The 57,067-nt window shown below is 44.0% G+C and overlaps 2 protein-coding genes across 5 annotated transcripts; one reads left to right on the forward strand and one right to left on the reverse strand.

Annotated features, from left to right (window-relative positions):
• The first annotated feature begins 2,334 nt into the window (after positions 1-2,334).
• On the forward strand, positions 2,335-23,131 carry MKRN1 (makorin ring finger protein 1). 4 transcript variants are annotated; one of them, XM_057732786.1, is made up of 8 exons: positions 2,335-2,716; positions 10,790-10,918; positions 17,474-17,703; positions 18,185-18,411; positions 20,605-20,819; positions 21,566-21,676; positions 22,223-22,361; positions 22,698-23,131. In XM_057732786.1, the coding sequence occupies exons 1-8, from the start codon at positions 2,535-2,537 to the stop codon at positions 22,908-22,910; spliced, it is 1,446 nt and encodes a 481-aa protein (XP_057588769.1). In that variant the 5' UTR covers positions 2,335-2,534; the 3' UTR covers positions 22,911-23,131. The 4 variants fall into 4 exon arrangements, with proteins under 4 accessions (XP_057588769.1, XP_057588770.1, XP_057588771.1 ...); XM_057732788.1 differs by lacking the exon at positions 2,335-2,716 and adding an exon at positions 3,265-3,665; XM_057732787.1 differs by lacking the exon at positions 10,790-10,918.
• A 13,537-nt stretch (positions 23,132-36,668) lies between these two features.
• On the reverse strand, positions 36,669-55,023 carry RAB19 (RAB19, member RAS oncogene family). The gene is made up of 4 exons (XM_057732693.1): positions 54,892-55,023; positions 51,921-52,133; positions 50,239-50,422; positions 36,669-37,957 (listed from the first exon to the last, which is right to left on the reverse strand). Exons 2-4 carry the CDS (start codon positions 52,119-52,121, stop codon positions 37,689-37,691), a joined length of 654 nt encoding a protein of 217 aa, XP_057588676.1. The 5' UTR covers positions 52,122-52,133; positions 54,892-55,023; the 3' UTR covers positions 36,669-37,688.
• Positions 55,024-57,067: the final 2,044 nt, after the last annotated feature.

The following is a 57,067-nucleotide window of genomic DNA, read 5'->3' on the forward strand; positions in this document are numbered from 1 at the left end:
ATAAGAGAGATGACATCTGAGGGAGACGCCTTAGCCTGACTGAAACCCTGCTTGGAGGACTTGGAGCAGAGAAGGTCACTTTGGCTGCAGGGTTGAACAGGAAGATCTAAAACTTGGAGCTCAGCTTGGCTGGGCATGTGGGGCCTCAGGTACAGCTCTGGGTCCCATCCTCCATCCATCTTAAAGTTGAGGCCCAGGGCCTTTCCAGGTGTGTCCCTGTGACTCAGATCTTTTAACATCTTATATGACTGCACTGAGGGCTCTGAGCTGAGCACCACTGCTTCCAGGTGGGGGCAGCAGTGAGGAGACGAGAAGAATTGGTAATTTACAAGAGGATTTTTCTAAAATAGAAGAATTGTTTTAAATGACCCTTTTTCTTAACATCAAAAAAAAAAGTTTAAGTACTTCCTTTCCTATGCCCACATTTTAAGAACACAATTTATTACTTGACTGTGTTGAAAAGGAGACAGAAGGCCCAAAATGGAGTCACATGTGCTAAACCCCACGTCACCAAACCAAGACTTAATACCTAACCTAATTGTAGTCTTAACCCCCCAGGAATGTAACCTTTAACCAGTCAACCTGGAAATACCTGGTCAGCACTAAGTGAGGTGATCTGACCAGTAGGCCCCTTCTGTTCATTTTGGGAGAACAACCTTGTCTGAAACAATGCTTTCTTTGCTAATAATTTCCTTCTTCTGCCTCCCTAGCAGCCTTTAAAAATCTTTCCTTTTCTACAGCTCAATGGAGCTCCTTTCTGTTTTCTAGATGCCCAATTCATGAATTGCTCAATAAAGCCAATTATATCTTAAAATTTACTTGGTCGAAATATTATTATTTAACAACAGATAAACCCGAACTGACGAAAGACTACCAGGAACACGCCTGTAGTCCAACAAAGATTTACTAACTTGCTGCAGCAGGGGAGGCCACATGGGAGAGGAATGTGGGCATCTTGGAAAGGTGAGTAGGGAGGGGCTTTTCACAGGGTTGAAACTCTTTTTGGGTAACAACACAGCAGAAGAGGAGACCAGCTCTGGGTTGAGTGCTGTCATGAGGTGGGACAGTTTAGGAAATGTGTATCTCATATATCTTTGGGAGGTCAGAGGGAGAAATGAAGTGCGGCTGGGGAAGTCATCAGTAAAAAAAGTTGTAATTACTCAAAAGAGGATTGTTAGTTATTTCCCAGCCATGGTGTGGCCTTGGGAGAAACATTGTTTTCTGTTGGCTTTGCCACTGTCCTTGCTTGTGTCTGTTGGGTACATTGTGGTCTGATTATCGGTGGGGGTGGATTTTCACTTTCTCAAGGTAGAGAGACTATAGAAAAGCAAATTTAAGGGCTCATGAAAAACTTCTCAGGATTTAACATGCAACATCTGAGTGGACCATGGGCCTTAATGGGAAAGCAGGATTAAATACTTTTTTTTTTTTGGCACACGGGCTTAGTTGCTCCGCGGCATGTGGGATCCTCCTGGAGCTGGGATCGAACCCATGACCTCTGCATTGGCAGGAGGATTCTTAACCACTGCACCACCTAGGAAGCCCCTAAATACTTTTTAATGTTCCTAGTTTTAGAAGTAACTCTTTAGAAGCTGGGATATTTCAGACAGCTTTTGTTATTCAATATCTATTAAGTTAAAACTGTAGTGAAAGCACGGTGCTAAGGGTTTTACATGGACTTTCATTTAATTTTCATAATCATCTCAGGGGTAGGTATTGTTATTATTTTTAAATTAATTTATTATTTTACAGATGGAAAGCAGGAGCACTAAGAGTTAAGTTAACTTACTCAAAAACACATTGCTAGGAATTGGAGACGCCCGGAGGTAATGGAGACAAGTTGACTACAGAGCCTTTGCTTAGCTACCGTGCTATTCTCTTGGGTTGAGAGATCACACCTCTGATGGGAAGAATAAGAGAGAACATTACGTGTTTAGTCTGTCCAGGCACTAAGCTCAGTGACTGCCTCACATGTAATCCTCACCGCACCCTTATGTGGTAGGGCCTACTATCATCCCCATTTGAGAGATAAGGAAACAGGCTAGAGAGAATGGGTATCCAGCCCAAGTTCCTACAGCTTGTAACTGGTAGAGCCCGGAAAGTCTGGATTCAAACCCAGGAGCCCAATTCCACTCTGCCTTTCCACTGCATCAGCCTCTGCTGGGAAGTACTGCTCGGGGTCAGCGCCCTTGAAACGAGGACTTTGGTTCCCAGGATGTGGAGCGTGGGGGCAGCAGGTGGGGTGGCGGGGGCTCACCTGGGGAGCCCGCCCTCGCTCCGCCCCTGCCGGGCGGAGCTGCCGCGTCCACCAATCAGAGGGCGCTGGGGGCGGGCCGGGGGCGCTCGGGCTGCGGCCCGCAGTTTGAGCGGCGAGAGCGCTCGGAGAGGCGACGCGGGGCCGAGGGGAGCGAGCCGGCGCCTCCGTGTCCTTCCCCTCCCCACCCCTCGCCTCGCCGCCTTCTCCTCCCCGCAGCCGGGCCGGAATGATATGATCCCGGAAGTTCCGGCGCCTCTGCTGTGTGGGATAAACAGTAATGGCGGAGGCTGCAGCTCCCGGGACAACAGCCACAACATCAGGAGCAGGAGCGGCAGCGGCGGCGGCGGCCTCCCCCACCCCTATCCCAGCAGTCACCTCCCCGTCCCCGGGGGCGGGGGGCGGGGGAGGCGGCAGCGACGGCGGCGGCGGCGGCGGCTGGACCAAGCAGGTCACCTGCAGGTGAGACGCAGCGCGGCCGGCGCCGGGTGCGGGGAGGGCACCGGGACCGCGGAGGAAGGGGCGGGCGGCCGGCCGGGGGCGGGCGGAGGTGGGAGGGGAGCCGGCGTCTCGCGGCCGCTGCCGGCGTTGCTGTCCCCGCGGCCGCCGCGGCCTCCCCGCCCGCCCGCCCGCGCGCCGCGTCAACCCCCGCCGACCGCTGAGGCCCGGGCGCGCGCGGCCTCGCTGCGGGGCCTCCGCACCGCCCGCCGCCTGCCCGCACCCGGCCGAGCGGCGCGGCGCGCGCGGGGAGAGGCAGGGGGACTCGTCCCTCCTTATTGTCGCCGGGTCCCCCGCCCCCGGCCTCCGGCTCGCCGGCTCGAGAAGGGGGTTGGCGGCGCCGCTGGGAGCCCGCCTCCGCGCGAGCCTGCCGGGCCGGCGAGCGCCGCCGCGGGCCCCGCCGCCGTGTCGTCCGTGTGTAACGTCTGCCCGGGACGCTCGGCCCCCGCCCCCGCCGCACCCCGAGCGGGCGCTTTTGTTATTTCTTCTTTGTATGTCTCTCGAGGTTGGCGGTTCCGAGCTTTGTCTCAGAACCGAGTGCCGGGCCGGGGCCGTGTCCTCCGCCTTAAATTGTACGAGCTGCCGATCCCGTTCCTCGGCTGAAGGTTTTCTTTTTTGAAATCCACGCATCTTCCTTAAGGGAGTCAAGGAGCTCGTCGGTCCCCAAGGAGAGATTTTGCTTTGGTTTGGGGTGTCAGATGAAGATATTTGGCGGGGAGAGTGATTCGTGGAGCACGGTTATACTGACGTTTGTACGCATGTAAAAAATTAACCGAGCTGCACGTTTAAGATTAGGGCATTTAATTGGATGTCGCTAGTCGTACTTAGAATTTGAAAGTGATCAGTAAGGGACTGGAAGCTTTTGTTTTTCAATGGGTTGAAAAAATCAGTTGAAACGCCGTTTTTCACCTAGGTGGGTAATTTATATGCAAATACTTGAAAATATTCTTCAAATACAGAACTCACTGTCCTGGTATTAACAGAGAAAGTGAAGCGTTCTCAGTGCTCAACATGATACATTTAAAGGCGTGAATGATAAGCTTAAGTTTATTTTCAATAACGGGATGGAGAAAGCATAAAAGCTGTTTTAGGTAGCTGCTTTCATCAGTCATCTGTAGATCCTGAGAATACTTGTGCAGTATCCCAAAGAATGAGATTTAAAAATTCCTATTCAGGGAACCAATTATTTGAGCCTGTTATTTCTCTTCTCTACAATGCTGCAGTTGATTTCTATGTGCTAATTGATTCTTTTAAAAGTAAAGGGACTAGTGTAACCTTTAAATTCCTGAATTTTCTAGCCATTCACCCTGCGGTTCCAATCTGTCTATACACTGAGAATAATCTTCCTTTAATACATGGGTTTTTTAAGAACTCCATGCATTGCCTTGAGTTTACACACGGACTGTGATCTCAATATCCTTGAATACTTATCACTAACTTGACATTACTATGTATTACTGGTCTGGTCTCATTATCCTGTTGTGTCTGTATCTGAGCTTAACTCATTTCTGCACAGAATGCATTGTCACTTCTGCACTTTACTTTCCCCTCTGTTAGGCACTTTTCCCTAATCTACTTCCCCTTTTCTAGTTCTTCACCAGTTTCATCAGAATTCAAAACAACTAACCAGACTTATTCCTCGTTGCCTACCTTTAGGATATATGAGTTTCTGAAATATCTTAGATCGTTCCTGGACCAGTGGGAGTTTCTTGCCCATAAACCAATAAGTTTATATATTTAAGAAATTTACATAGCTGAGTAATCTAATATTTCTAAGAAGCATTATGTATCAGATAATGGCTTAGCTGTGCTATTGTTTTTGTTTTTCCTGTAAAGCTGTCCATAGCTTTTATTTGAGACAGTTATCCAAAAAAAAGTACAAGCTAGTTGATAGGTCTTGAGTTTTAATATTTGAGATTGTTTTCAGTTGTCCTAAGTACTAACTAACATGATCTATTAAAAAAAAAAACTTCCTCCCTTGAATAGGGGAATACCAAATATATCTTCATTTATTTATTGTAAACTGAGCTTTTTGAGAAGCAGGGGCCCTGTTGTATCACTGTATCTGTAGGACTTTACTCAGTGTTTGGTAGACTCAGTAAATGCTTAAATTGATGTTGATAAATCCACATCTAAAATTACCCACTTCAATATGTGCTTATAAGATTCCTCTGCTTTCTTTAAGAAGAATACCCTTGTAAATCAGCAAAGACAAAGGACTTGATAGAACATGTGTGTATCTTTCTGGGACTGCCTTATTCAGTTATTCAGTAAATGAGCATTAGTGCTTACAGCGAGAGACAGAGCTAGATGTTGAAGGAAATGCAGAAATGCACTGTATTATAAATAAATATTTTCATTGTATTTGATAGCAGAGTCTCCCTTGAGGAGAATTGAAGATAATGCTGGGTTCTAGGTTATGCCTCTCTCCCCCTTATATCTTAGGAATTTGACTAAGGCTATTTTCTTCACTAAGGGTATACTCCTCACAGAAGTTGTTTGGATGTTGGAAATTTGTTTTTGATTGCTCAGAACCATCTATTTTCTTGTTGGTTAGTGTTTTCTAACTGTTTCTCTTGAAATTCTATCTCGTGTTTTTGCTGCTTAAGAAAAACCTAAGTATACTTTTCCGAAGGTACTGTGTTATGCTGCCCCCACCAGGCTGTTTTGAGATCTTTTATTAGAATTTAATGCTGTGAAATAGAAATGCTATTGTTTCTTTTAGTTTTCTTGAGTGTTGGGGGGGGAGGTTAAAGTAATAAAGTTGTAATTTGCAGGTTGTAATTTTGAATTTAGGCACTGCTTTAGTAGACTGCTTCTACAGTGGTAGATGAGCATATTGAAATAATACACAAAAACCAAGTGATTTTTCATTTTGATTTTTCAGAAGTTTTAAGTGTAGTTAATATATCTTAAAAATGAAGGGAGGGACTTCCCTGGTGGCGCAGTGGTTAAGAATCCACCTGCCAATGCAGGGGACATGGGTTCGATCCCTGGGCCAGGAAGATCCCACATGCTGAGGAGCCCGTGCTCCGCAAGAGAAGCTACCACAAGGAGAAGCCGCACGCTGAAACAAGAGTAGCCCCCACTCTTCGCAACTAGAGAAAGCCCGTGCGCAGCAATGAAGACCCAAAGCAGCCAGTAAATAAATTTATTAAAAAAAAAAAATGAAGGGAGTTTTTCCAGAAAGTCTTTATCCAAGTGCTGTGATATCCATAGTGAAATTTATTACTTGCAGACTTCAGTGTTTTTTGAAGGGATGGCATTGAAAAAATTATCCAGCCTGGGGAAAGAAAATTAATTTGCTCCTGGCACTATGATTCTCCATGACACTGAGCTGTCTCCTGCAGTTTTTGCTAAACACATATCAAAGTATTATGTGTACAGGTATTATAAAATATAAAAAGCAGAATAAACTATGGTTCTTAAACACCAGGAATTTGCAATCTATTTTGAGAAATAGGGTACATGTACTTAACCAGGAATTAAGCAACAAAGTAAAAAAGTCACAGCAGATTAAGTAATTAAATGCCAAATTAATTAATATTGTGTAGTTTCTGTGAATCCCCAGACAGGTTGTTGTGATGCCCAGGAGTACTTTGAGGGTGTTGTGTGGTTCTCTTACACCCTCACAAGCTACTATTGGGGTTTCTTGTACATATTTTGGTAACAACCATGCTTAGGTTTCCAAGAGGTATAGCAGGCGGGGCTTTCTAGGTAATTGTATTTTTCTCTATTACTGGACAATGTCTGCTTGGAGTCATAGAATCTTCAAGGTGGAAGGAACTGTAGAAATCATATGGCCCAGCTTTTAACTTATGGCAAGGTCAGTTTGGATGATGGCTTTTTGGTGGCATTTAAAAAAGGGGGGGAAAGCACTTATCTTGATTGGTTTTGTAATGGGGAGAAATTCTTGGGAGTTTTTTTTTTCCTCTTTCTGTTATAACTTACACTATCACATCATAAGAGATGGGTTGGCAAGAAGGGATTTCACTCTCAGGACCATTTATAATTATATCAATAGTGTTAGTATCACTGAGCGACAAAGGCCAGTAAGACAAACAAGGAACCCAGACCATATGTACCAAACAACCATGTAAAATAATGCTTAGTATTTGGCAGTAACTAACTAGGGCTTGTATTCTAGTGTTTCTGTTGATCCCACAGTATCAGGTGATTTCGTGTCTGCTTGAGTTCCTTTTGGTGATGCTAGTTCTGGACCTCAGGAACTTATTTCATTGCTGGATAGGTCTAGTTCTCAGTCCTTACGTTGAGCCAGATTTATGATGTAGCTTCCTGCATAGGTTCACTGTGCCAGGAATAGTGCTGGAAAAGGCTATTCCTTTGTCTTCTGGCTAAACTACTCCAGTTACTTAAAGTCTCCTTACAGCATGACATCTAGGTCTCTTGCCCTGTTGGTTGCCTTATTCTTTCTTAACTGATTTGTAACTGTGTACCTCTTACAGTGTGAGGTCAGAAACAAATGAAGTCAAAGTGTGGTCGGGCAGAGGAGAGATGTGCAAGGGGAGATGTGGAAATGAACATAGTGCCAGCAAGGACACTGCAGCTGTTAGTACACACATGCTGTCTTTTTTGTTTAAGTTCTTAAGTCTGAAAGAGTGGTGAAACTAAGACAGAATAGCTTTACTGAGGGTCACAAAGCTGGAATTTAAACAGTTTTCCTAATTCTGAAACTGTGCCTTTTGTTACTACTTAGATCCAAACAATTGGCAACTGATGCAGCCTGATTGTATTAACTGTTCTGCTAGCTGCATCCACTGCTGGCTCTTGAACCTTGGAATGGACTGAAGTCCCTAGACATAAATATAATCAGCTGGCCAAGACAGGTCACCTGGAAGAAGGCAGTTTAATGTAGGACCCTAAAATTTAAATCTAATTCTGACATGTCCTTGTTTCAGATCTTTCAGTGGTTTCTTCCTGCTTTAAGATAACTTGGCTTAAAAGGCCCTGCACATCTGTTCCCTGGCTCTTCAGCCAGTCCTCCTCACTGTTCTTTCCATTCTTGGTCATTGCTGTATTGTGCTCTTGGCCCAAAGGTGCTAATAGGCCATGCCACACTGTCCTAGGCCAGTAACTCTGACTTTTACTCTTTCATTTTGGATTCTCAGGAACAGTTTTTACCATCATGCATCTTGAAAAGCACTAGTGGTGTAGGTGCTGCAAAAGTGCTAAGGAGGAGCACCCAGCTGAACAGTAGAGTGCAGGTGCGAAGGAGTTGAACTCCTTGGAGCAGCTGGTCTGAGATCTCTAGGTAGATATTTCATCAAGCCTTAAAACTGTATCAGTACATGCATGTCTGACTTCAAACTGACCCCAAAGAAATATTGAAGGTATAGATAGACTCCTTTGTCTTGTGTGGAAAATTATGAGAGTGAAAGTTCCCAGTGGGGATGGACAGTGAGCAAAATTGTGAGAGTGAAAGTTCCCAGTGGGGATGGACTATTTAAACAGTGAGACTGTTTCAAATGAATAATGAATTACGAACTGTGGCTACTTTTATAGATACTTTAAAGCATGATTACAATGAAATTATCATTGACTTGTTGGGTTGTTGGGGTTTTTTTAAGTGTTTTTTTAAAAATACTTATTTAGGGCTTCCTAGGTGGCGCAGTGGTTAAGAATCCGCCAACCAGTGCAGGGGACACGGGTTCGATCCCTGCTCCAGGAAGATCCCACATGCCGCGGAGCAACTAAGCCCGTGCGCCACAGCTGTTGAGCCTGTGCTTTAGAGCCCATGAGCCACAACTGTTGAGCCCACGTACTGCAGCTACTGAAGCCCGTGTGCCTAGAGCCCATGCTCCGCAACAAGAGAAGCCACGGCAACGAGGAGCCCACACACCACAACGAAGAGCAACCCTCACTCACCGCAACTAAAAGAAAGCCCGCGCACAGCAAAAAAGACCCAACACAGCCAATAAAATAAATAAATAATTTTAAAAAAAATACTTATTTACTTTTATTTTTGGTCATGTGGGGTCTTAATTATGGCACATGGGATCTTTCATTGTGGTGTGTGGGCTTTTCTCGCTAGTTGTGGCTCAAAGGCTTGTAGATTTGGCATGTGACATGCTCAGGAGTTGTGGAGAGCTGGCTTAGTTGCCACGCAGCATGTGGGATCATAGTTCCCTGACCAGGGATCGAACCCACGTCCCCTGCATTGGCAGGCAGATTCTCAACCACCAGACCACCAGGGAAGTCCCTTTTTTAAGTGTTAATCTCTTCATTTATGCAGCCAGAAAGTACCTATTGGCCCAAGTGGTTTAACTCAAATTTGCGTCATGTGGGGCTCAGACAGCTTCAAAGTTTGCAGAAAGTTGCCCTGTAGTTGAGCAAAACTTCAGACCTAGTTAGATTAAGTTAAACATGATAACAGTTGAAATTAGGTTAATTACAGTTAGAATTCGACTTCCTGCTACTATATTCTTATATATATATATTTTTTTATTCTTATTCTTATATTTTGTTATGGCCTGAAACCCTAGGGCAGTTTAGGGTCTTGAGAATTATAGCTGTTCCCACCAAGATGTTAAATTGTATCTTTCTATGTCCCATAGAAGGTATACTTGCCAGTAATCTGAATAGAACCTTTCACATTTCATTTTGGGGCAGGCTTCTTCAAGGCCCCTTTTGGTAAATATGAATCTCTTTTCTATATATCATTAAATCCGTTAATGGACAAGTGGAGTGTGCTTATTGCTCTTCTACCTTCCATCACTAGATAACTGTGACACTTACACCCAGGAAATAGGCATTCTTTCCTTATTCTGTACCAGTTGTACCTAGATGCATATTTGGGGCAGTTATGGTCTGCCAAAGTTAAACCTTCATAACTCTGCTCAAGAGAAAGACCGGGACTTCCCTGGTGGCGCAGTGGTTAAGAATCCACCTGTCAATGTAGGGGGACACTAGTTCAAGCCCTAGTCTGGGAAGACCCCACTTGGCCGTGGAGTAACTAACTAAGCCCGTGTGCCAAAACTACTGAGCCTGCACTCTAGGGCCCATGAGCCACAACCATTGAGCTCATGTGCCACAACTACTGAAGCCTGAGAGCCTAGAGCTCATGCTCCGCAACAAGAGAAGCCACTGCAATGAGAAGGCAGTGCGCTGCAACTAGAGAAAAGTGCATGTGCGGCAACGAAGGCCCCCCCAAAAAACCACAAACAAATAAATACATTTATTTATTTTTAAAAAAGAGAGACCAACGTCGGGGATGGAGGGGATGGTGGTGATTCTACCCACTTTACAAGATCAGGATTATCTACAAAAAATAAGACCCTTGTTATTTCCTTGATCTGCATAGTTACTTACAGATTGCTGCTTGGCCTCCGCCCCATTTCCAATTTAGTGGGTCTGAGGTAAGGTCTCAAAAATTGCGTTTCTGGCAAATTCCCAGGTGCTCTTAGAAACTGAGTCATTCTCTTGATACTTGGTTTTTGGAAACTTCTGGTTAGGTGCACTGTTCCTTTAAGGCAGAGGAACCAGGAATCTGGTAAATGAAGGACAGAAAGTGATTTCCCTTTGCCTCTACCTTTGCAACAGCTTTTACTTGTATTTTCACATGTGACTTTTAAAGAATCAAAATGGTGTCTTGAAGAATTGAAACATATACAGTAGTCTGACCTGTTCCGGTTTGCATTGTTTCTTGCTTCTTATCTTTGATTTTTTTTGCAGATAGAGCTGCCGTTATGGCTAAAGTTAGTGGAAAACAAGAAGCTACCTCTGTAGGACTGTAAATGAGAGCAGTGATCAGACTTAGCCTGCAGAGCAAAAGACTAATGATGACCTCAAAGTTTAAAGCTAAATTGGCACCTGTGTCTATAGGCGGTCTTCCTGTGGTTCCATCATAATTTTATGGTCATACGGTCTAGTTCTATCTTCTTTGTGTTCATTTCTCATGTTTGTATAGATAGAATATATTACTAGTATATAGTGCTCGTGTGTTACCAGTAGAATATATTGGTCATGAATTCTTTGAGTACTGGCTTATAATCCAACTTGTGGTTCTTTGTCTCACAGGTATTTCATGCATGGGGTTTGTAAGGAAGGAGATAACTGTCGCTACTCACATGACCTCTCTGACAGTCCATATGGTGTAGTGTGCAAGTATTTTCAGCGAGGGTACTGTATTTACGGAGACCGCTGCAGGTAAGAATTTGTTTCCAGTTCAGTTTTCAGTTTTGTTCAGGGGTGGATGGAGAGGTTGGCAGAAAAAAATGAGAGTACAATACGTAATTCCAACAGCTTTGTAAATAATAGATTCAGAATAATACCCGCCCCCCTCACTGCAGTGCCGTGTGGCTTGTGGGGTCTTAATTCCCCAACCAGGGATTGAACCTAGGCCGCAGCAGTGAAATTGCCAAGTCGTAACCACTGAACTGCCAGGGAATTCCCTAAAATAGTACTTTAAAAAGTGCTCCTTAGGAATGTAAGCACACTGATAGATCTCTCACTTGGAGGGAGTGTATTATTACATTTAAAAAGTGAATTTATAATACAGTCCTAAGTTTTTAAGCAGTGCCTGAGGAGCAACTTCAGCAAACCTAGGGATGGGGTGTGGTGAAGGCATGTTTGTTAATGGCATTTCCTCTTCAAGACCAAGAATAAGGTGCATATTTGATCAGTTGGGATTGGTTTCCGTTGTTCTCTATTAGTATGAATTATGGAGAGAAAAATGGGATCATAAGCATTTGGAACAATGTATTAGGGTACTAGTTAAGAGGGCTTGTCATTCCAACTAAACTTTCCTAAACCACCTGAGCTCACAAGTTGTAAGCTAAGATTTACAGAAAATGCTTCAGAAATGTCTCTAGTATCTATCTCAGAATGGTGAAGAGCCAAGAGGGATTAGGTATTCAGTAATCTCTGTCATTGTTCATTGCCTTGGTACCATAATCCTATTAAATTGCATTTCAGCAGTAGTGGGTTCTGCTAGCAACTGGGTAGAGCTTTTCTTTATCTACCCAGTTTAGAAAATATCTAGGTGTGTCATCTATTGATGTTAAACAAATTACTGGCAGGGTGGGGTGTGGGAGGAATTGGGAGATTGGGGTTGACCTATATACACTATTGATACTATGTATAAAATAGACAGCTAATGAAAACATACCCTGTAGCACAGGGAATTCTACTTAAGGCACTGTGGTGACCTAAATGGGAAGGAAATCCAAAAAAGGGGGGATATATGTATACAGCTGATTCATTTTGCTCTACAAAAGAAGCTAACACAACATTGTAAAGCATCTATACTACAATAAAACTTAATTAGAGGAAAATAAAGTATGGTGGTGACTTTGCAAAAAACAAATTACCCTGAAATTTAACAGCTTGAAAACAGTAAAGATTTGTTATCTCATAGTTTCTGGGGGCTGGACTCTGGGAGTGGCTTAGCTGGGTGTGTGGTTCTAGCTCAGAGACTCTCAAGATATTGCGGCCAAGCTTTCAGCCAGGGCTGCCATCATCTGAAGTCTTGATGGGGCTGGAGGACCAGTTTCAAGGTGGCTCACTCACACATCTGTTGGTGGGAGGCCTGAGTTCCTCGTCTCATGGATACTCCCCTAGGGCTGCTTTAGTGTCCTCACACTAACTTGTCCCCAGAGTAAGCAATTCAAGAGAGAAGACGAGGGTGAAGCCACAGTGCCTTTTTATGACCTAGTCTTAGAAGTCACACACTGTCACTTCCACTGTATTCTGTTTATTACAATCGAGTCACTAAGTCCAGCCCATGTTCAAGTGGAAAGAAATTGGGCTCCACCTGTTGTGAAGGCAGGGATGTCAAAGAATCTTGAACATATTTTAAACCATCACACTAGGGTAAGATATTCTGGCAGTGTCGTAGCCAATTTCAGTGTCCTGTTATCAGAAAAGAATTGTGTCAACTCTTGGGTTCAAATACATAGAGTTCAAAAGATGGGTAGGATATTGATGTTAGGTTATCTCACATCTACCTTGCCAGGAATTCTAGTAAGGGTAGAGAAAAAAGGAAAAAGTTCTTTCCATGTGACTATAGGAAGGAGCCCAGAAAGGGAACCCCTGGTACCTGAGTTTAGTGGCCAGTCATTTTGCCCTTTGATAATTTTTTCATTGCAATATTGCTAGAAAGGAAAAAATGATACCATGACACTTCTCAAAAAAACAAAAACTAAAAAAACCCAGATATGTCTTTTGTAGTCACACTATTAAAGAGGGCAAAAGGTGTTAGGAATCCATCTTGCTGTAAATGAACGATTCGTAGGAGAATGGTTGCTGCAGGTTTTTTAGGTCAACTTAATTGTAGGGGAGCTGGGTTCCTGGACTAGGCAGTCAGCTGAGAATCCTTGTAAACTGTAGGGACAGAGGAATTGAATGTGGGTGAAAGTGGAGATGGGGCTCCAAGGTGCGCAGCAGAGAGTCGTCGAGAATAACATACTATGTGATAGAAGGTGGAAAAGTATGGCTGTTAACAGATGAACCTCTTATTTCAGAGGAGGTACTCATCTGATTGGACCACAGAGGTGAAATGAATGGGAAAGAAGGGGGTAAATTGAAGAAATCCAAGCTGAGGCATAGGCTCCATGTGTTAATCAGCTTATTTTTCAGGTAGCTTTGCCAGCCCCACATGGCATTCCGTGTTCTCCTTGGGAGTAAGTATAGAAGCCCATCTTCCGCATATCCCTGTATTCAGAGTGGGCTTCCTTGTGGGAGACCGAGGTTGAAGGCCAGGGAGTAAGGTAGGTGCCCTGCTTTGGTGAGGCTCTAATACTTAGGCGGCTACAAGTCACCTAATGAACTGTATTTTTCTTTTTAGTTTTCTTTTTAGTAAGGGTATACAGCTCCCTTTTGGGGGGAATGATCCTGATTTGATCTGGGTTTAGGGGTCTTAGGAGGTGTTAGGATAGAGTGAAAGGAGTTAGGGAGACCTGCATCCTAATAGTCTGCCTGAAAGGAAAGTTTGGTGATGATTATTAAGAGTTTGATTATAGACTAGCTAAGGAAGGAATCTTATGGAGGGGCTTGTTCCAAGACAGTGTCTTTCCTTGTTAAAATTGTACTTTTTATACAACTTGGCCAATGCCCAGGAATTTTGAATAATTTAACTCCTCATGTAGGGAATCGTTTATGATGAAAGATGATATCCTAGTTCCAGCAGTTCAGAAGCTGTGTCCATATTGCGTAGCAGGGGCACTGTTCAGTGATGTTGGTTCTTGTTGCTCAGGACTGTTGTACATGTCGCAGGACGTCTAACATCCTTTGCCCCCACTGAGTAAGTGCCATTGGAACTCCTAGGCATTGTTTCTGAACACCCACTTAGGAAAGGGGCAGGATTGCCTTAGTTGACAGGTAGATCTTGTTTCCTTTGGAGGGTTTTTTTGTTTTGTTTTGTTTTGTTTTTTGTTTTTGTTTTGGCTGCATGGCATGTGGGATCTTAGTTCCCTGACCAGGGATCGAACCCGTGTCCCTGCAGTGGAAGCTCGGAGTCCTAACCACTGGACCACCAGGGAATTGCTCTTTGGAGGGGTTTTGCCCTATAGACCTACTGAATCCCATAAATTAAAACCTTTAAAAGCAGATATCAAACCTCAGAATTATTGGGGGTGGGGAGTTGCAAGGCAACCAGAGGGAGAAGTGTCTATATTTTGTGTAGAGGTGGTATAAAAATGGATTAAACGTCCATAGATAGAAACAGATACTGTATCAAAGTATTCTTTGCAAGATGTGAAAGAAAAACTCAATATTAGTTTGTGTTGCCTTGGCTTTAACTCACCAGTTTAACACTCTGGCTAAAAGAATCAACGATTCTGTGATAATTCATTAAAGAATTAATAATTTTAACACAGCCACTGTCACGACTGTGAATCCAGTAGCTGGCAAAATCCTCTTTAGCAGGGGCTGGCAGACTTAGCACAGAGCGAGAGAATTAATATTTTTGGCTTGGCAGGCCATACGTTTTCTTGTAGTACAAAAATAGCCCTAGGTAATACATAAGCTAATAGATGTGGCTGTGTTCTGATAACACTTTATTTTGGGACACAGAGATTTTGATTTCATTTAATTTTCGTGTCATAAAATGATCTTTTTTTCCAGCCACTTAAAAATGCCAAACCATTCCTAGCTCCTGTTAGGTTTGGCCTGAGGGCCATAGTTGGCCAATCCCTCTTCTACGAAGAGCTCCATGCTTCACTGAACCATTAGTTTTTATTTAGTAACTCCTTTCACAATGGGAGGCTTGCTTCTGCTTTATCTTTTTCTTTCTTGCTTTATTAGTTCTTATTTGTACTCTTACCTTTCCTAGTGCTTACTCACAAATTTTTACTCAAAAGTATATTTCTATAGATCTATTCTGCACTTTGCAAAAGTGAAGTTTCTTGCTAATATTCTGTGCCTTCAAAATTTTATTATACCTTGTTGACTCCCTGATAAATTTACTTTAAAACCAAAATGCACTCCTTTCAAAAACTTCATTGTATTTGCAATTTGCTAGATGGCAATAAGCATTCCAGTGCTGTCTTTTTAAGTGGTTTTTTGAGTCATTTACCCTGAAATTCTTAAAATGAATATGGCAAAGGAGAAAGAAAGAAAATTAAAATATGGGTTGCCGTATCTATTTCTTCGGCCCTTTATGCATCTTGGCATTTAGTTTTTATTTATTTATTTATTTATTTATTGGCTGTGTTGGGTCTTCATTGCTGCACGCAGGCTTTCTCTAGTTGTGATAAGTAGGGGCTACTCTTCATTGTGGTGTGTGGGCTCCTCATTGCCGTGACGTCTCTTGTTGGGGAGCACGGGCTCTAGGCGTGTGGGCTTCAGTAGTTGCAGCACATGGGCTCAATAGTTGTGGCTCACGGGCTTACTTGCTCCGCGGCATGTGGGATCTTCCTGGAGCAGGGATCAAACCCGTGTCCTCTGCATTGGCAGGCGGATTCGTAACCACTGCGCCACCTAGGAAGCCCCTGGCATTTAGTTTTATTTAATTCTTTACAACTTTCCCAGAGCCTTGAAGGCTTTCTCTGTTGGTGAAGCTGGCATTTTAAATTCAAGCCTATCTTAATTCTGAAACCTGGGTTCTTTTCTAACGTAAAGGCTATGAAAGTAATTAAAATGTGAGGATTTGAGGCTAGATTTCTAAGGTTCCCTAAATCTCTGAAACAAACTTCAGAGCGTTTCTGTTCAGTAGAACTTTGTGCAATGGTGTGAATGCTCTCAATCTTCTGCCAAAAAAGGTGACTGCTAGCTCCATGTGACTGAACACTTGAAAATGTAGCAGGGACCTTGGGGCAAGGACCAAGGAATTGAGTTTTAAATTATACTTAAGTATAAATAGCCAGATATGGCTCATGGCTGCTGTCTTGTACAGGGTGGCTTTAGAGTCTTTAGAAGACTGCTTACACGCCATCTCTAAAATGAAAGAATATTTTCTCATAATTTTTTGATAATGAAGTGACATGGTACAAGTGAAAGAGCACATTCCTGATCTTCAGCTGCGTAACTGCAGTCTGTGGAATAAATGCACTGGGTTTTTGTAGCTGATATCAGGATACTCAAACTACTTGTACTACAAAGCCAGGTAGGTTACCTAATGCTTAAGAGTAGGGGTAGGAAGGTTTGAGATAATATAATGGTAACGACTAGCTCAGCAAATGTTTGCCATAAGCTAAAGTACAGTCTTTAGTTAGATTTTACCTCTTTTTTAGATATAAACACAATCACCTATAACACACATGACTCATGGTTAATATTGCCCAATTAATTACAAGACCTGCTAGATAGACACTGTACATTATAACACAGTTTGTGTACTGCATTCATCACTAATTTATTGTGTCTGGGTGAGTCTCTCAGCATAAAATGCTCAAAGAATTCTGAGGATTTTCTCAAGCAGCAGGGTACTTCTTGAAGGAAATAGTTTTTTTCTGTATTTGGAGATAAGGTTCAATGATAATTTCACAGATGAAAAGGAATCAGGAAATGCATAGGGTAAGAATTTAGAAAAGAAAACTAGGTGGATGGACATAGGAAAAGAAAACACATATTGTATATTTCGTAAATACTGTCTCTCCCTTTTAATATTGGGAACATTTTAATTTGTGTGTTGGTAAAATGTTTCACATATTTACTTGCTGACTTTCAGTGTCAGCCTTGCTTTGCCTAATCAGTCAGTCAGTTTTGGCTGCACAGTCTCTTTAGCAGAGTTGCGGTGGGACGGTAGATTGTCAGCTATCTGAAACTCCTAATTTGAGTGGAATTTGAAGGTAGTAGACGGTCTGCAGCATGGGTGGGCAAACTATGGCCTGTAGGGCAAACCTCAGCGAAGGCTGTTTTTGTAAAGTTTTATCAGAACACAGCTATGCATGGTCACTTAGCTAATGCCTATGGCTGCTTTTGGGCCAGTTGAAGAGTTGTCATTATCGGTAGTATGACCTGCAAAGCCCCAAATCTGTATGTATCTGACCCGGAAGTTTGCTGACCCCTAGCCAGTGGCCTTGCTGCTCAAACTGGTTCCTAGGCATCAAGTGGGGGCTTGTTAGACATGCAGAATTCTGGGCTGCCCTCCAGACCTAGAAATTAGGTATCTGCCTTTTAACAGTTTTCCACACGATTCATATGCACAGTAGTTTGGAAAGAACCCACGGACAGGATCGGGAATATATATATATATTCCATCTAGAAGCTTCTGGTTAGACAGTGACTGCTGACTTTTAAGTTTTATTTTATTTTATTTTTAAGATATGAACATAGCAAGCCATTGAAACAGGAGGAAGCAACTGCTACAGATCTAACTGCAAAATCATCCCTTGCTGCTTCCTCGAGTCTCTCATCAGTAGTTGGACCCATTGTTGAAATGAATCTGGGTGAAGCCGAGTCAAGAAATTCACACTTTGCAGCTGTGGGAGCAGGTTCAGAAGACTGGGTGAATGCCATCGAGTTTGTTCCTGGGCAGCCCTACTGTGGCCGTAGTGAGTATTTTGAAGAGTAAAAAAACAAGTTAGAGGGCTAGAGAGTAGTTCATCAGTTTAGCTGAGTTTCCACAACCTTCCTGCTTCCAATCTTCATATTTAGTGTAATCTTAATACTCTTAAATTAGGTTACCTAAGACTTAACAGATGGAGTGAAAGAAACTTTTTGAATCCGAGTAGTATTGGATGTAGAAGGTGTTGAAAAACTGAAGCCTCTCTCCTTTAATCACTTTAGTTGCACAAGAAATACATAAAAAGCTTTTTTTTTTTAAAGTTTTTAAAATATGCCTAGTCTTGGAAATGTCAGTATCAGAATAAATTCATTTCTTTCAAGAGTAAGGGAATTAGTTCACTAGACTCTTTTGGAGTTTGAGGTTTTTATTTTTTTTTTTCTTTTCAGTTAGAGTCTCAGTTACCTTATATAGTTCATGTATCTGCCTTATCTGTTTTGGACCTTTACCACCCTCTTAAATGTTTTCAGCTGCCCCTTCCTCCACTGAAGCACCCCTGCAGGGCTCAGTGACCAAGGAAGAATCCGAGAAGGAGCAAACTGCGGTGGAAACGAAGAAGCAGCTCTGTCCCTACGCGGCAGTGGGAGAGTGCCGATACGGGGAGAACTGTGTGTACCTCCACGGAGACGTGTGTGATATGTGTGGGCTGCAGGTGCTCCACCCAATGGATGCTGCCCAGAGATCACAGCACATAAAAGTAAGTCTTAAGGAGAGTATTGTGTTAATAGGTGCGAGAACTATAGTGTCCCTTTCACAACATTGTCGGTTCATTTAAAAGAAACGTGGTAAACTGAATGGTTATCATTAAGTAGGGATGTTTTCCTTCCTGGGCTTCTTGACTGTTTTAAGAAATTGTGCTTTCAGAACCTCAGACTATGGGCTCTCCCCCCCTTTTTCTTTCCTACTTCTTTTTAAAATAACAGCTTTTCTGAGATTCACACTCCATACACCTTATTCTTGTAAAATGCACATTTCATTGGTTTTTAATATATTTGCAGAGTTGTGCAACCATCACCACTATTCTCTAATGTAGGACAGTTTCATTATCCCAAAAAAGAAACCTCATACTCCTTAGCTCCATTACTTTCCATTCTACCCTTCCTCCAGCTCCTGGCAACAACTAATTTACTTTCTGTCTGTGTGGATTTGCCTGTTCTGGACATCTCATGAATGGAATCATATGTGTGGCCTCTTGTGACTGCCTCACACATTAGCGTAATGTTTTCAGGACTCATTCGTGTTATAGTGTACGTCAGTGCTTCTTTCCTTTCCATGGCTGAGCAGTAATCCTCTGTCTGCCTGTACAACATTTTGTTTTTCCATTTGAGTTGTTCCACCTTTTGGCTATTATGAATAATGCCAGGAACGTTAATGTGTAAATGTTGTGGACATATGTTTTAATTACCTTGGTATAGAGTTGCTGGGTCATGGTAACTCTGGGCTTAATATTTTGAGTGACTACCAAACTTTTTCCATAGTGACTGCGCCTTTTTACCTTTTCGTTAGCAACGGATGGAGGTTTCAGACTACCATTTTAAGCCCATTTGCAGCATGAATTTTTTTGGTTGAGAAGATGCTGTATTACAAACCTTACATTCATTGGAACAAATTTTGCTTCTAATCATGATCATCTCTGTATAATAAAAATTAATTTGCTTGTCAAAGGGGTGGGGGGGGTGAAGCATGGTGTAAGATGGCTTGAATCCTACCTTCATAGCATATTGACTGTGAATTTAAGCAGGTTAAATCCCTGTAAGTCTTTCATCTATATATTGGGGATAGTGCTTCAGGGGATTGTTTAAAAGATAAAAATATGTACTAAAATATTGTGGCTATTTGGGATTATGGGTGGCTTTTCTGTTGCTTTGTTGTATTTCCTATAATTAGCGTGTTTTTTATAGATTAAAATATGTGTGATATAATGTTATGTCAACTATACCCCATTTAAAATAAAAAGTATGTGATGTCAACACAAAAGCTTGTACATGAGTGTTCATAGCATTATTCATAATAGCCCCAAAGTGGAAACAACCAAAATGTCCATCACCTGATATATGAAAAAACGAACTGGTCTCTCCATAGGATGGGATATTACTCAGCAATAAAAAGAAATGAAACAGTCATATATTCTACAACATAGATAACCTTGAGAATGTGCTAAGTGAACAAAGCCAGTCATAAAAGGCCACGTATTTATATGAAGTGTCCTGAATAAGCATATCCACAGATAAGTTGTTGCCTAGGACTGGGGGTGTTGAGGGGGAAATGAGTGACTACTGTGGGTTTGGGGTTTCTCTTTGGGATAATGAAAATGTCCTAATATTAATGTTGGTGATGGGTATTCAACTCTGCATATACCAAAAACTATTTCATTGTACACTTTGAATAAATGCATTATATGGTATGTAAATTATATCTCAATAAAAAAAAAAGCTGTTTTATTTTGAATGTGAAACTTATATATGCCTGGCACATAACTGTCGCCTAATAGATGTTAGTTTCCTTCACGCTTATTCTCTGACAGGTTATTAAATTAGAGCCTTAATACTAATTACATTTTCCACCTAGAAACCAGTAAATCAACAAACTTGGTGTGAAAAACTATCTGTAATGTGGATAGCAGAAGGGGTTGAGTTGCAGGATAGAGAAAATTAGGTAATTTCTTAGTTCCTGAAGTTGAGTCCTCAGAGTTTGACTTTATGGTATTGTGAAGTCCACAAATGTCAGTGCACCTGTTCTCATGGTGAAGAAAGCTGTTTTCAGTGTCGTATTGGGAACACTATCTTTTCCATTGACCTGTTTGATTCTCTGAACAGGAGTCCGTAACTGTCAAGTTGAAGTCTGTCACGATTCCACGGCCTGACTGCACCCCTCTCTCCACTTTTTCTAGTCTTGCATCGAGGCCCATGAGAAGGACATGGAGCTCTCGTTCGCGGTGCAGCGCAGCAAGGACATGGTGTGTGGGATCTGCATGGAGGTGGTCTACGAGAAAGCCAACCCCAGCGAGCGCCGCTTCGGGATCCTCTCCAACTGCAACCACACCTACTGTCTCAAGTGTATTCGCAAGTGGAGGAGTGCTAAGCAATTTGAGAGCAAGATCATAAAGTGAGACTCCTCCCCAACCTTCGTTTGTGCTTTCTATTTTGGGGAAGAATTTAGTATCTTGTGCCAACTTTCAACCAGATGGACCGCATTTAAATGCATGCATTTTATCTTGAAACTGGGGTATTCTTCTAATTGGGATTTCTTCTTTGTACTTCAGCTAGCTTCTAGAGTAGTTGGTATACCTGCTTTTATTTGAATGAGGAAACCCTGTGTATCAGTTAGTAGAATCTTCGTGCTTTTTTCCCGAGGAGATTGTGTTTGATGGATTAGCCAGTTTAGGCTCAGAGAACAAACTTATCAAGCTCTGAATGTATGTTTCCTGACATTTGACGTTTTCCACTTTCCTATTCCATCCATTAAGCTAGCCAATAATCCACCATCCTTTAAAGGTTGTTCTCATAACTGAACAGAAACTACATAATCTAAACAGAGCAAAGTTACAAGAAATAAATTTATTTAAACGAAAGAAAAAGGAGTCTGTGTGAAATGTCTTCTTTTGTTTTTTTTTTAACCTATTATTTTTTTTAATGAACTGGCTAGCCATTGAGTTGAATTTATAAAGGAGTTTGTCTTGCCTCAGAAGAAATGGTCAGTTGTGGAACAGTGTGTGGAACCCTTTCAGGAAATGCCCATTTTGCCTTTCAGTTGAGTCTTTAAATCTGGAGGTGACACACCAGGGTGTGTCCTTGAAGGAGAGTGGGCCTGTAAAGGGGAACTTGCACTGCAGCCTGTTCATTGTTTCCCAGGTCCTGCCCCGAATGCCGGATCACATCTAACTTTGTCATTCCAAGTGAGTACTGGGTGGAGGAGAAAGAAGAGAAGCAGAAACTCATTCAGAAATACAAGGAGGCAATGAGGTATGAGCACTGCAGCCTTTCCTCAGGCTAAGATCCCAACGTAGCTTGGGTTCACTTTGAAAAGGACAGTGCTGCATTATATACTCCTACCTCCTTCCTACCCTTTCTTATCCTTCCCAGCACAGTTTATTTTGTCACCCCTGGTAACACTTAACCCGTTGGGTATCTTGCTATAACACAGTCCTTGGGGAGCACGCCAAGGGACTGTGTTATAACAACGTCTGCACTGCTGATATAGCTAAAGCCCCAGGAATGGGGGTCTGCCTTATCCTGAGTCCTATGTTCTTGTGTGTGGGCTTTCTCAAAGGTTTTTCTCTCTGCTGGGTCTTTGGTACTAGGGCTGTTAAACAGCTAGACTTGAATGGTTTCTGTTTCTAGTCAGCGTTTCATGCAGTGGCGCACACACGTTTAAGTACACACCTTGGGGAGGGCTGTAAACAGACAAGGACTGGTTCTATCCCTCCCTGTTTAAAGACACCCTGGATGATAGTCAAATACAGACCTGAAATCCACTGTGAATAAGGGTTGCGATATTTTCCTTTCCAGCAACAAGGCGTGCAGGTATTTTGATGAAGGACGTGGGAGCTGCCCATTTGGAGGGAACTGTTTTTACAAGCATGCGTACCCTGATGGCCGTAGAGAGGAGCCACAGAGACAGAAAGTGGGAACATCAAGCAGATACCGGGTAACTCTCACTGTTTTTTTAAAGGAGGGGAAATAGCGCACTCTCAGTTGAGTCCCGCACAGATTGGGGTAGGGGAGCGAGACTAGAGCATTAAAGGAGGAAACCAACCTCAGCAAACTGGGAGGGCTGTGAGAGGAAAAAACTAGAATGCTTAAAGCTCTAGACTAAACTGTTGGCATCAAGTAACCGGAGGGGAGGAATTGGTAAAGTCGAAACCCTAAATGAGAAGTCTGGTTCGTCATGCCCTCTGGTGTGCTGGACGTTTTGCCTTAGAAACAACAGAATAGAAGATGCTACCCGGCAGTGCCATCCCTATCACGGCCTTGTTTTTTACAGGCCCAACGAAGGAACCACTTCTGGGAGCTCATCGAGGAAAGAGAGAACGGCAACCCCTTTGACAACGATGAAGAAGAGGTTGTCACCTTTGAGCTGGGCGAGATGTTGCTTATGCTTTTGGCTGCTGGTGGGGACGACGACCTGACAGACTCTGAAGACGAGTGGGACTTGTTTCATGATGAGCTGGAAGATTTTTATGACTTGGATCTATAGCAGCTTAGCGGGGCGTGTGAACTGGTCTGCTGAGCCTCAGAGAGCCCCTGTCCCCGGTGGTGGCGGCAGTGCCCGTGGTTCTCGCCTAGGCAGGCCTCTCAACTCCAGGTGCTGTCGTAATAACTTTTACCCAGGGCCTGTCTTCTCAATCCCGCACCTTTCCCCAAGGAGTATGTTGTTTTCTCTGTTTAAAAAAGTTACAAAAATAAATCTTAAAGTTAGTTTTTTTGTAACATGAATTTAACCGTCAGTTAGTATAGGTTTGTTGCGTTGCGTCTCTTTTCAATGAGATTCATACAGTTCGAGGGTAGCGTTTCTGGATTTCCAGTACTCATTTTTGAGGACCCCAGGTTCAAAAGTAACAGCGTTGGCCCTGCTTTGGGTCCAAGAATCAGGGCGATGGGTGAAGGATCTGAACTGTGGCGTGTAGCCTTCTGCTGTAGACCTAGGAGGTGGATGCTTGAGGTTGTTGGTGAAATCCGCACATTTGTGTTTTTATCTCTGTTATTCCCTGCCCGGTAATCCCCACCCTGTGCACTTGTCCTGTGGTTTTGGTCTCTTGTTTAATTGCACACAAGTAATACTACTGGGTAACCAGAACCAGGTGCGAATGTGTTGAGAGTTTTACTGTGTTTAGCTCGATAGAAAAATTGTGAAAGAACACATATGAAAGATACAGTGGAATAAAATAAATGCAGTGTTGGCATTGACTCCCAAGGGCCAATAGACTTGGTGTGTGTGAGTGTGTAACAAGCTTCTCATCCCTGCATAGGTGCAGCATTTGTAGCCTTAGTGGAACAACTCGGTTTAGTGGTTTCAGCCTTGTGTGGCAAATAGATCTTAAAGGACAAAGCAGTCTATTGGTAGCTTTTAATAGAGCCGTGCTAGCGCTGTCTATGTAAGTAAGAGAAATGGGCTTAGCCATAAAGTTCTAACTATCTGGTTATCCCATGTATTAACACAAGCTGGGTCTCAGATACACAGTTGTATTGTTGTATGATCTCCTAGACTTTCCAGTCCAGGCACTTTTTGACAAACCTTTGTCCTCATGTGAGAGGTTTTGTTGTCAGGTTTTTGTGTTTGTTTTTATGGGTATTTGCCTCATTCCATCCCCGAGCTTTGCAGCCAGACAGATGTGATTCAGAGCTGTGTTCTAAGGTGTTTTCTGTAGCAGAGCAATTGGTTTGCAATAATAAGTCACACTTTTCCACTAAAGAGGGGCTGGGGTGGGGGGATGGGCGGGCAGGTTGGTAATCTGTGAGATGAGCTAAAGTTAAATTCTTAGAGGAATTCCTTGATTGGAAATTACAGCTTTACGTGTTGTTGCTCTATGTCCCGAAAACAACTGGGAGATGCCCCTAGTTTGTCCATCTACTGCTGCTTCCTTGGATACCACTCATTCTTTCACTTTAAGCAAAAACAAGTAATTGTTGCAGAGGTCTCTGTATTTTGCAGCTGCCCTTTTGTAAGATGCACTTTTCCCAAATAAAACAATTTAAAAACCCCATCATTTGGCTTTCCGTTTTGTGTGATGAGCCATTTTAAAATGCGCAGATGTCAAAGCATAATATTTGTTTCTTTCATCGCCTCTTGGGTCAGGTCATGAATTAGTCAAATTTCTGTGGATACAGGTTCGTTGAGAAAAGTTGACACCTTTCCTAAGAAATCTAGCCTGCTGAGAAATGATTCCGAGATAAAGAGGAAAACCATACTAGCTGGGATTATCAAATTATTTTGCACTTTAGAATTTGCAAGACTAAGCTGACAAGCACCAGTAGTTGAACCTGCTTCAGACCTGCAAATAACGGTGTTTTTGTTCCTAATTCTATAATACAGAACTTATAACTTTTAAAAATTATTTTATTATTAATTAATTTATTTATTTTTGGTTGTACTGCAAGGCTTGCAGGATCTTAGTTCCCCAACCGGGATTGAACCCGAGTCCTAATCACTGGACTGCCAGGGAATTCCCTATATGGATTTTTTATTAATAAAATAAAAACCCTTCCACCACTCTGAGGGAAGACCTTCAGTAACCTTTTTACAGTACCTATTTGTAAAATAATTTGGTATCTATAATTAAGAATTAATAGTTGTAATACTGTATTAAGAACTCATGCTATTGAAAATGTTTCCACATCTAGGATTGTGCGTATTATGACTTAGTGTAGTCATGGTCATAGCTGAAGGTGCACTGAGGAGGCTGTTTCTGTAAGCTCCCTTCTGGTGAATCTTTAGCTGAAGCCGCTCCCATCCAGAAGTGCCCAAAGTTCACCCAAGTGCTGCTGCTGCTGGGGCCTTGCTGGGGACCACATGTACTCCCAGAGGGATGCAGGAGGCGAGGCGGAAGTGTTGGGTGTGAGGAGGAGAGAGACTTAAGCCTGTTTTTTGGTGTTCAGAAAGGAGGAAGAAGTTCTTCAGTAGCTGCCCTGTTGGCATGCAGTGGTGGGGAGAACGGTCTAGGCAGGACCCAGCTGGTGGTGGTAGGTCACTGCTGGAGTGTAGGTGGGTTGATGTTTGGAGCAGCTTTCTTTGTGTCTTGGAGAAAGCAGTGGAGGTTTACATGTAAGCCAGTCCTTAACGCGTGTTGCTGCCTGGTCACTGCCTGCATGGAGAGGGAGCTCTTTCTGTGTGCTTGCCGACTGCAGAAAGTTGGGGGGCCACCGGTGATGGCTGAAACTTGTTTTCTCATTTGCACAAAACTACAACCTCAACGTCTTTCCCGCCACCACTCACAATAAGTGATGTTTACCTCTGTGACTAACTCCTCTGGACATTCACAGGAGATTAGTTTTTAAAAAGGATGGGGGGGAAGTGAAGCAAATCCTGCCAAAGATTTGGGGGAGGGAGGAGGTACGCTCTCAAAGGTGTTTGTCGTTGTTCATGCTCTTGGAATGTCCAGGTCTGCTTTCTGGCTGCACAGTATAATAGCAAAGCCCATCTCACTTTTGTGAGCTGATGTCAATGTGAACAGAAGTGACCTGTATCACTTGCAGATGAAAGTCTTAAGAGTCGGTCCATGGTTTTCCTCATTCCCCCACTCTCCTATCTCAATGGATAATTTCTGAGGAGGTGGCGGTTGTACTGGCCTGGGTCACGGTGTGACGAGAGATGCAGTGGAACACTCAGCTGACCTCTGAGGGACCTGGGACGCCAGCTGTGGGGTGAAAAGCCACAGGGATTTTGGGTCTTCGTGTTGTCACGGTGTAACAGCCAGTCCTGTGTTGAAATTATCTGTTTAAAGGAATTGACTGTCATTTTATAAGGAAAACTAAGTAAAAGACTTTCAGTATTTGAGATATTCATTTATTTTTACAATACGTTTTAGGTACCTCTATTCAGGGTAATCAAGTAAGAAAGTAAATTGTGGGACTTTCCTGGTGGCGCAGTGGTTAAGAATCTGCCTGCCATTGCAGGGGACACGGGTTTGATCTTTGGTCCGGGAAGATCCCATATGCTGTGGAGCAGCTAAGCTGTGCGCCACAGCTACTGAGCCTGTGCTCTAGAGCCCGAGAGCCACAACCACTGAGCATGCATGCCACAACTACTGAAGCCCGCGTGCCTAGAGCCTGTGCTCCGCCACCTCAGTGAGAAGCCTGCACACCACAATGAAGAGTAGCTGCTGCTTGCTGCAACTAGAGAAAGCCCACGATCAGCAACAAAGACCCAACACAGTCAAAATAAGTAATAAATAAATAAATCTATTAAAAAAATAAATTGTAAGGTGATCAAATAAATTGTACTGATAAACATAAATAAACTTTATCTTTTAAAATTGATATATGGTATACAGACATTATTAGGAAAAGCATTATTACAAACTTGCTTTTTTGCCTGCTCTGGTAAGTATTACTAATGAAAATATGTAATTGTATTAGAATGAGATTTTGTACTGTAGTTTTTTTTTTGTTTGTTTTGTTTTTACTGTAGTTTTTAAATATGTCAGAAGCACTTTAGTTGTGAATTGAATAGCTAGATGATAAGTTTTTAAAGATCTCTCAAGCACTGGAAGCCATTTCTAAGGATTGCATAGGTTTGTACAGGAAAGGGATTTAACCTCTAAGTAGGAAAAGAATCTTTAAAATTTTAAAAATTTAATAAGCCAATGCTTATTTCTTTGTATTGACTGGCAGGAAGAGATACATTGCTGATAATAGAAAATACTTAAGATCTTCCTTCACCAGAACTAACCAGGTCTTAATGTAGCTCTCTTATCAGTGCACAGAAGAAATATGCCCTATAGTACCTAAACAAATAAGTTCAAGTGACATGCTTTCTTTCCTTTTAGTTCCCCTCAAATACTTCAAAATTGACTTCCAGAAAGCTTGTCCCTGCTCTGTCTTTGCCAACAGTGATCATAATCTAAAATGTAAAATTATGAATTTCTAAGAAAAAAAGATTTGTTTAAAGGAAGATGCTGATGATATATTTGCTCTCTTGTAAATGGCTTATTTTGTTTTTCTTATGTAGATGCAGGTGTAAGAACTCACTTTCTTCCCCTACCCTTGCCTTCTGTGTTAAAATTGTGTTAATGGATAATGTTTTTAATAAGATGAGGTAACCATTTGTTTTACAGATATTTGAGTCCCTGCCAGCACTGTACTAGCACCGAGGTGCTGTGAGCACAGATGTGGCGGAAACAGTGCTCACCAAAGTAGTTCACACGATCTCCTCCATTTCCAAACTTCTTTACGGTGAAGTTGGGTCCATGTGACTCAGACCCCTGCTGCACTCCTCCTCTATCCCTTCTCCTGTGATGGAGATGTTGGAAGACACATGCTGAATTGGCAGTTACAAGATGGAGGGATCTTGGGTCCCCAAGTCACTGGAGAGGAGAGCCCCTTCACCCCAAATCAAATTTTGCATGAAGAAGAGATTCATTGAGATTTTCGAGTCTTTTTTTGTTTTGCTTTTTGCCGATGTAGCCTGGCATGAAATATCCTAATACAATAGTGGTAGTCCTTTTCTTTATGGAGTTAGAGATATTTGTGTGATTTCCCCCCCCCCCCCGACCGAGAAATGGCATGCAGTATCTTAGTTCCCTGACCAGGGATTGAGCCTGCGCCCCCTGCAATGGAAGTTCGGAGTCCTAGCTACTGGACCACGAGGGAAGTCCCTCATTGTGAAAGCTCTTGAACAGGGGATCTCTGCTAATGACTTCATTGAATGCATGGTGTGCCAGGCCCCGTGCTTAGCACTTCATTCATTTCTCCTTTACTCCTTAGAGCAATCTGAGGTGACGGGTAATCTCTGTTTTACAATGGTGGAAACTGAAACTTTACTTTAAATCATTTGCCTGTGGTTTCACAGTTGATAAGCTGTGGAGCATGCTTCAAACTTAGCACCTTCTGATTAAAGGCTGGACTCAGGTAGACTGTGCCACCTGTAGTGGACCTGCCCCATCCTACCAAAAGTGCATTGCCAGGGTCTGCCGGTGACAGTCCTGCCACACTCAGGAACTGCAGGGGACTTTACTCCCATGTCCTTGGCCTTTCGTGGCAATAGGTGGAATTGATCATTGTTCCCCTCAATCTTGAACGTTATTTTACACTGGTGTTTCTCAAATCATTCACGGTAAAAAGATTAGTTGTCTTAAAAAAAGAAAAAAATCCAATTCATCACGGGCCTTCTGTGAGAGGCACAACTTCCCGGGTGGTCCAGTGGGTAAGACTTCTCACTCCCAATGCAAGGAGCCAGGTCAGGGAACTAGATCCCACATGCACAATGCAACTAGGAGTCTATACCACAACAACAAGATCCTGCGTGCTGCGACTAAGACCGGCACAGCCAAAATAAACAAACATTAAAAAAAAAAGAAAAATGGCACGGAAAACAGTCTTCAAAGTACAATCCCAAAGTTGTTATTGGTTTTGACAGGCATAGGATTGGATGTTGTGGCAATGCCTAATTGATACAAAGGTTTCTAAATGCTCTGGTTTCTGTACTTCCTTGGCCTGGGACCAGGGATGGTGTGCAGACCCCTCCTTAGCAGCATTGGTTGACACCAACTTAGTTATGATTTCTTCTGACTTGGTACTCCTTCCTTTTCCTCCCTCTAATTATGGGCATTCCTTAAGGCATCTAGGAATTCCTTTGGCATTTCCACTTCTGCTTTAGATCTCTGTGGTCACCCGCTACTAAGGCTTTGGGTGATGAAGCTTGAAGAGATGGTGGGAACAACAGATCGGTTCTAGTCTATGATGCTTAAGTGTCAGTCTGTGGATTGATGTGTGAGAATCTCCTTATGCTTTGAAGAGATTTCTAACAAGTACAAATTATGGGTCCTGTTCCAGACAGACCTATTGAAGCAGAGCTCAGTAGGTTCCCAGGACCTGGGAACCTGTGTGTTTAGCAGGTGTTGTGGCCCAACCCATGCACAGCCAGGATGCAGACACATTGCCTAGTCCAGCCTTCTCTTTTCCCAGTTGAGAATACTAAAGCCTCCACCCCCAAGTTGAAATGACTTGCCAGGTTCATATTGTCAATGGTCAGGGCAGGACTTAAACCCCTCAAGGGGCTACCTGAGTAATAGCCACATCCCTGCATGTGTTGAAATGTTATGGAAAGTCAGTGTATAGGGACTTCCCTGGTGGCGCAGTGGTTAAGAATCTGCCTGCCAGTGCAGGGGACACAGGTTCAATCTCTGGGCAGGGAAGATCCCACATGCCCCTGAGCAACTAAGCCAATGTGCCACAACTACTGAGGCCGAGTGCTGCAACTACTGAAGCCCACGTGCCCATGCTCCGCAACAAGAGAAACCACCACAATGAGAAGACCGCACACTACAACGAAGAGTAGCCCCCCACTCACAGCAACGAAAACCCTACGCGGCCAAAAAAAAAAAAAAAGACAATATGTACAAGATCATGTTGAGAGAGTCACTTTGCATGGGATAGCAAGTGATTTTAATAGTCAAGCTTCTCTGTAATTTAATTTTTTCTTCAGTGTGCAGCAGAAGAAAGAATTATTAAAAATGCTACATTGGGGAAAGAATCAGCTTTTCTAAAGCCAGTGTTTCTCACTGGGTTTTTTTGTTTGTTTTGTTTTTTCTTGCTTTTTGCAAGTGACAAATCCCTTTCTCAGTTGTTTCTGAGTAATACATAATTTTAGTAATTCAGGGATTTAAAAAAAGTGTTTCAGTGTTTTTGTACAGTATACATACAATGGTTAAAGTTAAAAAGCGATACTCAGGGCTGATAAAGTATTAAAGATTGTATTATGAAATTTGCTTAAAATGCAATTATGTTCTCCTTAGGCCCTTTTGAGCTCATTTTAAAACACTTTTTAACAGCTTTAGTGAGATATAATTCACGTACCATACAATTCACACATTTAAGTACACAATCAATGGGTTTTGCTATAATACATTATTAATTTTTCAAAAAATTGTGGTAAAATATATATAATGTAAAATTGGCCATCAACCATCTTTAAGTGTACAATTCAGTGGCATTAGTTACATTCACAATACTGTGCACCTGGCACCAAGAGTGAAATTCTTTATTTATGTTCAGATATACTGATTTTTCCCCCACTACAATGAAATTATTATTTATGTTAAAATGTTGCTGAATTTTAAAATAACCTATGTTTTGCTTTGGAAACATATAGACAGTAAAATACTGACAGGCAATTGCCACACACACAAGCTCTTATATGGGGAATGCCTATTTCTTGTACTTTTGGAAAAAATAACTGGTTTGGTGTTTCTACAAATGTCATAAATTTTATTTTTGTAATTGAAATTTCATTTCTACATTAGATGAGGTTTCAGGCTGCTATTTGCAAGTGACTTTCTGAAAAGTAACGTGTTACGTGTGGATAATTCTATTTCCCCCCAAATGAAAAACTAATTGAATATAATTCTCTCTTTTAAATGTTGGTCTTCCAAGTCCTAGAGACATCTTGATACACTGTGTAAGAATAAGTAAATGCAAGTCTAAATGATAGGTAAAAGCAACTTCTATTCAGGTGAAGAACAAACTTTGGATGATTTTGCAGAATTACCACCTATTTTTTTTTTAACAACATTAAAAAAAATTATTTATTGGTTGCGATAGGTCTTCGTTGCCACAAGCGGGCCTTCTCTAGTTGTGAGCGAGTCTACTCTTCATTGTGGTGCATGGGCTTCTCATTGTGGTGGCTTCTCTTGCTGTGGAGCACGGGCTCTAGGTGCTTGGGCTTCAGCAGTTGTGGCACACGGGCTTAGTTGTTCCATTCCCGGACCAGGGATGGAACCCGAGTCCCCTGCACTGGCAGGAGGATTCTTAACTGCTGCACCACCAGGGACGTTCCCAGAATTACCACCTATTCTGTGCTACTTATTAACTCGTACTTTACTTTCAGCATTCCTGGTACTCCCAGTCTTTGGCAATTATTTGGGGGTATAAATTAAACAATGTATGGTTAAGAATAAACACAAAAGCAACTGTATGATGTCAAAAACACTTTAGGACTTCCCTGGTGGTGCAGTGGTTAAGAATCCGCCTGCCAATACAGGGGACACGGGTTTGATCTCTGGTCTGGGAAGATCCTACGTCTGCTGTGGAGCAACTAAGCCCGTGCGCCACAGCTACTGAAGCCTGTGTGCCATAGAGCCCGTACTCTGCAACAAGAGAAGCCACTGCAATGAGAAGCCCACTCACCGCCGCGAAGAGTAGCCCCCTCTTGCCACAACTAGAGAAAAGCCCACACGCAGCAACCCAAACGCAGCCAAAAATAAAAATAATTAAAATTAAAAAAAAAAAAAACCACTTTAGCAGCTCTCCTTCTGCTGATGGTAAACCAACTAGTAAATCATTTGTGAATTGTAAAATCTACACATGTTCATTCAAGAATCGGTCATAGGCTCTTGAAGAGATTATACTGATATTGTTGAAAATGAAAAAAATTAAGCAGGTGCTGTTATTGCCTTTGGTGATATGAATCCTCAGAACCTCTTCTCAGTCACCTGGAGGTTTGCAACGTACCGGCAGGGAGCACAGATGCGTGCTGCTGGCCAAGTTCTTTCCCATCCTCTCAATCTAAATCTTGGGCTGCGATGGCTCAACATCAGGCTGGTAGAAGCCAGCCTGGTTTGCCCTGGATCAGCCACGTCACCTTACATATGAGGGAAATGGAGTTTCTACATCATCATCCCAGAGCATTCATCTGGACCGGTCGTATTTCAGGCACAGCTCCTCCGTAATCCCCTGCAGTTAGATAGGACTCGCCCAATCCACCCAACCTGCTACCTTTTCTCCACCCTGCCCCTTCCCCACTGCCTTCTCTACCCTTCAGCTTCTTTTATAGAGCTGCACAACTTTACTTTGAAGGATATTGAAATGTTTGTAGGTGAGTTTATTTTTTGGCTGTGCTGGGTCTCCTTCGTTGCAGTGTGCAGGCTTCTCTAGCTGTGGCGTGAGGGCTCCAGAGTGCATGGACTCTGTAGCTGAGGTGCGTGGGCTTAGTTGATCCATGGCATGTGGGATCTTAGTTCCTCGACCAGGGATCAAACCTGCGTCCTCTCTTTTAAAGGCAGATTCTTAACCACTGGACCACCAGGGAAGTCCCTATGTGAGTTTATCTTGCGGTGAGTGTGTTTTGTGTGTGTGTGTTTAGAGCATGACGAGGGGTTAATACGATGGAGCCCAATTCTAGTACTGGTCATTATCTGAGAGCGAGTACAGCATAATTGCTAAGAGTGGGCTCTGGGGCCAGATGAATTGGGTTTGAATCCTGGTCCTGCCACTTACTAGCTGTGTGACCTGAATCTCAGTGTCTCATAGTCTCATTAAAAAAAAAAAAAAAAAATTTGTTTATTTATTGGCTGTGTTGGGTCTTTGTTGCTGCACACAGGCTTTCTCTAGTTTCAGAGAGTGGGGGCTACTCTTTGTTGCAGTGGTCAGGCTTCTCATTGCAGTGGCTTCTCTTGCTGTGGAGCACAGGCTCCAGGTGCACGGGCTTCAGTAGTTGTGGCACATGGGCTCAGTAGTTGTGGCTCTCAGGCTCTAGAGCTCAGGCTCAGTAGTTGTGGCACATGGGCTTCATTGCTCCTCGGCATGTGGGATCTTCCTGGACGTCCCAGAGCAGGGCTCGAACCCGTGTCCCCTGCATTGGCAGGCTGATTCTTAACCACTACGCCACCAGGGAAGCCCTTCTCATTTTTTAAATAGGAATTACAAATAGTACCTATTTCAAAAGATATTTGACAGGATGCACTGACAGTATAAATAAAATGATTGGGGAACTCCCTGGTTGTCCAATGGTTAGCACCCTGCACTTCCACTGCAGGGGGCTGGGTTCCATCCCTGGTAAGGGAACTAAGATCCTGCAAGCCATGTGGCAAAAAAAGAAAAAGAGAAAAAGCCTGATACAGTGCCAGGCACATAGTAATTGCTGTAAGTGTTTGCCGTTATTATTGCCATAGTAGTACTATTACTGTTACTAGTAATAGACCTTTTCAGTAACAGAGTGGGGAAAAGATTCAGGAATAATATATGAACAATGAAATATTAACTGAAAGATTTTCTCATGCATGGAAATGTACTTGACACTGGCAGACGAAATAAACATTCATAATCTTTTTAAAATTAACTTCTATTGGAGTATAGTTGCTTTACAATGTTGTGTTAGTTTCTGCTGTACAGCAAAATGAATCAACCATACATATACATGTATCCCCTCTCTTTTGGATTTCCTTCCCATTCAGGTCACCACAGTGCATTGAGTAGAGTTCCCTGCGCTATATAATATGTTCTCATTAGTTATCTATTTTATACATATATAATCTTTTCATTCTTCCAAAGTATCCCTTTCGGAACTTAATTTCATATCACTCACTCGTTAACAACTATACAGCTTCGGGGATGTGAGAAAAGTGCCAGCATTCAGTTAACACAGTGCCTTCCTGGACCATGGCTCTAAAGCAGAGCCTGCCTGAGCGAGCTTCATAGGGTGGTAAGAGCCAGCTCTGAGCTTCAGAAAAGCCTGCGCCTCTTTTCAGAGCAGATCTTTGTATGCCCTCAGCCGGGGAAGCTGCTTCACTCTGCTTGGCCTTTCCAGCACTTCTGTCCCAGCACCATCATCTCAACAGGAGCCCACGCTGGTTAATGACAGGTTGCTAGTGTTCAGGTGACCTTGTTCTCACATGTGTAACCAGTTGGTAGGAATATTTCAATTCCAGATAACCTGCAGAGTGCACCCTCCTAGAAGCTGATGAGGTTTTCGAGTATTGGTTGAGACTGATGTGCAGATAAGTGAAGGAGAATTGGTGTGAACCATTAATCTCATATCCTGCTCAGCCCCTCTCTTCTCTACATACTTTCCCCTATCCACTGTTTTCCTTCCTCTTTTTTTTTCCAATTTTTTTTTATTGGAGTATAATTGCTTTACAATGTGTTAGTTTCTGCTGTACAATGAAGTGAGTCAGCTACATGTATACATATACCCTCTCCCTCTTGGACCGACCTCCCTCCCTCCCCCACACCCCCATCCCACCCACGTAGGTCGTCACAGAGCACCAAGCTGAGCTTCCTGTGCTTTATAGCAGGTTCCCACTAGTTATTTTACCCATGTCAGTGTATATATGTCAATCCTAATCTCCCAATTCGTCCCACCCTCCCCATCCCCACTGTGTCCACAAGTCTGTTCTCTACATCTTTGTCTCTATTCCTGCCCTGCAAATAGGTTCATCTGTACCATTTTTCTAGATTCCACATATAGGCGTTAATATAGGATATTTGTTTTTCTCTTTTTGGCTTACTTCACTCTGTATGACAGACTCCAGGTCCATCCACATCTCTACAAATGACCCAATTTTGTTCCTTTTTATGGCTGAGTCGTATTCCATTGTATATATGTACCACATCTTCTTTATCTATTCATGCATTGATGGACATTTAGGTTGTTTCCGTGTTCTGGGTATTGCAAATAGCACTGTAATGAACACTGGGGGTACTTGTGTCCTTTTGAATTATGATTTTCTCAGGATATATGCCCAGTAGTGGAATTGTTTGGTCATATGGTAGCTCTATTTTTTGTTTTTTGTTTTTTTTTATTTTTTATTTTTTTTTATTTTTTCCGGTGGGGTACACCAAGTTCAATCATCTGTTTTTATACACATATCCCCGTATTCCCTCCCTCCCTTGACTCCCCCCCCCGCCCTCCCTCGAGTCCCCCCCACCCTCCCCATCCCAGTCCTCTAAGGCATCTTCCATACTGTTCTCTACAGTGGCTGTATCAATTTATATTCCCATCAACAGTGCAAAAGGATTCCCTTTTCTCCACACCCTCTCCAGCATTTATTTTTTGTAGATTTTGTGATGATGGCCATTCTGACCGGTGTGAGGTGAGACCTCATCGTAGTTTTGATTTGCATTTCTCTAATAATTAGTGAATTTGAGCATATTTTCATGTTTCTGTTGGCCATCTGTATGTCTTCTTTGGTGAAATGTCTATTTAGGTCTTCCGCCCATTTTTTAATTGGATTGTTTGTTTTTTGATATTGAGTTCCATGAGCTGTTTGTACATTTTGGAGATTAATCCTTTGTCTGTTGCTTCATTTGCAGATATTTTCTCCCATTCTGAGGGTTGTCTTTTCGTCTTGTTTATGGTTTCCTTTGCTGTGCAAAAGCTTTGAAGTTTAATTCCTTCCCCTTCTTAATGACTGTCTGCTCACTGCCTCCTCTGAAAACTGCCCGGTGGCTTGTATTCCTGATCTGCCTTGTGAATTCCTGCTTCTCGTAACCTTTAGAACAAGAATATACATGTGAAAAAAGGTTAATCTGCTTTGATGAATTTATTATTTCTGGCTTATACTAGATTCCCCTCATGTTTAAAAAAGGTAGGTTGGGGCTTCCCTGGTGGTGCAGTGGTTAAGAATCCGCCTGCCAGTGCATGGGACACGGGTTCGAGCCCTGGTCTGGGAAGATCCCACATGCCGCGGAGCAACGAAGCCCATGCACCACAACTACTGAGCCTGCGCTCTAGAACCCAGGTGCCACAACTACTGAAGCCTGCAGGCCTAGAGTCCGTGCTCTGCAGCAAGGGAAGCCACTGCAAGAAGAAGCCTGCACATTGCAATGAAGAGTAACCCCTGCTCTCCACAACTACAGAAAGCCTGCGCACAGCAACAAAGACCCAATGCAGCCAATAAATAAAAATTAAAATAAATAAATAAATTTAATAAAAAATAAAAAAAATAAAAAAGGTAGGTTGTTCATTTCAGCAATAAATATATATTGCTGTGAATTAAAATGTAATTAATTCTCTTTGGTTACACTCCCATCCTCACCTAACCTCTGTAGAGTAGTAGTTCTCAAGGTTTATGGTGAGGAGAATCACCTAACAAGCTTGGTGAAGTGTGGGTTTCTGAGAAGATTCTGATTCAGGCAGTCAGCCATGGGTGTCAGGAATCCGAGACAAGCATTCCCTGGCCACTCTCATAGGTGCGGTTGGGGAACTTCACTTAGAGTAGCGTTGCTCTAGTGTACTGTCCAATGGGTATATGGTGTAAGCCACATGCATAATTTAAGAGTTTCTAGTTGCCACATTAAAAAAAGTAAGAACAAACAGCTGAATGTTAATATATATTTTATTAACCTAGAATATCTAAAATATCATTTTAATGTATAATCAATATAAAAATTATTAGGAAGATACTTTCCTTTTTTTTTTCATACTAAGTCTGTAAAATCTGGTATGTATTTTACACTCAGAGCTCATCTGAAATTCAAATTAGCCAATTTCAAGTACTCAGTAGTCACACGTGGCTAGTGGCTGTTTTGCACTGGTCTCAGCCTATGGATAGTGGTGCTAAGGCTAGAAATGCCTGGGGGGACTCACCTGGGCCCTGGGTGAGCCTCTCACAGACATTTCCTCTCTCAGAGCTGATGTGGCTGGACCAGGCCTTGAGGTTCTTATTAGGATTGCAAGACATCCTCGACAACAACTGTCAGGGAGCTTTGAAAAAACAAGGTTTATGACAGTTTCCGGAGGGTACACGGCACGCCCCGGCTGAACAGCAAGGTCAGTATCGGTTTGATATTTGTCTATGAGACAATTTAATTTCAATTCAGAAACAACTTTTGATCTGGGAGATAACTGGGTATTTTAGAAAGAAATCGTAGGCATCTCCCACATCCTAGGAGGGTGGTCCAATCAGCCCAACTAGGATAAAGTGAAATCTAATTCTCTCTCCATCACATGACTCCTGACCATTTGGCAAGACAGTATTTATAGTCTTTAGGTCAAAAAGCTTTGCTCCCCAACCTAAGACCCGAGGTGTGAATGTCCGGAAGCAAAAGTTAACAGCATCTGGTTCATCATCGCAGGCTTTTCCCCCATCTTCCCATGCCCGCAGTGTTTTAAACCACTCCGCAATGTTCCAGACATCTCCCCTCTCTTCTTTCCTTTTCCTATCCCTCTTTTCTTTTTTCCTTCACTGTCTTCTTCAAGTGAGAAGCAAATTTCAGTAGAAAACAGCTGAAGGGTTGGGGAAACAGAAAAAGGAAAGATGAAAAGGAACAAATCTTGTCCTCCTACCCCTGTGCCTTGAATCCTAGGAAACGTCAAGAAAAACAATGGTGTCCTCTGTCCTCAGAGTCAGGGTTCCTGCCTCTGGTGTGAATTGAGGCAAAGGGCGCCCCCCCCCCCCCACCTTGCCACCACGTGGGAAGGAGTGGGATGATTGGCCAGTCTGCGCTGGGATCCAAGGTCTACTCAACAGACACGAGACCATTGGCTGCCCTTGGTTTCAGAGGTGGCCTCTGCTGGGTGCAGCCAGCCCGGGAAACATACTCAACACGTGCACTGGCTCTTCTCCCTTGGACCCGGGGCTGTGAAGATGGGACTGGAATCCAGGGGGAGGCTGCCCGGGGTGCCCTCCCAGTAAAAGGGCAGAGTGTGGCGGGCCATCAGCTCCCTGGCCATCAGCGTGAAGACCTCGTCAATGTTCTTGGACTCCTTGGCAGATGTCTCCAAAACAGCCAGGAGGCCATATTTCTCAGCCAGTGTGCAGGCATCCTCAAACAGAACGTGCCGTTTTTCCCACATGTCACATTTGTTCCCTGGGAGTGAGAGAGAAGCAAATATTCCGGTGAGTGACTTAATCTGTTTTTTTAAAAGGTGAACTTTAAAAAGAACATTTTAGTTCAGCAATATGTGCCCATGCATTCGTTCACAAATAGTTACTGATGGCAGATTTACTGAAAATGAACCCATGGATGAATGGAAACAGAGCCACTAGCTTTTTTTTTTTTAATTGAAGTACAGTTGATTTATAATGTTGTGTTAGTTTCTGGTGTACAGAAAAGTGATTCAGTTATATTTAATATTTTTATTTTATTTATGTTTATATAGATATATACATTTATATATATTAAATTTTCAGATTTTTTTCCATTATAGTTTATTACCAGATATTGAGTGGAGTTCCCTGTGCTATACAGTAGGTCCTTGTTGGCTGTCTGTTTTATATTTAGTAGTGTGTATCTGTTAATCCCAAACTCTTAATTTATCCCTCCCCGCCCTCCTCCTCTGGTAACCATAAGTTTGTTTTCTGTCTGTGACTCTGCCTCTGCTTTTTTGTTTTGTTTTGTTTTGTTTGTTTTGTCTTGGTTTGATTTTGGCTGCACAGTGTGGCATGTGGGATCTTAGTTCCCCGACCAGGGATTGAACCCACGCCCCTGCATTGGAAGCGTGGAGTCTTAACTGCTGGACTGCCAGGGAAGTCCCTGTCTCTGTTTTATAAATAAGTTCATTTATATCTTTTTTTTTTTTTTTTTTTTTGGCTGCGTTGGGTCTTTGTTGCTGTGTGCAGGCTTTCTCTAGTTGTGGCGAGTGGGGGCTACTCTTCCGTTAGGTTGTGCAGGCTTCTCTTTGTGGTGGCTTCTCTTGTTGCGGAGCACAGGCTCTAGGCACACAGGCTTCAGTAGTTGTGGCACTTGGGCTCTAGAGCGCAGGCTCAGTAGTTGTGTTGCACGGCTTTAGTTGCTCCATGGCACGTGGGATCTTCACAGACAAGGGCTTGAACCCATGTCCCCTGCATTGGCAGGTGGATTCTTAACCACTGTGCCACCAGGGAAGCCCTGTTTATCATTTTTTAAGATTCCACATATACGTGATATCACATGATATTTGTCTCTGTCTGACTTACTTCACTCAGTATGACAATCTCTAGGTCCAGCCATACTGCTGCAAATGGCATTATTTCATTCTTTTTTTAGGGCTAATATTCTATTGTATATAGTTACCACACCTTCTTTATCTATTCATCTGCCGATGGACACTGAGGTTCCTTCCGTGTCTTGGTTGTTGAGAATAGTGCTGCTGTGAACACTGGGGTGCATGTGTCTTTTTGAATCAAAGTTTTGATGGAGCTGCTGTGTTAATTCACTGTCCTGTAAGAGCTTTAAGAGCTGCTAGGAATGGGCCGGAGGTGTGTGTTTCATTACCCGGGACAGCTGGAGCCCCTGTATTTGGGGACTGTCTTTCCTGCCAGGTGCGAAAAGGTAAAGGCTGTGCCAGTGACTCCCTCTGTCTTCTCTCCTCTTCCTTCACATCTTGTTCCTCTTTTCACTCTTATTTTTTCTAAGTGTTGAGACTGTGAGACAGGTCCTGGTCTCACTGAGGAGACTGTGATGAGGGTTTGTTGGATTGAAGGCGTGGAGTGAAGAATGAAGGACGAAGCTATAATTTACATGCAATAAAATGCACAGACTTGAAGCACAGGTCAGTGAGTTTTGACAAATGACTATGTCTTATAACTGCCACCCCCCTCAAGACATAGAATCTTTGCAATTCCCCCAGGAAGCTCGATGAGGGATTTTACCAGCACAGCCCCAGATTGACTGTAAGAGAAATACCCCACTTCTTTTACTCCTTCTTCTCAATCCCTACATTCATCCAGTCCCTGGACTTTGATCTCTCTGAGGCAGGAATCTAAAGGCGAAATTACTTTCTCACCAGGTTTGTTTTACCAGACATTAATGTTTATTACAAAGCTAAAGTAATTATGATGGGCTAGACCAGTGTTTCTTTATTGTCCCCATAAAGAGTCTTTTTAGATCTTTTTCCTCCCTAATTTACCCCTTCCTGTATGAAAAACATTAAAATTTCTTATTTGGGAAAAAAAAAATCTAGATTCACAGGAAATTGCAAAAAAAATTGTCTGTGTGTGTATATATATATACACATACACGTTCAGGGAGGTCCAGTGTACCCTTCACCCGGATTCCACCGATGGTAACCTCTTGCACAACTACAGTACAATATCAAAACCAGGAAATTGACACTGATACAACCCATAGAACTTATGCAGATTTCACAGGTTATACATACACTCCTTTGTGTGTGTGTGCGTGTGTGTGTGTGCAAGTTGATCAAGTTGATCACATGTGTAGATCTTTACACCCTCCACTGCAGTCAAGATACAGAACAGTTCCACCACCATGAAGTGCTCCCTGTGCTACTCTTTACAACCTCCACCAGCTCTAATTCCTGACCCCTGGCCACCACTCATCTGTTCTCCATCTTTATATGTCATTTCAAGAATGTGGCATGTGGGATCTTCCTGGAGCAGGGATCGAACCTGTGTCCCCTGCATTGGCAGGCGGATTCTTAACCACTGTGCCACCTAGGAAGTCCCGAGTAGGTAGCCTTTTGAGATTGGCTTTTCTCAGCCTAATTCCCTTGAGAACCATCAGGGTGATGTATGTATCAGTAGTTCCTTCTCTGTTATTGCTGAGTCATGTTCCATGGTATGGGTGTACCACAGTTTGTTTAACTATCCATCCATTTGAAGGAAATTGTGTTGGTTCTAGTTTTTTATTTTTTTATTTATTAATTTTGTGTGTGTGTGTGGCGCACAGGCTTAGTTGCTCTGTGGCACGTGGGATATTCCTGGGGCAGGGATCGAACCCGTGTCCCCTGCATTGGCAGGCGGATTCTCAACCACTGCGCCACCTAGGAAGCCCATAGTTTTTTATTATTATGAGTAGAGCTGCAGTAAACATTTGTGTTCAGATACTACAAAATTTTAATACCACAGATACAAACTGTATATCTGGCCCTTTGGAGGCAACAAACCATTGTAATATTTAAAATATTTTTGCCCTCCAAGAAAATGCGTGAAATAGACCAGTGGAGTAGAATAAAAAAGCTCAGAAACAAACTCACGAATATATGTACCCTTCACAGAAAGATGGTACCACAGAGCAGTGGAAAAGATTGCTTTTTTAGTCAATAGTACTGAGGCAATTGGATCTTCACATGAAAAGTCATAAGTTTTTGGTCCAGACCTCTCACTGTGCACCAAAATCAATGCTGGGTAGATTGCAGATCTAAATGTAAAAGTCATAATAAATTATAAACCAATATAGCAAGCAAGCTTCAAAAGATAACGTAAGGCTATGTTAGTGATTTCAATTGTGATAAATTTTCCTACATAGGACACAGGAAGTAATTATCATTAAGGAAGAGATTAATGGATTGAAATATATTAATATTAAGAATGTCTGTTCATCAAAATACACCATCAGGAGAGTGAAGAGGAACTCTGAGAGTAAAACAGTGAAAGATGAGGGACTTCCCTGGTGGTCCAGTGGTTAAGACTCCAAGCTTCCAATGCAGGGGGCTTGGGTTCAATTCCTGATTGAGGAACTAAGACCCCACATTGCCACACGGTGCGGCCAAAACATTGAAAATAAATAAATAAGTAAATAAATAAATAAAATTTAAAATAAACAAAAGTGAAAGATGTATTTGCAACACATGTAATTGACAAAGGACTCAGAGCTCCTTCAAAAGAACTGACCACAGCCCAGCTGCTACCCCACTGTCCTCTGCCAGCTGATGCAGGGACCCCAGCACAGGGAGCACTAACACAGGCCCCTGCTGCAGAGATCAGGATTCCTTTCCTCTCTCAGGCAACTTTGGTTCAGGGCTGAATGAACCTTTCTTAGACACCATTCTCCTGCCTCCATTCTCTCCTTCCCAGGGGCAGGTCTGCATCACATAGAAGACTTTCCCTGCCTCCTTCTGCTGCCTCCTCTTTACCCTTCACAGCCATTTCTCCCAATAAATCTCTTGCATGTCTATCGGATCCTGTCCTGACATCTTCCTGAAAGACCCAAACCAACAAAGATTATTTCCAGAAAACATAAGGTGCTCGTAGGAATCAATATGAAAAAGACAAACAATAGGTGGAAAAATGGGCATGAGACTTGAAAAGAGAATATCCAAATAGCTAACAAGTGTATGAAAAGGTGCTTAACCTCATCAATGAACAGGGAAATGCAAATAAAAACCACTAGTGATGGGGATATATGTACACATATAGCTGATTTGCTTTGTTGTACAGCGGAAACTAACACAATATTGTAAAGCAATTATTCTCCAATAAAGGTGTGTTAGGAAAAAAAAAAACACTAGTGAGATCATGACACATTTATCAGGATGGATGAAATGAAAAGATCTGATAATAGCAAGTGCTGGTGAGGATGTAGAACAACCAGAACTTGTAGACCCTGCAGGCAGGAATATGGAGCCTGAGATGATCTTACTAGAATTGCAGGAACATGCAGTTCTGCTCCCAGGTATGTACGCAACAGAAACACGTGCCCATGTGCATCAATAAACATATACAAGGATGTCCAGAACAGTAATTTTCCTAATCGTTCCAAACTGAAAAAACTCAAATGTCTATCACCAACAGAAAGAAGAGAGGGACTTCCCTGGTGGTGCAGTGGTTAAGAATCCATCTGCCAATGCAGGGGACAGTGGTTCGATCACTGCTCCAGGAAGATCCCACATGCCGAGGAGCAGCTAAGCCTGTGCGCCACAACTACTGAGCCTGCCCTCTAGAGCCTGCAAGCCGCAACTACTGAGCCCCCCTGCCACAACTACTGAAGCCCGTGTGCCTAGAGCCCGTGCTCTGCAACAAGGGAAGCCACCACAATGAGAAGCCCATGCACTGCAACGAAGAGTAGCCCCCACTCACCACAACTAGAGAAAACCCGTGCACAGCAACAAAGACCCAACACAGCCAATAAAACACAAAAATAAATAAACAAACCTTCAAAAAAAAAAAGAGAGAGAGACTTTGCAAAGGAAGATTATACAAATTATGCAAAAGAATAGGTTACACTTGGGCTTCCTAGGTGGCGCAGTGGTTGAGAGTCCGCCTGGCAATGTGGGGGACACAGGTTCAATCCCTGCTCCGGGAAAATCCCACATGCCATGGAGCGACTGAGCCTGTGTGCCACATATTGAGCCTGCGTTTTAGAGCCCATGAGCCACAACTATTGAGCCCATGTGCTGCAACTACTGAAGCCCACGCGCCTAGAGCCCGTGCTCCACAAGAAGAGAAGCCACGGCAATGAGGAACCCATGCACCACAACGAGGAGTGGCCCCCACTTACCACAACCAAAAAGAGAGCCTGCGCACAGCAAAAAAGACCCAACACAGCCAATAAAACACATAAATAAATAAATAAATAAATAAATACATTTATAAAAAAAAGAAAAGAATAGGTTACACTTACATGCAACAGTGTGGGTGAAACTCATAAACTCCATGTTGAGGCAAAGAAGCTTAGACATAAAAGATATTTGTATGATTCCACTTCTACAAACTTCAAAAACAATAGCAAAACAAAACTGCAGCATTTAGTTATGTGGGGTTAGGTGGTAAGATGATATTGGGAAGGAAGGGAGAATCACCCTGAAAGGCATGTTGTGTTTACCTTTGGGGGAGGAGAGGGAGGAATTGGGAGGGGCATGAAGGGGAGACTGAAGGGAGGGTGCTGGCCATATTCTCTTTTTTGACCTGAGGAGCAGGGTGTTTACACAGGTGTTCCTGTGTTTGTGATAAATCAGTGTTGATGTACTTCTCTTTAAACATGTCCCAATAAAAGGGATTCGGGGAAAAAGTACTTTCTCATAGTAACAGTCACTAACCTCATTGACAAAACTAGACTTAGATCACAATTATCCCAAATTAAGGCCAAACCCAGGAATTTTTTCAGTGGACATTACAGCTTCCTGTACTGTGGTAGGCTGAAAAATGGTCCCAAAGACACCAGGTTCTAATCCCTGGAAACTGTAACTGTTACCTTATTTGGAAACAAGGTATTTGCCATGTGATTAAGTTAAGGATTTTGAGATGGGGGTGGGGAGAGGAAGATATCTTGGATTAGCTGGGTGGGCCCTAAATATCATTGTGTACAGTATTCTTATAAGAGCCGGGTAGACGGAGACTTGACTGCAAACATAGAGGATATGAAGATGGCAGACACTGGAGTGACGGGGCCACAAGCCAAAGAATGCTGACAGCCACCAGAAGCTGGTGAGGCAAGGAACAGCCTCTCCCCAAGAGCCTCCAGAGGAGGCATGGCCCTGCTGACACCTTGATTTCGGCCCAGTGATATTGACTTCAGATTTCTGGCATCCCAAACTGAGAGAGGTCAAATTTCTGTGGTTTATAAGCCACTCTGTTTATGGTAATTTGTTACAGCAGCCACAGGAAACATTCACGTAGTACCTTCAAGAGAACTATATGCATTTTTATAGCTAGTGAGATTTAAGCTGGGGGCAAAGCCCTGCTTCTTGGTTGGTGGAGGACAGGACGCTGTGGAAGTAGGAATCCCTGACCTCAGAGTCTGACCTACCACTCTGCATCCCTCACTTTGGTCTATGGGTTCTGGGCCAGGTTGCATTTATAATCTGCTCTTCCCAGCTGCCCCTTTGCCACAGCAGATTAATAGCCCTGACTGTCTGCTGTGCAGCCTCCCCGAAGTTGGTGGCTGCACATGTCAGGATGGACCAGGACACCTGGTGGAAGGGAAAGAAAGTGTGTTTGCTACATGGAATCCAAGTCCTTGCTTGCTAAGTGCTCTGTGTTGGGCACCCAGAGAGATATGGGAAGGGGTTCTTCATCTTGTCAGGAAGGCACGAGAGATACATGGACAATTACATAGCTATACAAGCATTTACCAGGCAGAGACAGGTCAGGAAAGACTACACACTAAGGACCAGGTGAGCAGTACGAGTTGGTGGTGGTACAGGTGTACAATCCCTTATCTGCATTTCCCAAATCCAAAACACTCCAGACTCCTAAGTTTTTTGATAACTCGTGTCACAGTAAAATCTGCCCTCAACTGGCCATTTGAAGTTTTTATTTGACCTGCTTTGTATGATTAGTCATACATTTCACTGCATAAATTTTTAAAAATAAATTTATTTATTTATGTATTGGCTGTGTTGGGTCTTCGTTGCTGCATATGGGCTTTCTCTAGTTTTGGTGAGTGGGGGCTACTCTTTGTTGTGGTGCACAGGCTCCTCATTGCCATGGCTTCTCTCGTTGCAGAGCACGGGCTCTAGGTGTGCAAGCTTCAGTAGTTGTGGTGCACGGGCTTAGTTGCTCCGAGGCATGTGGGATCTTCCTGGAGCAGGGATCGAACCTGTGTCCCCTGCAGTGGCAGGTGGATTCGTAACCACTGCGCCACCAGGGAAGCCCTCACTGCATAAATATTAATGCATTTGACCACGGGGCGTTGGCCCAGAGCCTGAGTGTATTACATAACATAGAATGGACCCTTCTAAGATCTGACAAATTCTGAACTGTGAAATCTCGGGTCCTAAGAGTTTTTGCTGAGAGATTGTGGACCTTCAAATATAGCAGGAGTGTAAATGGAAAGTTTGCCCGAGATCCAAAGGGGAAAAATAGCAGCTGCCAAAGAAAGTTAGGAGACAGAACATCCACATAACCTACAAAAGGAAGTTGGCTCCTAAACCCTTACTCTGAGGGAGTAGACAGACGAAAGAAGTCAGAAACAGAGCAGAGGGGGAATGAGAAAAGATAAGCCGCAGCTGTCTCCAGGGGGAGAGCCGGGCAGCTTGTGAATAGTGTTCAGGAGTTCGTGCATTGTCTTGGGGGCTATGCGGACACGGAGGGTTTTAAACAGAGGGACGCTCCTGAGGAGCCAGGCTCCCTGTGGATGGCTGGAGCGGGGATACAGGACACATCAATGCGCACAATCGTCTCTGATTTTTGTGTGGTGGTGACGTGGCCTCGAGGGGCTGGGGTAAACTTGTGACAGAGAGAGAGTCATTTGTGTGAAGAACTGTGGAGACAGAATGGAAAATATGATGAAAGGGGCAGGGACACTTCTGTGAAGGAACAACACAGTTGACTGTCCCAGGTTAAGGCGATGAGGCCACTGACAGTCAACAGGCAGACCTCTTGCGTCAGCCCTCGGGATTGGATGCGCCGTGAACGGTCCTGGGGGCACTTCCGGATCATCTCTGGGAGCGTTTCTAGACCCAGTGAAGAAGTGGGGCAGAGACGTTTGTTACAACAGACAGAGCAGGGAGTAAATACCAAGGAAACGTTGTGAGATTCCTGGAAATCCCGCCACGTCTCGGCATTGGTCCGGCTCCTCTGCCGCACCTGTTTCCGCAGCAGGGGGAGGAGGAGTTAAGGACGGTGCTGGCGGGGGCGGGGCCAGCAAGGGAGGCGAGGGCGGGGCCAGCAAGGGAGGCGGGGCGGGGCCAGCAAGGGAGACGAGGGCGGTAGAGAAGGGTGCGGTCTTCCAAAGATAGCCCGGAGGGGATGGCCCGGCAGGGCGGCTTTGCAATGGCTGCTTTCGAGGTTCTGCTGCTTCAAGGTTTCCTGGGTAGTTTGTGAATTTAATGGAAAAGGGATCCAGCCCATCTTCCTGGGGAAACGTCCAGTGAGATTAGAGCTGCGTGGTTCCCCTCGGTGAGATGAACGGGATTCACACCTAAGCTTCGCTTTTCCTGGGAACTACCTTTGGTGAGGTTCCCTCTTCCCTGCCTGCTCAGCTCTGCCCCTCGGGGCCTCTGAGCCCCTAGTTCAGCAGGGCAGGACGGCTTCCCTGGATTGAGGTCTCAGCACTGTGCTAAGTGCTTTATATGTTACTTTGTTTAATCCTCTCAATTCAACAGTACCTTTGAAGCAGGTACCAGTTTTATAGATGAGAAAGTAGAAATTGAGAGACAGGGATGAGACCAAGTTCAGACAGGAAGAACAGAGAGGGAGATTTGAACCCAAATCTGTCTGACTGCAAAGTCCAGGCGCTAGAGTGGACGAGACACTGCCTCAACCAGAGTTTCAGGGTGCCCTGGGGGACTTTTGGCTTGATCAGCTACTGGAAAATGGTTGGACAGGAACTGAACCACAGGGGACTCCGGTTCAAACTCTGCTTCACCTGTCAGTAGGTAACTCAGCAGAGTTACTTGGCAGGATACTTAACCCCCAGAGGTGTTGGTTTCCTCAGCTGGGAAACGGGGATGGTCATCTCTGCTTCTTAGGATGGTTGTGAGGATTAAATGAAGGGACCCAGGGGCGGACTCTGGAGTTTAGTAAATGTCACCTGTCATCACATCTTCCTGTCACCCCTCCTGGTCCTTCCACCTTAGGAGCAGCTGTTGTGAAGGGTGTCAGAAACCTTGGACAGTGTCCTCCTTGGTGCTTCAAAGAAGTGATTACTGAGGAAGAAACACGTCTCTTTTGGGGGTCAGTGTTTATTTTTATAACTCTGAACTCTGCCTTTAGAAGAAGTGTCCTTTATATCAGAAGTCAAATTGGAAAAGTTTCTGGTCCCAAAGGGGACCTTTGGCTGAGAAGTAAAAAGAGAGAAGAGGCAGCTCACTCTTCCCCCAAAAAGACAAGTCGCCCTCTGTGTGGAAGCTGCCTCCCAGCCTCACTAATCTCTCCTGGTTTCTGCCATGAGGGAAACGACAACCCCTCTGAGAAAAGGAGCTAAATTTGAGGTGCATTTTCTTTGGCAGCTGGCTGTGGATCAGGGACTTTTGATCTGATGCAGCCAGAAGGGATGAGCCCCATCTAGGCTCTTGGAATGACTTTGATTCTTAAGTTCCAAGAAGCAGAATGAGTTGCGAAGCAGCATTTTCTTCAAGGCTGTGCACATGATAGGGGCTAGACTATGACTTAAAACAGCAAGGACAGGGAAATATGGTTCTAGAATAACACGTCCTTTCTGGAATCGCGACGGTAATAATAAACGGGCTAGACGTGCCAACAGCGTGTGCCAGTGACCCCTTCTGTGGACCATCTGCAGCCCGGCGGGCCTTCCTGTGACTGCTGCCCCCATCAGTGCCCGGCTGCTTGATTCATGGTGGGCACCTCACCCCAGGCCTGCCTACCCTGAGGTTTGCTAGCAGCCTGGGCCAGGCTTTGCCATGAAAAAAAAAAGGATGGGGAGGGACTTCCCTGGTGGTCCAGGGGTTAAGACGCCTCGATCCCCATGCAGGGGGCCCGGGTTCAATGCCTGGTCAGGGAACTAGATCTCCCTCGCATGCATGCTGCAACTAAAGATCCCACATGCTACAACTAAAGATCCCACACTTGGCAACGAAGATCCCACATGCCACAGCTAAAACCCAGCGCAGCCAAATAAATAAATATATTTTTAAGAAGAATTAAAAAAAAAAAAGGAACGGGGCCATGGGATTTCCTTTCTGAGCACTGTGAGCTAGAGGGTACGCGAGAATGAGGGATTTTGTGGCGGGAGCAGACTGGAGATGATGCTTTGAGGAACCCAGGCGGGAGGGTTCGGGGTGAGCGTGCGGTAGGCTCACACTATCCTGAATGGAAGCAGCAGCTCTGCGAGAGGAAACAGACACACCGTAGTGAAGGAGGCTGGTGCACAGAGCCCGGCCCTGAGAGGAGGGTCCCCAGCTTCCCGCTTGCGGTGGGTGGCCTGGCTCCACTATGGCTCCTGCTCTGGCTGGGCTGACTGCTGACCTTTCCTAGGTCCCGGGGACTTGTACCCTCACCATAAGCCCCCCATCCATTGTTTAAGATGGATGAGTTAGTTCCCTCAAACTTTCTAGAAACAAATCCCACCCTGTATGAAGCACTTACTATGTGCCAGGCACTGTCGAGCAACGTATACACATTATCTCCCTACATTTTTACCACCGCAGTGAATACTGGTCGCCTGTTATAGATGGGGAAACTAAGGCTCAGAGCGTAACTTACCACAGAGCTGGGATAGGCTTGTCCATGGATAAATAATCCATTAAACTCGGAGTGTTTAGCTCCTCCTCAGGCCCACAGCAGCTGGCGAGACCTGTGCTCTGCAGACTGTAAGTGCATATGAATCTCTCTAGGATCCAGTAGGTGTGGGATGGGGCCTGAGATGGGGCACTTTTAACAAACCCCAAAGTGATGCTGATGCTGTGGATTTTTAGGGCAGTGAAAATACTCTCTATGGTGTCATCATGATGGATACTTGTCCTCAGACATAGAACACCGCCAAGAATGAGCCATAATGTAAACTATAGACTTCAGATGACTGTGAGGTCAATGTAGGTTCATCCTTTGTAACAAATGTACCACATTGGTAGGAGATGTTATATGGGAAGGGCTATGCATGTGGGTCCAGGGGGCATATGGGAAATCTCTGTACCTTCCCCTCAATTTTGCTGAGAACCTTAAACTGCTCTGCAAAAATAAAAGTCTTAATACAAAACAAATAAACCAACCAGGGATGCTGATGCTGCTGGTCCGCGGACCACACTTTGAGTAGCGAGAGCCTAAACCGCCTTGCCAAAATTGAGCAGCCACCTGGTAAACAGTAGTGTTCTTAGAAGGGGGCGCTGCTTACAAAGCTAAGGCTCTAGGGAAGTGACAGAACGTTACCCGTTTCTGAATGCAAAGTGGGACGGCACGTATTTCAAGCCATGAGTTCACTTTGTGTAGCTGAAGTTGCTGTTAATTCTGATGTTGGCTTGTTCTTAAGATTTGCTTAGGATCTTAGCAGGTGTGAGAAGTCATTCAAGAGGGTCATCAGTTATGAGCCATCTGACGCTGTGAAGCTTAGCCTACAGAGTACTTCCTGTGTAGTCTGCACAGATGTGTGTCTAATGAGCTGGGGTGCACCTTCATCTGGATGTCCGGGCCCCATCTCAGGTTTTTGCAATGAGAAATTCTAAGGTGGGTCCTTGGAATCTGTATTTTTTTTTTTTAATTTTATTTATTTATTATTTAGGCCACATCACACAGCATTGGGAATCTTAGTTCTCTGACCAGGGATAGAACCCGTGCCCCCTGTAGGGGAAGCGTGGCATCTTAACCACTGGACCACCAGGGGAGTCCCTGAATCTGTATTCTTAACAGCTTCACACCACCCCAAGTGAACCTGATGGGAATTTCTGACCCAGATGTTTTCTGAGGTCCCGTCCACCACGTGCACTTTTATCACTTCCTGTTCCACTGTCATTGGAAACACAGAAAAGGTTGCGCATCAGCCGGGGAGGTGGGGTCAGTAAAGGAAAGCGAAACACATTGAAATCGACATACCAATCAGCATGATGACCAAGTTCGCAGCTCCGTATTTCTCGATCTCGCGAATCCAGTGAGGAACAGACTCGAACGTGGACCGCCGGGTGAGGTCGTAGGCAATGATGGCCGCGTGGGCACTGCGGTAGTAGCTTTGGGTGATGGTCCGGAAGCGCTCCTGGCCTGCGGTGTCCCACACCTGCATCTGGAGGAGGGCGGGAAGGGGGATCCGCATCAGGAATGCCCACACCTGATGGGAACTTGCTCACCTGTCGTTTCCTGGGTCTCACTTCTAGAGATCCAGGTTCAGGAGGTCTGGGGTGGGGCCCCGGAAGCTGATTTTTCAGTTGCTCCCCAGGGTAATCTGGATGTGCTTTCAGGTTGGGAGCCATCACCTAAGGGACCCTTCAGTTGGAGAGGTGGATCCAAAGTCCTGGGATCTGGTGTTCTTTTGCTTTTCCACCATATTCATCCCTCCGTCCAGATTTGGGGGTTTATCTTTTGAGTCTGCCCACTGATGTTAATACTGGCAAAGGTGATAGCATTGGCTAAACTGTTTTGATTTTAAAGGACCATTCAGCTATTTGTGTTTAGAAGTGTCATCATAATACTACCTTCCAAATTACCATCCCAGGCAGTGGCACCAATTTGCACCCCCTCCAACAGTGTCTGAGGGTGCCTGCTTCTTCACACTCACATTATTTATAAAATTTATTTTTTAAAGGAAGTTGGCAAACGTACGCCAAACTAGAGAGAATAAAACAGTGAGCCCTCATATATCTATGTAATTATCAAGATTTTGCCACTCTTCCTTCATGGAGCCTTTTCTGTTGATTTCTTCGAGGTATTATTTTAAAGAGAATCCCAGACTTCATGTCATTTCATGCCTACTCACATCAATATACATCCCTAATAAAAATGGACATTTTCTTACATAACCATAACACCATTATCACTGCTAATAAACTTTTCAATAACTCCTTAGTATCATCTAATACTCGGACCGTATTAAATTTTCCTGATTGGCTCCAAACTGTCTTTTCACTATTGTGTTTCTTTAATAAGGATCCCAAACAAGATCCATTTATTACATTTTCACCAACACCTTTTGATCTTTTTTGATCAAATGGGTAAAAGATATTGTCTCACTGTTATTATAATTTCATTTCTTAAATTACAAGTGACAATGGGCACCTTCTATTTCTTCATATAAATGTATCAGCCAGTTCATATAAAAGTGGTGAAGTAGCAGTTGTGCTTAATCTGTGAAGTTCTTACTTTTTGTATTTGTTGTCGGTCTTTTCTTTGATATTTATCAGAGCTCTTTTCATGTCAAAGAAATTAGCCCTCTGTCAGCTCCATATTTGCAAGTGTTTCTTTCCAGTTTGTCATTCATCTTTTGACTTTGTTTATGGTATTTCTGAGTATGTAGAAATTTGACCTTTATATGATTATATAGAAGAGTATAAATTTGACCTTTAAATAGTTAGATGGAGTAATATTTTCCTTTATGGCTTCTGGGTTCTTCTCTGACTTTAAAGCCTGATGTCTCCCTTCTTCAGTGATAAAAAGAAATACTCCCATTTTTCCCTGGTATTCTTATGATTTCATATTTCATATTTAAATCTTTTACTCCTCAGGCATGTGCTTCGGGGTTAGGAGCTGCGGCTAAAAAGAGGCGGACCCACCCCGCCCTCTCTGACCTTCACTTTCTTGCCATCGATCTCCAGGGCGCGCACGGTGAAGTCCACCCCAATCGTGTTCTGCTGCGCCTCTGTGTAGACCCCGGACTTGAAATGCTGCACCACACACGTCTTCCCCACGTTGGAATCCCCGATGAGGATGATCTTGAACAAATAGTCAAAGTTCTCATCTGCTGCCCTGGCTGAGCTGGAGAATTGCATGGCTCTTGCCACCTAGAACGGACCAAGGAAGAAAAGAAGGAATTCAGCCTCTCTTTAGTGCAGTGGTCCCCAACCTTTTCGGCACCAGGGACCGGTTTCATGGAAGACAATTTTTCCTCGGATGGGGGGGCGTGGTTCAGGCGGTGGGATTGGGGACCCCTGCTTTAGTGAACAGCTACCAGGGGCCAGAAATTATCCTTGGCCTTCAGGATTCAGGACAGGACAAGACAGAGGGAGGTCACTCCTTCCCTAGCACTGACTTCCTCGTGGGAGAAGGACATTAATTAATGGTCAGGTAGGAGGGAGCTGCCCCCACAAACGCTACCTGTCCTAGGTGAATTGACTTTACTTTAGGATGACCTTGGAACGACTAGGTTTTACTGCCGTTCTCTGCTGGGCCCAGTACACAGTCAACACTCTCAGATGACAGCATTGACCGGGACTTCCGTGGCGGTCCAGTGGTTAAGACTTCGTGCTTCCACTGCTTCCACTGCAGGTGGCTCGGGTTTGATCCCTGGTCTGGGAACTAAGATCTCACATGTCTTGTGGCTTTGCAGGGGTGTTTCACCTGCCACTCATCAGGTGGGAGACATGCCTAGCTGTCAGCTTATTCCATGTCACATGGCAGGAAGACAAACTACTGGAAGACCGAATGGCCAGACAACCAGCAGCAAGCACCAGTGAGACCTGACAGACAAGTCAGTTTCAGGAAACATCAAATACCCCTTTTCTTCTGGTTGGCACCTGATTTTTCTTGTCCCGGAAATTATGACTTTGAGAATATTCAAAATGAACACTGTGGGGAATTCCCTGGCAGTCCAGTGGTTAGGACTCTGCGTCTTCACTGCCAAGGGCTCAGTTTCGATCCCTGGTTGGGGAACTAGGACCCCACAAGCCTCGAGGCGTGGCAAAACAAAACAAACAAAAAAACCCCTATAGTTCTAATGTTTGTGCCATATTCTACCACAGGCTGGAAAAGAAAGTTTCTCATGACAGTGTCTCCAAACTAACTGATTATCAGAATTACCTGGGAAGATAATTAAATATATATATATATTCCTGGAGCCCATCTTAGATCTGCTAAGTAGATTTAAAAACATGCACACACTCGCAGGTGATTTTGATGACTAGCTAGGCTCGGGAAGTCTAGATCAACACACTTGCCCACCTGAAACGTTTTTTTAAAATAAATTTATTTATTTATTTATTTATTTATTTTATTGGCTGCGTTGGGTCTTCGTTGCTGCACACAGGCTTTCTCTAGTTGCGGCGAGCGGGGGCTGCTCTTCGTTGTGGTGCGCGGGCTTCTCATTGCCGTGGCTTCTCTTGTTGTAGAGCACGGGCTCTAGGTGCGTGGGCTTCAGTAGTTGCGGCACATGGGCTCAGTAGTTGTGGCTCACAGGCTGTAGAGCACAGGCTCAATAGTTGTGGCGCACGGGCTTAGTTGCTCCGAGTCATGTGGTATCTTCCTGGGGCAGGGATCGAACCCATGTCCCCTGCATTGGCTGGTGGATTCTTACCCACTGCACCACCTAGGAAGTCCCCCACCTGAAACTTTATTCCCACCCTCAGCATCTCTGCTTAAACATCCACCTAGGCTTCAACATCTCATATCACAAGGAGCTCACTACCTCCTGAAAAAAAATCTATGTTGGGACTTCCCTGCTGGCACAGTGGTTAAGAATCATCCTGCCAATGCAGGGGATATGGGTTCGAGCCCTGGTCTGGGAAGATCCCACGTGCTATGGAGCAACTAAGCCCTTGCGCCACAACTACTGAGCCTGTGTTCTAGAGCTCGCGAGCCACAACTACTAAAGCCCATGTGCTCTGCAACAAGAGAAGCCACCACAATGAGAAGCCTGCACACCGCAGTGAAGCGTAGCCCCTGCTCACCACAACTATAGAAAGCTGGAGCGCAGCAACAAAGACCCAACGCAGACAATAAATAAATAAATAAGTAAATAAATGTATTAAAAAAACCCAAACACACCCATAGGAGAGGGTGGTCAGAAGTTAGTTAAAAAAAAAAAATCCATGTTGTATGCACAGCTCTAACTTACATGGGGTTGAAATCTGTCTCCCTGAGGTTCCCCCCTGTGGACCCTCATGCTACCCCAGGACTCCTACTCCACACGACAGCAGATGTTTGGAACAGCAAGCACGTCCCCTTAAGGATGTTCCCTCAAGGCAGATATCCCTGGGCCCTTCGACTGTTCTTCAGTTGTGTTGGGTCTCCTCGTCAAATGTCTCATAAAAATACAGGAAACCTTATTTCATTTGATGACTAAATTTAATGTGCTGCACATTGATCCTGCCTGTGACAGCCTTCTTCATTTCCCCCAGTTTTATTTTTTGGTTTTCTCAGAAGTCATAGAAAAGGGCAAGTCTGTAGCATCACACAGATTAAAACCTGTATGTAAAGACTGCGAGCTGTAAGTGGATGGAGGATGCCACACTTCTCTTGGACACCTCTGAAATCACTATGGCGAAAAGATCCAGCAGACAAGAGACACAATCAAACCACTTTTTTTTACCTCTCTGGCTTTTCAAATAAAGAAAGCCATTCCACTTCCGGTGTCTTATCCCTGTAATCTGAGCTGAAATCTTACTTCCATCGCACGCCCCACCCCGCTCCGCCCCGCAAGTAAGTCCTCGGGTTTCCGCAAAAGCCCCCTTTACCTCAGCCTACACTCCCTGCAAGGAAAAACGAGCGGTATCCACCCTCCAACACCCTCCTTACTACATCCTGTAACCTGCGCCTGTTGCTTACCTGTCTGGCTCTCTCACCGCTGCCAGTAGGTAATGTTTGCTCTTTCTCCTGGTTTTCCTTTTGGCCCTCCGTGCCCCTTCTTCCTCCTGGCTCGAGGCGTGGTGGGAACTGTAGTTCTGTCCCCAGGTGACAGGTTTGGTGGCCTGAGAAAGTGAAAGGAACGTGTAAACCCTCCCTCCGTCTCCCCCTCCCCCACTCCCCATCAGTAGGAGCTGCCATTGGGTACGAAGCGCGGGGTGAGGTGCTGGCCAGCATCCGCCACACTAAGTCAGCGTTCCTCCAGCTTCCAGCGTCGCATGTCATCCAGCAAAGCAAAAATGAAAAGGACTGGCCAGCTACCTCAGCCAACACCTATTGAGCAGCCCTGTTCCTTCCTGCGACTCACCTTCTCTTAGGCAGCCCTTACCCCCAATTTTTCCTGATGCCCCCTGTTTGGATGGGGTAGGGGTGGCTAGTTGAAGGACAGCAACTTAAAGGAGGATACAGATCTGGGCTTTGAGTCATTTAATCGTTTTGTGAACGTGAATAACCTTTTCTGAGCAGACACTGAGGGAAAGCAGGTGGTCCAAAGAGGAGATTAAAAAACTAAAACAACTTTGAATTTGCAGGGGAAGAAAGAGCTGGAAAAAATGTGTTTCTGCCCCCTCCACCAAATCTATCCCAGAACCAAGGTTAATTTCTAGGAAGACCTGGAGTTTGTCAGTCCCCGATGCTGTCAGTAGAAGCGTAGAGCTGAGGTGAATTTTCCTTTTCATTTTTTCCCCACAGGAGTCTGGAAGAGTCACTGCTTCTCCTAGCCTGGGGACTAGATAGTCCCCGCTATATGAAATGTGCCGAGCAGGCAGTTAAGCTATAGGCACAACATGCAAAACAGAAACATCCGGATTGATAAAATATTAAACTGGTATAGTGTTTTCAAACTGTGGGCTGAGACCCGTTAATGAGTCATGAAGTCAATTTTAGTGGGTTGTTAACCAGCATTTTCACAGAAGAGATTAGGAAAACAATTCTAAATGCATTCCATGGCGTAAGAGTATTGTTTCATGAGCTGTTTGGATCGGTTGTGAACGGGCACATGTGTGCTGGGGGTGATGTAAATGTATTTCTCACTGTGAGTTAAGCCCTAGCACTGAATTAGAGGACAAATTATTCACTACTCAAGAACATTTCTTCAGAAAACCTGTAAATGGTGATTTATCTTACCCCAAATTCCATTTACACGTCCCTTTCAGGAACCTCTCTTTCCGAAGGGAGGATAAACCCAATGATGGCAGGCAGAGCAAGAAAACCGAAGACACTGCCAGGGACTTCCCTGGAGGCACAGTGATTAAGAATCCACCTGCCAGTGCAGGGGACAGGGGTTCGAGCCCTGGTCCGGGAAGATCCCATATGCTGCGGAGCAACTAAGCCCGTGAGCCACAACTACTGAGCCCACGTGCTGCAGCACTGAAGCCCAAGTGCCTAGAGCCTATGCTCTGCAACAAGAGAAGCCACGGCAATGAGAAGCCTGCACACCTCAACGAAGAGTAGCCCCCGCTCGCCACAACTAAGGAAAAGCCTGCGCACAGCAATGAAGACCCAACGCAGCCAAGAAATAAACACACAAATAAATAAATATAAAAAAAAGACACTGCCAAATACTGCTGCTGCAGATCCAGCTTTTTTTTTTTTTTTTAATTTTTATCTCATTTATTTGGCCATGCCATGCAGCATGCAGGATCTTAGTTCCCTTATCAGTACCTCCCCCCGCCACTGCCCCTCCTCTGCAATGGAAGCACAGAGTCCTAACCACTGGACCACCAGGGAAGCCCCTGCAGACCGTGCTTTGAAAGCCATGGTCATGCGTATGCGGCTTGAAAATGAAAGGCAGGTGAAGATCCACAACAAACATATGGGCAGGGGCAGGAAATAAAACTCGTGAGACGTGTCAGTGAGTTAGGTGTCAAAACGTTTTCTTCTTCTGGTAATGATTAATGATAAAAAAACAAAAACAAAAAACAAAACCCCAGCTGACTCAAGACTTCGCACTTGGAGAGCATCTAGAAGTAGAAATTAAATGGTAAGATGCTCGGATGGTTATGGACGTCAAGGAGAGACGCTGCTTCTCCCTATCCCAGCCCTCTCCACCAACATTGACTATAAGTGCCAAGAGCAGAGCTTGTGTTGTGGGGAAGAA

The sequence above is a fragment of the Hippopotamus amphibius genome, chromosome 4, assembly GCF_030028045.1.
Source record: "Hippopotamus amphibius kiboko isolate mHipAmp2 chromosome 4, mHipAmp2.hap2, whole genome shotgun sequence".
Classification (NCBI taxonomy): Eukaryota; Metazoa; Chordata; class Mammalia; order Artiodactyla; family Hippopotamidae; genus Hippopotamus; species Hippopotamus amphibius.

Bases quoted from the DNA above. Each gene is read 5' to 3' on its own strand.
- MKRN1 (XM_057732786.1), top strand. From the start codon at position 2,535: ATGGCGGAGGCTGCAGCTCCCGGGACAACAGCCACAACATCAGGAGCA. The intron at 10,919-17,473 runs GTAAGAATTTGT...TTTATTTTTAAG, and splicing joins ATTTACGGAGACCGCTGCAG to ATATGAACATAGCAAGCCAT. The intron at 20,820-21,565 runs GTGAGACTCCTC...ATTGTTTCCCAG, and splicing joins TTTGAGAGCAAGATCATAAA to GTCCTGCCCCGAATGCCGGA.
- RAB19 (XM_057732693.1), bottom strand. From the start codon at position 52,121: ATGCAATTCTCCAGCTCAGCCAGGGCAGCAGATGAGAACTTTGACTAT. The intron at 50,423-51,920 runs GTCAGAGAGGGC...GCCCTCCTCCAG, and splicing joins TCGATGGCAAGAAAGTGAAG to ATGCAGGTGTGGGACACCGC. The intron at 37,958-50,238 runs GTATGTCGATTT...TCTCACTCCCAG, and splicing joins CTTGGTCATCATGCTGATTG to GGAACAAATGTGACATGTGG.